A 68,177-nucleotide genomic window follows, 5' to 3' on the forward strand; every position below is an offset into this window, starting at 1 on the left:
GGTCCGCTTTAGTTGACCCAAACCTTAACCCACTGTACCCGGTTAACTAGTACTCCCTCCATTTCAAATTATAAGTCATTCTAACAATTTTGGAGAGTTAAAATTTTTCAAGTTTGACCAAATTTATATGACAAGATAATAACATTTATGATATTAATTAAGTATCATTAGATTCTTTATTACCTATATTTTCATAGTAGACCTATTTGATGTCATAAATCTTTATATTTTTCTCTATAATTTTGATCAAATTTTAAAATGGTTTGACTCTCTAAAATTCTTAGAATGTCTTATAATTTGGAACGGAGGGAGTACTGGGTTTCGGGTCAACCCAATCATACACAACTTTGGGTTTCAGTGTTTTGGGTTGACCCAAGAAAAATTAAACACACAACAGAGCTATGAACCTGGCGCTTCGTTACCATTCTGTCCTTTTGTAACACCTCAAGTGTTAATTATCTGTCATTAAAGCTAATTACGGTCATTAGCGCCACGAACCACTGGATGGAAACTTTTTAACAAATTCTGCCCAGTTCAGCCCGGACCGGTCTAGGCTACCAGTCTGACCGGTCGAGCTCGAGTTGGTGGTTTTGGGTCCCACAACATTTAAATCTCTCACTCACTCTCACAACAGCACACTCTCTCCCAAACCCTCCCTCTCAAATCCCTCGCCCCAAATCAAATCCAAGGCGTGGGAAGTTTCAAATAGGAGTCAAGGACCGTCCCTGGCATGAACTCCTTCCCGGTGTGAGGTGGAATCCAAGTTCTTCGTGGGGGAGGAGCCCTTTCAAGGTAAACAAGTTAGAGTTGAGTTGATCTCCTTTTCTATGTGGTTATGAGTGAATCCCTTTGGTCAAATACCTCTAGTTAGATCTATGAACTAAAGCCTAGAAGGGAATGAGAGTTTGAAGGCTAGTGTACTCTTATAAGGTATGTCACCTAGGGTTGGGTAAATCCATCTTTTAGAGGTTTTCGTCGATTTCCTTTGGTCAAGATCATCTTTATGCATCCCTGAACCTAGGTCTGGAAAGTATTTGGAATTTGGTGGACTAGTTTAACCGCGACATGGACTCCAGCTTGTGATCTGGGTAGGACCGGTCTGACCGGTCGAAGTGACCGGTCTGACCGGTCGAAGTGACCGGTCTGACCGGTGGCGTGGCTGAGTATCAAGAACCGGTCTGGGGCACCGGTCTGACCGGTGTGGCAGTGACAGAAAGGGTTCAGTCTGGGGTAGTTAATGTAATCAGTCAGAAATTGTTTTGGGTATTGGGTTAATTATAATTTTTGCAAATCATGCATACATTCTCTCATATCATATGTATATGCACACGTGTAGCGGGCGCGCCGGATGAGGTCGTGTACGAGGTGGTTGCGGAGCCACAGGGTCCACAGGGGCAAGCCCCGCAAAAGGAGGACCGTGGGGAGTCGGCCCAAGGCCCATCTCACCCTAGTACTGAGCAGCAGACGCAAGACAAACCCCAGTGCATGTCCTATTATTTTAAATTATGATTCACTATGTATATATTTTATCTATTACTTGTGCATTACGTATTAGGAATTGATTGCAACCCTAGCTGTATGATCCCTTGGTTTCCTTGAGTTTTTACTAGTATGTCTAGGTCGATAGCGGTGCCAGGCTAAATAAGTCCGGTAGAAGTCGGGTGACTTCGTGTCACTCGTGAGACACAGGAAACTTTAGAAGCTGAGTAATTGCCGGTTACTCGCGAGATACATTATTATCTTTATACTTCAGTATTTGAGAAATGGATTGAAATGGATATGGAGCTGTGAGACCGGGCGGGGATGATGGTATTAGGTTTGGCAGCAGGACAGGGTTCTTGGGTGTCTTAGCCCCGTCCGTGTCGATTAAGGACCGGTCGTTGTGGCAGTGCTGATCGGGGATTGAATTATACTAACCGCATGCCGGGAGTAGGAGATAGTCGAAACCGGTAAGTCTAGTACTGCTTTGCTTCGAAAGTACAGGACTTCAACTCACCTCCTGGGGTAGTTGAGTAGTCGCGGAGAAATAGGGATGCATGTTTACTTTTGGTGGTCTCACGTTGAGCCCGGCTGACCATATGATGGTGGGGCGGTCCTGTAGTTCGAGGTGGGGAGGGAAATGGTTGGTGCTTGTGGTCCGACGGAGCCTATATGTGCCGTGTTGGTTAGGTCCACCTTGCAATGTTAAATCGGATCGATTCGCCGTGTCTCGCGGATATGAGGGCCTTGATCTCTTTGTCACCTCGTAGCAAATGAGTTAGGATATTAGAGATATAAAAATGAATACTATTCTGAATCTCAATTGGATGCTCCAACATGCGTGTGTAGATAGGTAAACATTAGTGAGAGTCTATCTATATAAAATATGCGGCTAAAACATTGAAAGTAAGGATACACCTCTAATTGCTATTTCTGCAAAACAAACCACCAGCCAAATGTCGTGCATGTCTAGGTATGTGGCTAAGTTATACCCATTGGTCGGGTAAGCCTGGCTGAGTATTAGTATACTCAGGGTTTGTTGCAACAATTATTATTTCAGGGCACCCGGACATCGACTTCTGCCTCTGCTGTGTCAAGTTCATCCGCCGGGATGCAGAGGGGTGGGAGGTGGTGGAGCGAGACCCTTAGGTTAGGGGATTGTTGGGTTCTACACTTGAGGGCAGAGTGTTCAGCCTCTCTGTTTTGCGCAGACCGGTCTGACCGGCCCGTGGGACCGGTCTGACTGGTGGAGGCGGCAGAATGGTGCCGACTGGTCCGACCGGTTGGGTGAACCGGTCCGACCGGTCGAGAAGGATCAGAACTGGTGATAGTTAGAATAGATGTAGTACCTTTTGATTTCGAACTTCAGACCATCTATTGTAAAGTTTTTGTAAATTAATTGCATATATTTGAACTCGGTTTGTAAAATTTATTGTTTCGTTTTCATTGAGTTTATATTTTCAAGTAATACGCCGTGCTTGTACCATCTGCGCCCACCTTCGCGTGGAACTACCGGTGATGTTTCGATCGGACCGTGGGTTGAGAAAGGATCACCAAATTAAGCCGTTAAGCTAATGCGCCCGATATGTTCAAATGACGACCATTAGATTTAATTAGAGATTTAATTTGGCGGTTCAGTCACACCTTACGATCCCGAGCACTTGCACCTGCACATCGAACTTTGCATTGTTTCTCCGAGATGCTAGGAACCTGCCGCATTCGCCTCTCTCCTTCATATTTCAGCACCATCCGCCTACACAAGCTCAGCCGCCGCTGCGGCCACCGTCGCCGCCGCCGCCCTCTACGCACCTACTCTAGCTAGGACTGTAAAATAGGTCCCTGCTGCGGCCTGCAGACCCTGAGCATTCCAGTTGACCTGCGCTGTGCTCGCTCCTCGCCGTCGCCGGCGATCAAGCTGAGGCCGCCATGGACGGGTTGATCCTTCGCTTCGTGCGGCTGACCAGCGGGCCCCACGATTGGATTGGCTTGACTGGGATATCTCGATCGAGTGTTCACAGACGCAGGGATACTAATTGGGCTACCCATCGCTGAAACCCAAAAAGACCCCAAAAAAAAAATACTGGGTCGGCTCTATAGGCTAGATACACTATTTTTCGTTTTTTAGGTTTTGGATAGTTAGGTCAACCCAACAAATTCTGCATCCTGACCTGCATCCAAACAAAGTTAGCCAGCGTTCCACGAGTCTGGGGCTATAGTCAATCCTACCCATCTTGCCTAATCTAAGGTCTCATTTGTTTTTTTCTCAGTTTAAGTCATGAGTTCCGTTAAATCGCAAGTTTACACACCAATTAGGAGTACAAAATATAGACTTATTATAAAACTAATTTCATAAGTCGTGACTTAATCACGAGACGAATCTATTAAATCTAATTAGTTCATAATTTGATTAGTAATTGTTACAGTAACTACATACTAATTGTATATTAATTATACTTAATCTATTAAATCTAATTAGTTCATAATTTGATCAGTAATAGTTACGGTAACTATATACTAATTGTATATTAATTATACTTACTAAATTTATATAGAGCCCTAATTACAACATATTTAATTAATTTTATATTAAGTTGACATCTCACCTTCGAATTGATATCCGAATATGTGATGTGACGTCACCTGCTCATCTCCGATTCTCCATCACGACTGGAACCGGGCTGCAGCCCAGAAAACTGTAAACGGCCCACGCCCCGCGCGCAGCCGCGCTTCTTCCATAGTTCCAACTCCAGCCCACTTCCGCCTCCGCCGCTTCCCTCCTCTTCCTCCTCCGCGCCGGCGCTACACCTTCCCCCACTCTCTCTGTCTCGCCCGCGCCTCCGCGGCCGCCGCGATGGCCTCGTCGTCGGCGACGAGGGAGGTGCTCATGCTGGAGGCCCCGCCACCGTCGGACCCCGCGCTGGCGCCGTGGCGCTCGCCGCCGGACGCGGAGGCCGTCGACGCGCTGCCCTACATCGACGGCGACTACGGCGACCCGGCGGTGAAGCGGGAGGTCGACCGCCTCGTCGAGGAGGAGATGCGGCGCGGGCAGCGCAAGCCCGCCGACTTCCTCCGGGACCTGCCCCCAGTCCCCACCGTCGGATTTGAGGTACAGATTTCTAAGCTCCTTCAATTTTTGTTGGATGTCTCAAGCAGCCAAGTAGCTCGATTCCATACCTTTGTTTTGCGACGCGACGGGCAGTGATTTTACGTTAGGGACTTAGCATCGGCTTGAAGTTTTTTGGGCTGCTGGCAGGTGCGATCTGCGTTTAGGGTTCTATGGAGGAAACGAGCGGGAGCTAGGGTTTGTAGTTGTAGAGGTCAAAAAAGTTAGCTAACTTTGCTGGATAAATGTATCTTTGCATTGTAGAAATGTTAGAACGGTTCTATACGAAATAGAAGTTTTAGTTGATAACTCCTTTACGTTTTATAACTTTTAAACTATTTAAATTGTGTATGTAATGTGTATAACACATAACACAGTTGTTGTGGTTCATTTCTGTAATATTGCATTTTAAGCTGGGGTATCATGTTTGGGTAGTCTGCCATTAATTACTAAAGGTGGAAATCTTGTACAGATCAAGGTTTTCTTGTTGGATGTCTACTTGTGGCCCAGAAAAGGAGCCACATTTTATTATTCAAATTAAAGAACATGACCTGGAAATTTTCCTAGTTCGATCTTTAAGTTTCTAACAAAAAATATTTTATGCTGTTTAATGAGCACTGCTATTAAAATTTGACCTTGTGAAGCTACTATCTATTGTTTTTCATTTATTCTACTTCCTTAGATATCTGTACTGTACTTAAATTTAATTATTATTATGCCATATCAAACGGTGATGTGTACTAAGATATTTGCAAGTTTTGGATATTTAAAATTCCATGAATGATGCTGTTAGCATAAAGTATGCTGTCACTTCTGTTTCAGAATCATCCTATGCTTGCTAAAGAGTATGAACGAGTTAGGGCTGGCAAACCTCCTTTCATGTTAGATATGTCTCGCTATGGTTTGGAGCCGCCTCCAATGAACAAGAGGAATGATGTTGCTGCCTGGAGGCAGGCTCTACGGAATGCACAGAGCCAGTTGCAGCATCAAATTACAAGGTAAGGCTGATTATTACTTTTGGGGCATCATTCATATTCTATAGTAGATTCCCATTTACAGCCATATGTGCCTCTCAGGAACTAAGGAAAGCTTTTCTGTAACATTTCAAGCTATGAATATGACTGTTGTATTGAGTATTGTGTAGTGTTATGTGAGAGGTTCTTCTGAACTCTAAAGCACATACTGATAAGCTGCCATAATCACACTTGAGTCTTGGTTTGCTGTAGTCAGAATATTACCGTTGTTTTTTTTTCCACAAAAAATGCATAAACACAGGTGCTAACAGGTAACCACAGCATACTGAACTAATGAACTTTATCCCTAGCTTGGTATTTAGTATTCTCTTTGATGGTTCCTATAACTCACATTTTGACTTGGTAGGATCTCTAGAATTGAATTTTAACCATTCACTTCTTTAAATACATGGTCAATAAGTGATAGCTAAAAAACAATAACCATATGGTTATAAACCTAAGTATCTACTATTTGTACCTTGTTTGGGTCATTAAACCTATATACTGTTAGTTTTACTAAAAGTATTCTAAGCAGTAAGCTCAAATCCCTAAACCTTCATGTCTTATAAACGTGGACAGAGGGAATAATGATTACTTTATTGCCAAACAAACTTTTATCTGTTTTGAAACAGAGCTAGTATTGCAGGATAGAGAATCTTGAGCTTATGCTGAAATATGGTGTTGAGGTTTGGAAGCTGCAGAACCGACAAATGGAATCAGTTCTGTCTAGGTAAGCTATCGTATTTCCACGAGTTCTTTGAAAGTGTTGTGCCTTTATTTTCTTTGTATTTCATATAAAACTTTGTTTGGTTTATGGCTTGTACTATCAGTATTGGAGGCGGGAAAAAAATCTGTGTTTGTATCACTTGTGTGCTATGTCATCGGTAGTGCCAGCTTAGAAATCCAGTGAAGCAGTCCATATTTTAGGTTGCAAACATTGCCAGTCACTATGACTGTAAATAGGTGGAATATAGTGTACAGGGTTTTGATACATTGATGTACTGTCTTATATGCAGGATGCAAAAGACGGCTGTAGAATACAATGAAAAGATAGAGACTGTCAATCGTGAGAGGAAGTTCCACCAGGTAATAATCAATTGCTCTCCTTATTTGGGACTTGAATCATGATCAGACTTCACATTCAGCTCATAATCTATTTTTTTTATCAGCAACACACTGGAGGCCAGCTTCATGCCCTGACAATGGAATGGCAGGAGCTGTGTCAAAAAAACATAGCTATTCAGGCTGCTTGTGTTGACCTGCAGAACCAGATTGATCAGCTTAAACTTGAAGCAAAAGAATTGTAAGTGCACTCCATCCCTCCCTCAGTCCCTCCCTCCAGATGAGTAGTGACAAAATACTTCTTAACAGGGGAATGCCCATGGAAGACAACACTGGAATCAATTCACAACCATCATGAGCTCATGATTTGAGGTGATGTTATTTACTTGCCATCCAGACGCCATGACACAGCTATTGCCTTTATTATGTTTAAAAGTGATGCTGTCTACAGATACATATGTGGCAAGGAAGAAGCTATGGCACTTCAATGAGATTAGCCATTGTGCTTACGTGACTTACAGTTATCGATTCCACCAGGCTGTTTGACGTTGAAAACATGTTTGTGGACAGTGCCTAGCGATTCATCACTTGAAGGGGATCTGACGATCTGTGCTGCTGAAAATTCCTCGGAGGAAGAGTCTAATTTTTTGTATCTGTTGTCCAGTGGAGTGCCCTAACCTGTGGTCTGAGTAACACAGTGTCTATTTCGATTGCAAAAGTTTGTCGACTTTTTGTGGCTTAAACTTGTAGTTCGGGTTTTGTTTTACCTGAAGTCTTCTGCCTAAGTTTTGCTTGTTTCTAAAACATATCTAATGCGAGATTGTTGGAGGTCTTCTCAGGGGAGTGATCGTTCATTTCTGCTATCCCTGCTATGAAATCTGCGTGAACGGTGACGCATAACAGATGGGCTTGGATGATGCTTATGCTTCCTATGCATGTTTTTTTATTACGTATGCATGGTTACTTGCAGTAGCAATGGAACTTAGATTTTGTTCAGATCGGCTAGCATCTTAACGATCAGCCAACAAAGCGGCACAAGGGACTGTGAAGACTTACCGTGCTTTTGCATCCTATAAGATGTATCAACTTCCGATTTGTAAAGTGTTAATTGCATCTCGCTAGAAATGGGTTGATTGTTTGACTCTTCGAGCTCCTGACATCGTGGTTTATAGTCAATTTGCTCTAGTCCTATGAGCTGCAATTCAATCTCAAACTGCTACTACTATTTCGTTTCCTTTCAAATGCATGTAGGAATCCTAATTATTTATATAAGTGTGCTATTTTGGACCTCCTAGTTATTTAAATACTCTGTTCTGCTGGCTGCGGCTGGTGGCTAATGCTGGTTTGTTGTGAGGGAAAATTATTGCTAGCTGGCTGGTGGAGTAGCCACCAGAACACAGTGAAAATTTATATACCAACTTGCACAGGTACGCCAAAGTTAACAGGCCGAATCCTTCGGGAGGCAGCCAATTCGCGAGCGCTCGCCAGGACCGGTGATAGCGAGCGATTTTCTGACAGCCTTTTCTTTCAATTTCTAGTAATCAAGGCGTACTCCCATCAATAACTTTATTCTACCGCGCGCCGCGCGCGCCTGGTAATTTGGACAGCCGCACTCCGCGGGCGTGGACGGAAACTAGCTTGATTGCCCGTGCACGTACAGACAGACCATTGTTGTTTTCTTTCGGTGCCGTGCCGGAGAAGTGCACCTGCGCCATCGTGGTTTCAAGCTTGTCAACTTGACCGCTGCTAATTGTTGCAGATCTTTTGTTAACCACTCCGGCTTGGCTCTGCTAATCGGTGCGCGCCCGCCAGGAGTGTTACGAGCGCTCGATTACAGACATGTATGTGCAGATGATAATTTCTCAGCACACCTTCTCTAATATGCATAACTTTTACTCATAATTTTTCCAATCAAATTTTTATAGAATAATTTTTTGACATAACTTTCACGACACCTACAACTTTTACTTATAACTCTTTCAGCCAACTTTTACTCATAACATTTACCCATAACTTTTACTCAAATTTGAACATAACTTCTATGTAAATGTTATCAGAAAATTTCTCACACAACTTTGATGCATAAGTTCGCCGTGCGTGTGTAAAAAATACAACTTTTCGATATAACTTTTTATCATAATTTGTATGAAATATTTGTCATAAGAACATCTTCGAAACACAAGGTAAAAGAAGGTAAACAAAAAAGGACAAAAAACAAAGAAAGAGAAAGAGAATACTAGGTGTCGTACAATGTAAAGGAAAAAATTAGAAAGAAAGAGAAAAAAAAGAAAGTAATTGATACTAGGCACATCACGTATGCAACTGGTATGAGCATATGGGTTCCAACTAGATGATAAAAGCATACCTACGCACACAGTTTGCGTCTTATAAAAACCTATCACCACCCGACTGTAATTGGATTTGAGGGAAAAGATGTGCTTCGTGCGGAAAAAGAAAAACGGAAGGAAAAAGCAGTTGTAGGGCCACGCGGTCGGATCGATCGCCGCGAAGCTCGCTAAGAGCAACTCATCTTCCCCTTTTCTTTTTTTATTTTTTCTCAATATAAAAAATTGATGTTGAAAAAATTCACTCTAGCAGATTGATTTTCTATCTTTTTTTCTCCTTTATTTTTTCTCAATCCCCAATAATTTCTCTTCAATCCCCAATAAAAAGAGAAGATATCGCATCTCTCTTTCTATATAGAAAGAGGGAAAATCAATCTGCTGGAACACTTCTTTTATATATGTTGAAATTGAGAAAATAAATTTCTTTATATGGTAAAAAAAGAGAAAAAAAGATCAATACGTTGGAGTTAGCTCTAACGGACGCTCGCGGGATTGGATTTGCGAATCCTTCGCACCTGGCCACGGCCAGCTCGTCCCCTGTCCCGACAGTGTCACTGGAGCGCCCCGCCACTCCACTCCAATTCCAAGCTGAAGCTCTAAACTAGTGCTCCACTCGAAGTGAAGGAAGGAAATCTCTACCCGATTCGCCCAAACCACCGTAACCATGGCCGCCGCCAGCTGCCACTCCCCAGCGCGCTTCGCCATCTCCTGCTCCGCCTCCTCCTCGTCCGCGCCGGGACGCCCGCTCCGCGTGGCCGTGGTGGGTGGCGGTCCCGCGGGCGCCTCGGCGGCGGAGGCGCTGGCCTCGTCGGGCGCCCGGACGTTCCTCCTCGAGCGCAGCCCCGCGGGCGCCAAGCCCTGCGGCGGCGCCATCCCGCTGTGCATGCTGGACGAGTTCGCCATCCCGCGGGACCTCGTGGACCGCCGCGTGACCCGGATGCGCGTGGTCTCCCCGTCCAACCTCGCCGCCGACTTCTCCCGCGCGCTGGCCCCCGGGGCGCACATCCCCATGCTCCGCCGCGAGGTGCTCGACTCCTTCCTCCGCCGCCGCGCGGTCGGCGCCGGGGCGGAGCTCGTCCCGGGCCTCGTCACCTCGCTGTCGCTCCCCGCGGGGCCCGCCGACCCCTACCGCGTCCACTACATCTCCTCCGCGGAGGCGGAGGGGCAGGGGCAGGGCCGGGGCGTGCTGGAGGTGGACGCCGTCGTGGGCGCTGACGGCGCCAACAGCCGCGTGGCGCGCGAGGTGGGCGCCGGGGGCTACTCGACGGCCATCGCGTTCCAGGAGCGCATCCGGCTCCCCGACGCCGCCATGGCGTACTACGACGACCTCGCCGAGATGTACGTGGGCGGGGACGTGTCCCCGGACTTCTACGGCTGGGTGTTCCCCAAGTGCGACCACGTCGCCGTCGGGACCGGCACTGTCGCCGCCAAGCCGGAGATCAAGCGCCTCCAGTCGGGCATCCGCGCGCGCGCCGGGCCCAAGATTGCCGGCGGCCGCGTGGTCAAGGTGGAGGCGCACCCGATCCCGGAGCACCCGCGCCCGCGCCGCGTGGTGGGGCGCGTGGCCCTGGTCGGCGACGCGGCGGGGTACGTCACGCGTTGCTCCGGCGAGGGCATCTACTTCGCCGCCAAGTCGGGTCGGCTGTGCGGGCAGGCCATGGCGGAGGAGTGGGCGCGCACGGGCGCCGTGACGGAGGCCGGGCTGAGGCGCGGGTACCTCCGGCGGTGGGACGACGAGTTCCTGCTCATGTTCCGGTTCCTGGACCTGCTGCAGCGCGTGTTCTACGGCGGGAACGCCGGGCGCGAGGCGCTGGTGGAGATGTGCGCCGACGAGTACGTGCAGCGGCGCACGTTCGAGAGCTACCTGTACAAGCGGATGGTGCCCGGCGAGCCGTGGGGCGACCTCCGGCTGCTGTGGCGGACGGTGGGCAGCATGGTGCGATGCGGCGTCATCGGCAGGGAGGTGGAGCGCCTGCGGCGGCTCGAGGGCCAAGCCTAGAGCGAGGATCTCTAGAGCGAGCTGAGCGTCCCTAGTCCCTACACTGTGTGTGCTGAATAATGTGGCTGTATCCAATTGGCGCTACAATGGATTTCTGAATACATTTATAATTGGAAAAAGTCCAGATTTCTCCTTTTTCCAAGCATAACATGAATCTTTTGCTAACTTGCTGTAGTACTCACGGATTCAGAACACATGAATTTCACCGGAATCAATTCAGTTTCTTCGTAAATTATGTGACGATAGCTATTTTGGTCAAGAATCTGAAGCGAATGAGTGACTCAAATCCCTCCACTCTAGTTTAATTGGAATGTAAGAGCAACTCCAACAAATTGATCTTTTCCTTTCTCATTTCCACTTTTTCTCAATATAGAGGATTGATGTTGAAAAAACATACTTTAGCAGATTGATTTTTCATCTCCCTTTCTCTTTTATTTTTTCTCAATCCCCAATAATTTCTCTCCAATCCCCAATAAAAAGGTAGAAAGGGGAAAAAATCAATCTGCTGGAGCACTTCTTTCATATATATTGAAATTAAGAAAGGGAATTTTCCTATATAGTGAGAAAAGGGAAAGAGGAAGATCAATCTATTGGAGTTACTCAAAGCACCAACGGACCAGTGTGGGACGTGATACGCTTGTAGGCAAATACAACGTACAGGTACGTCAATACTGCACAATAACAAATACATTGAAATAAACTGCATTACTCAGTATACGATCTAGTGCCAATGGCCAATTACAGTGTCTTGATATCCGAACAGGATTTTAGAGAGTATAATCACACAATGTAACAGAAAACCAGCTCTGAAAAGCCTAGCAAAGAAATACAATACTTGACAAACATTCTAACGAAATAATAATGAAGTCTGAAGTCTCAAGGTCAAAATGACCCATGGGTCTGTTTCTGCGGAAGATGCAATCGACATGTAATCCATGAAACCGCAGAATTGTACAATCAGGCCTGCATTCATCAGGAATAAATAAGGATATCAGTATACCATGCCGCTTCACAAAAATGGTCTGATCTTTTTCATGATCGTGAGTGCAGATTAAACTACAATGCTTTCACAAAGAAGTGTGGTAATGCCACAAGGAAAAGAAATAGGTACCTTGTTTGCAATGTTGTTGGAGAGCCAGTCCAGACCCTCGTACAAACCTTCTCCTGTGGTAGCACAGGTGCTCTGGATATACCTACAGGTGACAATGAAGTTCAGCAGGTTAGGCAAAGCCACAGATCAAATTAGTGTAGAGAGGACCCATCACCAAAAATATCACTACTTATCTATTAAACAATATCTTACCAGTGGCGTTGGCGCAGGGAATGGAGACCAAGCTTATCTGTTATCTCAGCAGCATTCATTGCATTTGGCAGATCTTGCTTGTTAGCAAAAACGAGTAAGACAGCATCCCTCAACTCATCCTGCAAATGCCATGTGGATGAACACTCAAAGCTTATCCCAACAAAATAATAACTCTTTTTCTTACAGTAATTATTCAAATAGATTGTTGATGCATGCAGCATAGTCCAAGTGTAATTGCAAAATACAAGAACCTAGAAGGATAATTAAGCCATGGAATGAGTACTCTTAAATGAGCATACCGACAAACTCATAAGCCATATAAGAATAACTATTTTTCCCTACTAGTCGCCTAGGAAATACTTTATTCTAAAGAACAAATCACAGCTTTGCATTTGTTTCTTTCAAAATTACTTCCCATACACACAAGTATGTCAGATTGAAGATATCAAAACAATTTCATTGTTAGGTCCTAAGCTTCTAACACCTAATATGACAATCCAAATATCTGCAGATGTTAGATATATGGAGTTCAATATGTACACTAGCCCTTAAATCAGTTAGGTGTCGCAAACTTCGGTGTTAGCAAATGATTATGAAACTATAGGTAATATCTCCAGTAGAACAAAATGTTTAGTGTTTCCCACCATTCAGATCGAGTAATTTAAATTCTTTGTTGTGGTACTCCGTACTACGTAATTGTTTACCATCTTGATTCTAGAGAGGATGCCCGTACTGCACGCAACTCAAATCCATTATGTAACTTTTGCGTGTAGAAGTCAGTGATCATGCATATTGCTACTCTAGAATTAATTATACTTAATAGACTAAGGTGGCATTTTGAACATAGCTTGAGGAGAACACTCCAACAAAATTTTACTGCCATTGTCCAAGAAAATTTGAGATGTCTGCACATGATCGACCATGCAACTGATAACAAAAAACATGAATGCAACTATTTATATATAACTTACCTCATTCAGCATCCTGTGGAGCTCATCCCTTGCCTCAACAACACGATCTCTGTCATTGCTATCAACGACAAAGATAAGACCTTGTGTGTTCTGGAAGTAGTGCCTCCACAGTGGTCTGATCTGTAGTTTGGACAATTAAACGTTACGATTTAATGGTGTCTCAAACGCTGAGCATACTTGGATGTATTCCCAGATGAATTTGACAATCTTAATGGCATGTCACTGCAATAACAACTAGTGCAGATAGGTCACTTTATTCAAGGGAGAGAGGCATTGTCCAGTAAATCATGTACCTTGTCCTGACCCCCGACATCCCAGACAGTAAAGCTAATGTTCTTGTATTCGACAGTCTCCACATTGAACCCTTCACATCAAAGAAAAAAAACAGAGATATAATGTTCATTACTCTTGCTCGTGTTAAGTATTACTGAAAATACACGGAAATCTGATCTTCACGGTGCTGACAGGTCAAACCAAAGAAATTAGGAAGATGGATACAAGAATAAGGTGTCTTAATCCGTTCTTTTCCAAATTTAGTAGGTTGCATCATCTAACTAGACTATGATACAAACAACCATCTACTACATTTGTAAGCCAATGCAAGAAGTAAGAGCACTCAACAATAAAACAAGTGGGACAAAGCTTAACACCATTGGCATGAACATATGGACAAATGAGTTGTAAATAGTGTTCAGCTTATGATAGCTACTTTGAAAACAACAAGCATGTGGCAAGCAATAAGTATAAAAAATGATGTTTAGTTCTGTGATCCACGGTCTGTCCCTTGTCATTACCCCCTGACTAACAAATATAAGATTCCAGCTCTAGTTTACATTATTATTTTAAGTCAGAGAGGCCTTCACAGACCACTATATATCCATTTCCCATGTCCCTTCGATTTTAAAAAAAAATGGAGCTCCCCGTAACCACTACATACTTCATAAATGATCCACCTAGGCCACCCCCAAAAAGAGTAAAGGATAGGTTCTCACCGATTGTGGGAATGGTGGTGACGATCTCCCCGAGCTTCAGCTTGTAGAGGATGGTGGTCTTACCAGCTGCATCGAGACCGACCATGAGGATCCTCATCTCCTTCTTGGAGAAGAGGCGGCTGAAGAGCTTCGTGAAGGTGAGCCCCATGTTGCCACAACTGTGGAAGTCATCAATCAACAATGATCAGCATGACGCAGGAGGCAAATGTGCTGGGCATCAACCCTAAGGAAAAAAAAAATCAACCGATGGAAAACTAAGCACGGATAGGCGCCAGATCAAAGCTTGTGCTCTCGAACAAATGTGTTCGGCATAACAATTGGGCCAATAGCAATTCACTCAAACGAATTGAGATCTTATGCAAATAGTAAAGGATGAATGCCAACAAGTTACCAACAGATCACGAGCAATGTGATCGCCTCAGCCCACACCAGGAACAGATCACCGAAAAAAAGGATCACACACGAGGCACGACCCCAGAACGCGCCAAGCATGCAACATGCACAAACCTATACCATGCTGATAGATCTACACGACAGATCAGAATGCAACACCATTTCCCCTCCGGGAGCACAGTGGATCAAACCGAACGATGCAGCTCGAAACAACAGAGCACACGGAACCGCTACCCCGAGATCCGAGGGCCAATGGCGTCAACAGCGGCAAGGACCAACGCGACAGCACCAAGAGCAGAATTCAACGCGCTCGCAACAGGCCAGAAACACAGATCTGCGCCCCAATTCTACGACAGATCTGAAACCAGCGGAAGACCGGCGGCGAGATCCCTCCCTCCTCCGCATTGCCCCTAGGAACCAAAATCGCAACGAGATCTGGGGGATGCAAGAGAGAAGGGGATTTCGGCAGGCGCACCAACCTTCCGGGAGATCTCGGGCGCGCGCGATCCCGCTGCTCCCCTACCCTCTCCTCCTCGGCTTCGGGCGTGGCGAAGAAAATGAAACGAGTGGCCCGATGCGGGGGGCGCCTCCGGGCTTCAAGAGGTGGGCGAGGGCAGGGTTGGCGGGGCGGGGCCTGGACCCGGTCTACGAGGGGCTGCAGGGGTGTTGGCGCGCTGGTAGTCCCCGGTGCACGTGCGACGGGTCCAGGAGAGGGTGGGCGTGCGCTCCTCGTTTGAAGCTCCAACGTGCAACCGACGCTTCGCGAGCTCTTTTCCTGGAAAGAAAGTCGTATAATATGAATGTTTACACGTGTAAGCACCCGCATAGAGACTGACAGACAAAAAGGTGAAGTTTGGCAAAATTTGGTGAGTTCTGCGAAAGTTCGGAATGAAATAATATTTAGGCCGGTGTCCGTCTTATGTTTTATGAGCGCCAGATTAACTTTATGATGATGAAATTCTTCTCATATCCCATAAAACTATATCATTCTCTTTTCTGACAGCAAAATTAATGATATGTAATATTATAAAATCCTTCATAAAACTCTCTTTAAGACTGACCTAAGTTTGAATGTTTACAAAAACTGTAGTCATGTATCCATTTGTTAATGTCGTATACCATCTACTTTTTTAACCTACGTTGGCTTGGCATTAGGCGGAACATGCTATGCTCGTTTAACCGGATTATTCAGCTAATAAATGATGTAGCAAGTGATGTGTCTGTCAGTGGGGTAGCTGGCTTAGATTTTTAGGTGAGGTAGATTTTCACCACAAATAACAATAGTAATCAAAACGCCTTCTCATTCGTCTAGTAGCACAAGCGAAATTAACAAGCAAAAGAGTTAGTAGTAAGAACTACTAACAAGAACGAACAACAAGCACGGATGCGTTTCTACCTGGTTGGGTGCTCGCAGCGACAGCGTCGATAGTTTTTCTTTTTTCTTTTTAGAAAAAGGTTGGACTTTATTGATATAGTACTTTTACATCCAAACCCTGACCGGGTACTCCTTGAAGAAAGAAAAAATACACATAAGTCCACAGGAGAAGTAGCCGGTGCTCTTCGCCGTCTCCGACCATCGCTGCTGCATCCTGGTTCTCCTCCATCTCCCTCCAGGAAGGAGATCTAGAAAGACGCTTCCAGCCGACTTCCGATTCGACAAAAAGACTTCAAATTTCAAGCCCATCAATAGCACAATGCGCAGTTGGATCGTTGAACGCCACGAGCAATCCCCATCAATACCGAAAACAGACGCCAGACACATTTCCAACAGTCTCCGATCACTATACAACAATCCCACAAAAGAGAACCAAGAACACCGACCCCCAACCAAGAGCAGGTGGACTACTAACCTCACAAAGAAGCTAATGGTGCAACCACCATATCCGCCTTGGAGGGACAAAAGCTTTGGTGAATTCATCACCAGTATTCCAACCAAGCTTAACATCAGCAGATTTGTCGTGGGCTTCGAGATTGGCATCACCGTTGGCAGCATGAGCATATTCAACAACACAATGAAAAGCACAGAAGGTTCGAACATCTATGCAGAAGAACTCCAAGAAAAAATATCACCGGTGACGAACCTCCCGCAGAAGATGTTGTAATCATACACCACGCGGCCATCGATTACCTCCAAATCCCATCCACCCTCAACATCCACCACGCCAGATAAACTTGGGATATCTAACCCTAATCTACACAAAACTAAGCTAAGAGCATCTCCAGCCCAGGCTCTCATTTGGGCTCCTACTCTAAAATTTGAGAGTTTATGGAGAAAATAAACTCCAGCAAGGCTCTAAATGGGCTCTCAAATTAGCACCCCAAATCCCTAGGAATAGGAGGGTCCAATCCAGCCTCCCGTCCCTCCCATCCCTTCTTCTTCCCCGACACCCCCGCGCCACCAGGACCACCATGGATGCCGACAGCCCCGCACCGCCCTTCAAGACCAGCAGCAGCTCTCTGTCCCCGGACACCAACGCCAACCATAACGCGCCCTCGCCCACCAGCGTCATCGCACAGGCCATCCTCGAGACCGCCGTCGGCGAGCTCCGCGCCACCTTGTCCTGCCTCTGCACGTCCGAGGAGCTGGCCAAGTCCGAGAAGTCGGTGCTCAAGATCGAGCGCCTCTGGCGGGAGGCCGGCGTCAAGCAGGCCGTCCTCGCCGCGCTCGCCAGGCCCGCCGTCATCAACGGCTTCGTCTCGATCCTCTTCAACTCAGTCAGCACCCAAGTGCTGCAGGTCGTCGTCTTCCTCCTCGCCGAGCTCGCCTCCCGGGACGCCGCCGTCGTGCAGACGCTCACCAGAGTCGACTCCAACGTCGACTGCCTGGTGGCCCTCGTCAAGGACCTGGTGGAGGCCATGGTGCTCATCTGCCTCCTCACGCCCACGCCGGAGCAGCTCGTCGAGATTAACATGGCGAAGGCGCTCGTGTCCACCATCCGCCGCGGCGACGAGGACCCGCTCAGGATGGGCATCAACCCCAAGGCCGCGTCGGTGATCCTCCTCAGCCAGGTCCTCGCCGAGGAGGGTGGCGGCGGCACGGACAGGGACAGGGACAGCTCCATGGCGCCGGTGCCGAGGTCCGCGCTCCTGTCGGAGAGGTTCATCCGGAGCGTGGCCGCGAGCCTGGGAGTTGAGCAGGTGCTGAACGAGAGGCTGGCCGCCATGCGCATCCTGCTCCGGTGCATCTGGGAGGACGGCCACTGTCGGAGGAGCATCGTCGAGAGGAATATGGCCTTATTTGCAGGCCCGGCTGGAGTTGAGGCTCATTTTGAGCCCTCATTTCTTGCAGGCCGGCTTCTAAAATCGAATATAGGGGTTTTATTTTCCAAACCCGGCTGGAGATACTATAGGAAAGGGTATATACAACGTCCATCGATCCCGCGTCTCCCGTCCACCTCCGGCGCCGAAACGGCCACTAGAGGCAAGCAGGTGGCAACGGAATCGACGCCGGATTCTCAATCGCCCTCCTGACGCCCTTTTTACTATGGAAGGGAGGAAAGGTCGAGAAGGGGAAAGAAGCTCACAGACCTGCGTCGATAGTTAAGGGGTCGATCGTTGGAAAGAGCACGAACAGACCGAGCGTCACTTCAGGTGCTAGCATGCTGCAACGGGCCAAAAGCAAATTGGGTCGTCAACATGGTTCTAGCCCCCGGTCCAAAACGACATTCGTCTTTCTTCTTCAGCCGTCGAACGCTAGGACGATTTTCCGACTTCCAGTTCAAGCTCTGACCACCTAGAACACAAGTGGGAGAGGGGGATTCTACTCCATTGTCAGCGTGATGGGGAGCTATGCCTCTGGTGTGTGTTAATGGCAAGACACCAATTGTTATAATTTTGCCAATTTTAAGATCCACAGTTCAATATCTCGAATGTGCTCATAGGGTCTTAAGATCCACTGTTCAATATATCGAATGTGCTCATAGGGGTCCGAGTTACCTGCAGTTAGGGCTGGAATCGAGCCGAGCCTCGACTTTTTTCGAGCTTTATTCGAAATCAATATATTCGTATTTATTATAGTCTTCTGTGTTGTTTGATATTCAACTTCAAATCGAGCATAACGAGCCGAGCCGAGCCGAGCCTGCCAAAATTGACTTTTGTTTCAAATCAACTCATCTTTATTTTAAAAAAAACGAACGTAATCGGAGCAATTTTGAAACGAGCCACCGAGCCAGCTTAACGGGCTTTTTTTTTCCAGCCCTACCTGCAGTAATTGTGTCATCTTAAAATCTCCTGGCCCAGAATTAGGATAGGAGTAAGTGCGTATGCAGTGAACGTCTGTTTCGTAAAAAAACATGAGCTATCAATGATATAATATCCGAATAAGATTACTAGAATAGAACTGTTGAAAGTTGCAGTGAGGCTCGTATGTTTGGATTTGAGTCTCCCATATAGGATTGTTGTTCATATTTATACCCCAATCTCTTCTAAGAGCATCTGTAAGAGTTTGCCAAATTTTACTTGGCAAATCTTATGATTTACCAACTCCTAAAACTATATACCAAGCAAAAAAATAACCCTTCTTCAATAATTTGCTATTTTGGATTTGGTAAAAAAAATCCACAAGGTATAATCTAGTACTAGTACCAGCAGGACTGGCATCCGGGCAGCCGTGGATGAGAGCGGAGACGCCGGCGTCGGTGATGCCACGCACTGGGTGCCTCACGCCGGCGAGGAGAGGAGGCACGGGAAACAATCGCTGAGCCACGCGAGAAGGAGCCCGACGGCTTCGCACGAGCGCCGAGAGTGGCGGCGCCGCCAGAGATCGCGATGCCAAGTTGTTTCCGCGCGTGCATGTATGCACGTCGAAAGGATAGAATTTGTCAACTTCTCAAAAATGCCAAGTTGGTTGCCAAATTGTTGGAGACTGTTTTTCCTTCATTTACAAAAAAAGAAGTATGACAAACTGAGATGCCAAATTCTTAGAGATGCTCTATGCTTCACAGAGGTAGGCCATGTGTGTTTGAAAAAAATGGTTCCCGTTTTTAAAGTAATAGAATCTAATGGCAATAAAATTTAATTTTTTAGAGAAAAAGATCCCCCACTTTATTTCGGAGAAACAAAGCACAAAGTTCACAGATTCAAGCTTCGAGTTTAAAGCGTACTCTAAACGCGGCGCGCTAAACAAACTCAGAAACAGGCAAAGCATCTAAAGGTGCTGACTCAAGTTCCTCTCCCACCATCAGAAGTGCGGCTAGAGACTGTAATGGATATTCCTAACTCTGATGACCGCGGAACCAATATTGACTGTGTAGAAGTCCCCCTCTCTGGAGAGATTGCGGCCAGCTGTAGAGGTTGTTGGCTTTTGGTCTTCAATGATCTGATCACCCAGTTCAGTTTCTCCACACTTTCCTCCTTGCACAACGGTAGCCAAGACTCCAACGTCCGCGCCAACTTGTTCAGTAGTACCTTCTCGTCTCTCCAACTCTTCCTCTGAAAACACATATCGTTTCTTAGTTTCCAAATGCACCATAGTAATGCAAGCACCACACATGTTAAGTACACTGTTTTTCTTATTACTTATCCACCAACGAGCAATAGATTAAAAATTTACACCAATCTGAATATTAAAGATGTCATATAGGTTGTCGTGGGATTTCTAGGGTACCCACAGCCGGGTGGCGGAGCGCACCCGCCTATTCCCAGAGAGGGAGTACTCGGGGAGGTACTAGGCGATTGGGCTGATCTAGTTCTGAGGCGTGCACACAAGAACACACGATCTAAAGTGGTTCGGGCCGCCGGAGCGTAATACCCTACGTCCACTGGGAGAAGTTTTGATCTCTGTTGTGTATGAATCTATCCTCTGCCGGGCCTTAGCTCTCACCCAGCTTCAGTCTTCCTTCTAGCGGGCGCCCCCTTTTATAGACCAAGGGGGCGGATACATAGAACGTTGGGGCCCCGACAGGTGGGCCCAACGCGACTGCGCAGCATACTACGCAGAGTATTCAGATGGGTACAGTGGTTACGGATCTTTCCTCCGATACGCTCTGCTAGCGCTACAGTGGTCTTCTCTTGTCCCGTCACCAAGGTGTCCGTTGGGGGAGCGTAGCTTGCGGCGTAGCCTGTGGAGGCTATTATGTAGGCGTCATAATGGGTGAAGCCGAGCCGTCGTATCCATCTGTTATGGCAGACTTGGCAGGCGCGGCGTGGGCGGCGCCTGCGGCTCCACTATCTTGGTAACACACGATCAATAGTGCCTCCTGGTCAAAGAATCGCCTTGGCTTCCACCGCATCAATGCGGGTGTCCACCTACCACAATAAATGCAGTGGTGGGTGAGGCTTAGTATGGAGACCAAGCGGCCTTGAAAAGTCGTGCTTGTAGACACGTGTCGCTCCGGACCACCCCGAGGCAGGACGTCGACTTCTTCCCTTAGCGAGTGGTCCGGTTACCATACAAGGGGTCCGGGACCCTATGAGAGGTCCGGGACTTCCGCGGGCGTCCGAACCCCTCGAGAGGTCCGGAGCCCCGGCTGTTTGGGCTGCCCGCCTCTTCCGGGACACGCGTCGTTCCCGGACCTTTCCCAGCCGTGAGGCAGGTCCGGAACCGTCGCCGAGAGATCAGGACTCCGGACCACAGGGGTCCGGCTGTTTGGACGTAGTCAAGGATAACTACAAGGCTCTTGCCTAGATACAGCAAGAAGGGGTACCCCAGTCCTAGGGTACCGACAGTGGCCCCCGGGCCCACCTCGGGAGAGGTACGAACCCGCGGGTGGGGCCACTTTCGTGATGTGTTTCTACGTAACCTGATTACGCTGGTGTGCTCATACAAAGAGCGGGTGCTCCGGACCCCTGAGGCCGGTACACCGGTTGCCAGGTTCAGGCTCTAGAGTGCTCTCCGCAGGGCGATGAAGGTGTAGGCTTAGGGTACGGAACCAAGCTAAGCGGCTACACAGACCTCGGACCGCTCAGGGAGCAACACCACCTCCTGGACCTGGCTCTTGGCGACCGTGGCGAGCGGTCTCCGCCGGAGCGGGCCACCGGAGTGGACTTGAGGCGACCGTGGCGAGCGGTCTCCGCCGGAGCGGGCCACCGGAGTGGACTTGAGGCGACCGTGGCGAGCGGTCTCCGCCGGAGCGGGCCACCGGAGTGGACTTGATGCGACCGTGGCGAGCGGTCTCCGCCGGAGCGGGCCACCGGAGTGGACTTGATGAGTCGACCGTGGCGAGCGGTCTCCGCCGGAGCGGGCCACCGGAGTGGACTTGAGGCGACCGTGGCGAGCGGTCTCCGCCGGAGCGGGCCACCGGAGTGGACTTGAGGCGACCGTGGCGAGCGGTCTCCGCCGGAGCGGGCCACCGGAGTGGACTTGAGGCGACCGTGGCGAGCGGTCTCCGCCGAAGCGGGCCACCGGAGTGGACTTGATGAGTCGACCGTGGCGAGCGGTCTCTGCCGGAGCGGGCCACCGGAGTGGACTTGGATCATTGCTGACGAACCAAAGGAAAATGTCACCGGACCTCACAGTAAGGTGCAAGAAACCAAGCCTTATACTAGAAGGGAGCCCGGGACCTCTAAAGACAGCAGTCTTGGATACTAGAGTACTTGTAATAAGGTAGTGAAGTACGTAAGCTTAGGGTACATTACCAGGCTAAGCTACGCGGAGCTCCTCTACCCCAGGATACGAGTACCACTTCTCCAGAGCAGGTCCTTAGGGGTCCGGACTGCCTTCCAGCTAGAAGGGGCGTCCTCACCTGACTTCAAGCCGGCAACTTAACTTGGATCGCCAACAAAAGAAAAGACTCTGTTTGGGGGGAAGAGACGGTTAACCAAGAAATAGCCAATCAGAACGAATGAATGTAATTAGAGTGGTGGCGAGACAAGACTAAGAAAATAACTCTCCTTTATTAGTGTGGTTATCACGGTATACATCAGAGGTCGGGATTACGAGGTCGGACCTCCACCGCTCCGGACCCTTTTTGCCTGTTTGTGTGATAGGGCCAGAGGACGGGTTTACAAGGTCAGACCTTGACCGCTCTGGACACACACATAGGCGCCACGTTATTACAAAGGAGGACTCTCTTAATCTTTTCTTAGAAGTAACCTACGGCTGCATGCTATACAGCGTGTTCTTCTTCGGTTGGAAGTGGTACGGCCACTCCTAAATTCTTCATAGTCGTCAGAGGCGACGGCGCCCTAGATGTGCCTGAATTGCATCATCCAGTATCACCTCGGGAGCTCGGGGGGCCACTCCTTGCCTAAGAGCTGTCATATGCTTAGGTAGCATGAGACAAATTCTTTGGCTTTGAGTGGGAGAGGCCCTCCTACCGCCGTCGTCGTCTGCCGATGGAAACCAGACGCCCTTGCGCAGCAGATGGACCGGACGTGGAGCGCGGAGAGGTGCGGTCGTTCACCGGCTTGTCCTTGGTGCTAGCGCCAGGGGTCCCCGCGCCTGGTGACGGGGCCTTGTCTGCAGCAGCACTGAGCTACGCTGAGGCGGATCTCCGGTGCTGGCGACGGTAGGACGACACGGCCAACTTCCTCCGAGATAGCCGTCGGCTCCGGGCTCCATGTTGAGAGGAAGCCTTGAGCCGACGTCATGCCGCCGGAGGGGAAGGATGGCCGTTGCTTGAGAGAAAACCTTGAGCCGACACCGGGATGGCGCGGGGCGGCACGCGACAGGCGTCGCCCCCGCGCACCACCGTGCTGGCTCTGAGGCGTCACAGTGGCGACGCACAGCAGGCGCAGCTGCCGTGCACCGTCGCACCGAGGGCGCTAGCGCCCCAGTGCCACAGCATGCGGCATGGGTGACGCCCTGCCTTCCTTCATCTTCTTGTTCGTCGTTGCAGAGGATGAACACGGCCCCAGAAGCCTGAAGATCCAGCCAGCGCCTGTTCCTCCCCACGGACGGCGCCAAATGTCGTGGGATTTCTAGGGTACCCACAGCCGGGTGGCGGAGCGCACCCGCCTATTCCCAGAGAGGGAGTACTCGGGGAGGTACTAGGCGATTGGGCTGATCTAGTTCTGAGGCGTGCACACAAGAACACACGATCTAAAGTGGTTCGGGCCGCCGGAGCGTAATACCCTACGTCCACTGGGAGAAGTTTTGATCTCTGTTGTGTATGAATCTATCCTCTGCCGGGCCTTAGCTCTCACCCAGCTTCAGTCTTCCTTCTAGCGGGCGCCCCCTTTTATAGACCAAGGGGGCGGATACATAGGACGTTGGGGCCCCGACAGGTGGGCCCAACGCGACTGCGCAGCATACTACGCAGAATATTCAGATGGGTACAGTGGTTACGGATCTTTCCTCCGATACGCTCTGCTAGCGCTACAGTGGTCTTCTCTTGTCCCGTCACTAAGGTGTCCGTTGGGGGAGCGTAGCTTGCGGCGTAGCCTGTGGAGGCTATTATGTAGGCGTCATAATGGGTGAAGCCGAGCCGTCGTATCCATCTGTTATGGCAGACTTGGCAGGCGCGGCGTGGGCGGCGCCTGCGGCTCCACTATCTTGGTAACACGCGATCAATAGTGCCTCCTGGTCAAAGAATCGCCTTGGCTTCCACCGCATCAATGCGGGTGTCTACCTACCACAATAAATGCAGTGGTGGGTGAGGCTTAGTATGGAGACCAAGCGGCCTTGAAAAGTTGTGCTTGTAGACACGTGTTGCTCCGGACCACCCCGAGGCAGGACGTCGACTTCTTCCCTTAGCGAGTGGTCCGGTTACCATACAAGGGGTCCGGGACCCTATGAGGGGTCCGGGACTTCCGCGGGGGTCCGAACCCCTCGGGAGGTCCGGAGCCCCGGCTGTTTGGGCTGCCCGCCTCTTCCGGGACACGCGTCGTTCCCGGACCTTTCCCAGCCGTGAGGCAGGTCCGGAACTGTCGCCGAGAGATCAGGACTCCGGACCACAGGGGTCCGGCTGTTTGGACGTAGTCAAGGATAACTACAAGGCTCTTGCCTAGATACAGCAAGAAGGGGTACCCCAGTCCTGGGGTACCGACATAGGTGCTTCCACATTAAGGTAGCCACACAGCAACCAAAGAACAAGTGGTGAACTGATTCATCTTCAGCACAGAATAAACAAGAAATGTCCTCCAAGATTTTTCTTTTAGCCAAGTTAGTTCTCGTGAGAGTTTTGTTATTACTCAGGAGCCAAAAAAAGATGTGAATCCTAGGTGGAATCCGTAAGTTCCAAACCACAGGAGTGTAAACAGGCTAAATGCCTCTAAAGCTGACAGTTTTATATACATGCCTTGCACAGTAAACTTACTGCTAGAATCAAAGGCCCAAATAATGGCGTCACAATCCTCAGTATAGGAAATAGATTCTGCTATATCAACTAAATTCAGCCACTCTTGCATTTGATTTTCATTGACACCTCTCCTAAAGGACAGCTTTAGGTCAGAGCTATCCCATACATCAGCCACATCGACATTTTGTTGGTCAGCAATGATGTAGAGATCCCAAAACTGTGTGGCTAGACCGCAGTTGCCAAACCACCAATCTTCCCAAAATCTCAAAGACTTGTCATTACCTATTTTCCACCTAATCCTCACCTATGATGCTTTATAAGCCCAAAGGATGCCTTTCCAAAAAGGAGAAGATGAAATTTCTAGGTTACGAAACACATTAGGATTTCTATTATATTTGTAGTCAATGATTTTTTTCCCAAATCACCTCATCACTAAGGTGGTGCCTGTTGATCCAGGAAGCTAGCAGACATAGGTTCATATTGCCAATGCCAGGAATCCCCCAACCCAATGTTCTTTAATTGTGCAAAACTATGCCAATTTGATAAGTAGTATTTATGTTTACCATCAACATCATGCCAAAGGAAATTAACCATCTGAGAGTTAAGGTTCTCAATGGCCCACCTAGGGAACTTAATAACAGAAAGGAGGTAGGTAGGAATACTAGCTAGGCAAGATTTTAGTAAGGTAAGCTTGCCAGCACTTGAGAGCAGTTTACCTTTCCACCCTACAATCCTCTTAACAAGTTTATCGACCACAGGTTGGATGTCCTCTCTCCTCAGCCTAGTAAAGTGGAGAGGGACCCCTAAGTATTTTACAGGAAAGGAACCAATGGCGCAGCAAAACAACCTTGAAAAGTTGTTGCTTTCCTCTTATGTCATGCCTAAGGTCAGGAGATCACATTTATCATAGTTAATAACTAAGCCAGACAGTTGTTCAAAACAAGAGCAGGTATTTAAAATGCCTGGCTTGATTATTAGTGTCATTTTTGAGGGAGAGGAGTGTGTCGTCAGCATATTGCAGACTAACAATTCCTCCCTCTTGCACCTCTGGGAGGAGCCCTTGGATGATGCCATGCCCAGCAGCTTTAATAAGCATTTTGGTGAAAACATCAGCCACTAAATTAAAAAGGAGAGGAGATAGAGGATCACCCTGTCTGAGGCCTTTACCAGCGGCAAAGTAATTACTATTCTGGTCATTAATTCTCACACATATTGAGCCCCCTCTGGTAACTCTCCTTATCCATCTAACAGAAAAACCTCTAGTAGATAAAGTTTCTTCAAGGAAACTCCAATCTATTTTGTCATAGGCTTTTTCATAATCTAGCTTCAAGACAATACCTGAAGTACCTCTTTTAGCAATCTCATGAATAATCTCATGAGCTGCTACAACACTTTCTAGAATATATCTGCCTTTTATAAAGACAGTTTGGTTAGGAGCTATTAATCTATTATAGATTTTGATTAATCTGTTATTAATGTTGAGCTTCGAGTCATTAAATTTTATTGCCAAAATAATAATGATATTATTGCCGAAATATTATTATTATTTCGACAATAAAATCTAATGACTCCTTTCGCCTAGGTTTGATCTTGGACTCAAGACATGTGCTTGTAGCCTTTTCCTTTTGCTTGCCTTATAACAGATGTTGAAAATTTATGTTTAATAGCTTCGCTCATTTCTCTATTTTTTTAAAAGACAGTCTAGAAACATACACTTACATACACATACGTATAAGAGATTCAAATTCGGGTGGTCAGATTTTTGTTTATAAGCGATCTTACCGGCTGAGATATGCTCAATTCGTAATACGCGCTCAATAAGCAAGAGAACTATGCATGAAGAAAAACCAACAACATAGATGTAACTTTGTATGATAGATAGATGCAATACATATTTTAGGAAAGAACTCAAGCAACACATATTCCAAAGAGCTTCAGCTTTAAAGTATCAAACAGAGTTCAGGTGCAGTGGGATACACACAAAGAGTTGAATAGTTCAGCAGGAAGCATGAGCAATTGAGCATTGATAAAAAAAAAACAACAGCAATGCGCTATGGGTCAGATAGGCCTCCCGCATCTGTCAATGGCAGGCAACAACTCTGCGCATTAGCTGCAGCTTCCTGCAATCCTTTTTGGAAATTTTGTTGAGCGCTTTTAGGATCCGGGACGGAAGCGCTCGCCTGGACGAAAAAGCTCGCCGCACTCGCGGCATTGTTTGTCATCATCTGCTGACCTTTGCTCGCCATGTCGCCACCACCAGGAAGTTGCAGAAGACAGCGAGCCGCACCGCCGGGAACGGCGGTGGCCAGGCACCATCCGGCGAGGAGCAGAGCCAGGATGCACGTGGCGCTGGCAGTCCGGCTCGATGGCGCCGCCGCAGCCATGGGTTTCTCCTGGCCTGGCTGAATTATCCTTCAGTGGATGGATGCCACGGCTGACAGGATTATTCCAGTGCTATTCCAGAGCAAGCCGGCCTACCGTATATATAGACATGTTAGGAACTCTGATAACAAAAGGTTATAGTTGGGAACTCTGAAGTTTAAAAAATGACCATCGTTTATCAGAACCCAGCTGTGCCAGCATAAAATATGCTGGTAGTCTGCGGTCGAAGAGTTGAATGATATGAATATTTAATTTACACGTGCGCTCCTTGTTTGTTTGAAGTTCCATCCAACGTGCAACCGACGCTTCACGAACTCTTTTTCGGAAAAGGAAGTGGAATGATATGTATATTTAATTTACACATGTTGGCCAGGGGCGAAGCCAGCCACAAATGTCACCGGGTCTTCATGTTTATGCAACGGGGTCTTCTATTAGTATTCGCTATAGAGTTTTATAGAATTCTGAATTTTTATCGGGGTCTTGTGACCCCAATGCTAATGGGTAGTTTCGCCACTGGTGTTGGCACGCGCATAGAAGCGATAAACAGAAAGGTGAAGTTTGGCAAAATTTGGTGAGTTCCGCGGAAGCTCGGAGTGAAGCAATATTTAGTTTGTATGTTTACAATGAACTGTAGCCGTATTATCCATTTGTTATATCGTACACCATCTACGTTTTTTTTCTTTTGAAAAGGTATCTCATCATCGGCGTAAAATTTGCAAAGACAAATCTCCTCCCATCTGAAATATAAATTCAATATTTTGTCCGGTTGAGAATATAAGCCTATCTAGAGTTGTGCTACTTTTACCATAAATATAAAATTTTATATAGATTGATAGCTCAACATTAGCATTATTAGGCAGTGTAATATTGGATGCCCGACCAATGTTATAGTTGACTTCACATTTCTGATAGGAGGAAGTAAAGCGAAACAAACATGAAAAAAAAAGTCTGTAGAATTACCACATATCCTCTTTTAGTCTCTAAGGAACAGTATAGCTCACGTATTTAGATTTCATTATAGTGTAATCTACCGACCCTGCTCGGTTGACAAGGAGAAACTGCTTGCGAGTTACAGAGCCTGTGTGCTGTGTGCACCATGCTATTCTACTGTTCTGCATATGATGTATATTGATAGATGATGAAAATTTATGACAGACGCTATCTTCTATTAACATAAATAAGATCTGTATGGTGCATTCTCCTACTGATGCTAGCTAAAGCTTGTGCCCCACTAAAGATATCAATCCATTGCCTTATTTCCTTCCAATCCCCCTCTATCTCTATGGATATCTATGCTAAGGAAAACACACAAATTGGACCAATGCGACAAAAGAAACAGAAACATGTGCTGCCTAAATCCTAAAGCATGACCCCAGGAAAGGACGAACATAGCGACGGTGTGCCTTCTACTGAAGCCTTAAAGATTCAGCATGGCTCTTTCACTAGCTTGTTTTCTCCTCATTTTCTTGTATTAATTTGTCCAGCTCCTTCTGTCCAGTAGCTAGCAGTGTCTTCACCGTGTCAAATGCAGTCAGTTTAATGCTGCATGGATATGATAAACTTATGAGCAGTGTATTTACATGCATTGCAAGACAAACCACCAGCTATCAGCATTGTCAAAACTAAACCAAATGTTTTTGCCAAACAAGTGAGCAAAAGGGTACCTGCTATTTGGCAGATTTTTTAACGCATTTGGCACAAAACCTCTATAAAGCCCAACTAGACCGTCACGCTCCACAATGCCTGCATTTGGCACCAAAACAGACTTTTCATTTTAGTATTTTAGGCCACAAGGGCATCATTAAGTAGCAAGTGAGCATGCACAAATAGCAAATAACATAGTTCACATCGATCAAGCGAGCGCTATGAATTATCCATTAGCTCATGCGATGCTAGCATATTTACCTGGAATAGCATCAAAAATTGTGTTGTACGGTGTCCCTTTCATCTGCATCTGTCGTCTAACAGTGTCCAGGGGATAACACATCAAAGTTGCAAATGTTGCTGAGAGAAGAGCAGTTGCTAGTGATGTTTCTGGTCTGTTCTTGTACTTTTCTGGTACAGATTTCTTCATTCTTGTACACCAAAAAGAATGCCATATAGAAATGTGAGGAAGACTTCGGGAGGACCTTTCATGTATCATAGTATTTGATATGCAGTAGAGGGAATCTCACAAGTCAAAAACACAGAAGTTGACAGCAATGTAAGGTGCAATTCCTATAAGAGATGGACCCAGGCCACCGTAGAAGGAGGCCAATCCTTCTTCTCTCAGCATGTTCAGAGCAACCTACAAAGTCATCAGGTTACGCCAATTCTCAAGAAACAGAAATTTGCACTTACATGCGTTGTTACCTGAGACATAGTGCTGTGTCCAGATTGAACTGCAAGCCTGAGCCGGAGAACATCCAGTGGGTATGTTACCTATCAGCAAGTACAAGTAGAAAGTTCAGAATGTGCTAACAATGCTCTACCACATAATTTGATGAATTTTGTCTGCCGCAACCAATTAAAGACCAAAGCATAAACCAAGTATATACAAAGTCCCATATCCAACAAAATTAGAAATGCATAGACATCTGGTAGCAAGTAAGCAAATAAATAAATTACAAGTGTAGATGTCATGCCCGCACAAGCACCAGCAGCAAGTCTCCCAAATACAGAAAGCTCTCCATCCTTTCTTCGGAAGATTTTCTGAATGCAAAAACAGTAACATTGTAAGAGAACAAAGATATGGAACCTACAATCACAATAATGTAAACAATTTTGATAGCGAAAAGAACAAGGAATAATTATGACCTTGTAAACTTCATATGAGAAGAGTTGCACCGCACTGTAAGGAATTATGCGAATAACCTGGACCGATTTATGGAGAAGAATAGGGATCAGCACAGGACTACAAGATAAACCATGCATAGTCATATGAAGGAGAGTAACAAACACCTGTGGAAGGTTGCCTTTCCAGTAACCCTTAAGACCCTCCTCCTTTCCAATGTCTGCAATAGCCTACATAATTCCAGATATATCAGATTACTCTTTTATCTAAAGATGCAAGTCCAAGTAGCACCTATCAGAAGAGAGTTATTTCACCCAATGTTATACAGTCGTCTAGTCGAACCTAGTCGCCATGGCACCGATAAGGCGACTAGTCGCGACTAGTCGTCGATCAGGTCGATTAGTCGACCCTAGTCGGTCCTAGTCGTCGCTATAGTCGTCCTATATATCCCACGACATATATGTACATGTATATGTACTTATATACTATATAGCAAGCAGGAACACCACAATGATAGTCAGTTTGGTGACACTTACTTGTGAGATTTGATGTTTGAACTGTCCAGAACTCCATATTCTTGTCCCACACAGTACAGGCTAATGGCTAATGGCTAATGGTGCAAGTTATATAGTTAACCTAACCCTAATGGCTAATGGATAATGGCTAATGGCTAATGGCTAATGGTGCAAGTTATATAGTTAACCTAACCCTAATGGCTAATGGGCCTAATTGAGCCCAGTACAGGCGGCGGGCTGGAGTGCTGGTCTGTTGGACATCTTTTGGTTTTGGCCTGATCGTCCAAGTAGCTAGTCGGACGACTAATCGCGATTAGGCGACGATTAGTCGGACAATCAGACATCTGATCGACAAAAGCTAGTCGTTTCACTTATCGAAGCCAGCGGAGCGATAAGGTCGACTAATCGCGACTAATCGCGATTAATCGGCCGACTGTATAACATGGATTTCACCTCCCATTATGTGCTAACGTAGAATTTCATATTTACCCATCCGAGAAGGGGAGGGAGGGGAGTATGCACACGATTCAAGCCCATACCTAGAACTAGAATTTCTGATTGGCGAAATAGCCAAATACGTTCCTCACCTTTAGTCCAAGGGTCACTTTGGTCCCTAAAGTATCAAATAGTCCATATAAGTCCTTCAACTTTTCACATTGGATCAAAATGGTCCTTGGGTTGATGCAGCATGTCAGTTTTAGTTGTCCTTGGATGGGTCAATATGTTATGATATCTCATTTAACCCTTGTTTCATCCAATTATAAATATTACTTTACGTGCACTTGATAGTATACAAAAAAACTATGTTAATGAGTAACCATAAAATCTTATGTCCAATAATAAATAATACCTAGCACACAACCATTATAATAGGTATGATGAATCAAAGGTGAAAAAACTACTATTTTATCATGCTGACTCATTTAAATGATGCTCTTACTGACATGGCAAGAACACATGGTAAGTCAAGTCAGCTTAAGGACCATTTTGATCCAAAATAGAAATTTGAGGGACTTAATAGGCCTATTTGATAGCTTAGGGACTAAAATGACCCTTAGAGCAAAGTTCGGGGACGCAATTGGCAATTATGCCTTTCTGATTCGAATAGGATAGCTAATACCCATGTTCGCCTTCCACAATAACTACTGATCTCTACTTTCCATGCACATATCATGGTCAGGACTCAGATCAGAAACCATCCAAGGATCCATGCAGTTAAGGTTTTTTTTCTTTTTTCGAAAAGTTGACTGTTATCTCAAAGTTTCTGACAGTGCCTATAACATGATCTCAAGGATTACTTCTAATACAGCAACTTTTGTCACCTAATAACTGTCTCTGTAGCGTTCATGGAAAATGTTCTGAGGGGCCAAGCCATCATGTTCTGTTAAAGATAAGCGGCACAGGACTCCAGTTTATTTCAAAATTTTCCGCAGGGAAGTTTGGAAGGTGCATTTCTGAATACACAGCACGAGGTAAAATTAAATTGATGAAAGGGAAGCGACAGATCGCATTGTCACCTCGAGGAATCCGACCGCCTTCTTGGCGCTCTCTCCCGCCACCCGCACGCTGTGCGTCTGCAGAGGAGAACAGAGCAACGAAAACCCCGTCAAGCCACACGCCCGCACGGCAGCAGTGAGAGGACGAGCGAGGAACCATACCTGCATGAGTATCTTGACGCGGTCGAGCGGCGCGGTGACGGTCTTGGCGGCGGCGCCCGCGGCGGCCCCCGCGGCGAAGAGCGCGGCGCCGCGGGGCACCAGGGCGAGCAGCGCCAGCGGGTGGCGCACGAGCTGCGCCGCGGGGGGCAGCCTCCTCCGCTCCTTCCTCTCCCCCCTGGCCTCCTCGCCCCCCGCGGGCGCCCGCCGCTCCTCCGTCCCCTCGCCGGCCCGCGCGACGACCGCCTCCTCCACCGCCTTGGCGACGGCCGCAGCCTCCCCGCCCTCGCGGACGGAGAGCGAGGCGAAGGCCGGGAGCCGGGGCCCCGCGCGGAGGAGGACGACGGGCGGCTGCGGCCCCGCCCCCGCGTGGCTCCGCGGCGGGCGCCACGAGTCGCAGGCCTCGACCCGCCGCCGGCTGCTCATCGTGCGGAAGGGAGCCGCGCGGCGCGTGGATCCGCGAGCCCGCCCGCGGGAATCGGGAGAGGAGGGGAGGGGAGGGATGAATCGAGGCGGGCGAAGGGGGAAGGGAAGAAGGGTGGGAGCGGAGAGAGGGGATAAGGAGGGCGCGGTTAGTGCGAGCGCTTTATAGCCATGGGCGCGGGCTCCTTTGTTTAGTTGCCATGCTTGGAGCGGCGGGAGTGTGCCGTGCTAGTGAACCGGGCCGGTGTCCAGTGTCGACGGTTTTCCACTAGACCTTGTGCTATCTACTGTACCTCGTTGGCGTTCACGGCTTGGACAGCTTGGTTCTTCTTGGTCTCGGTCGCCTTGCTTAGGGCAACCTTTACCTTGCTCATCGTTGTTGGGTCACTTGGCCTTCTTTTTTTCTCTCTTCTTGCTTGGTTTCCCTATTTATAGTTCCTCTGTGACACGATCCAAGTCCAACTCCATGTCTCCATAACGCTGTATACCACGAGCCATCTCACATGTGCTTTTCTCCGAACACCCACTGAACCCACAATAGATCGTGCTTAGACCGAAACAGTCCTCCAACTTTTACAATCCAGCTTTTAACAATTCACAATCTGTGGGCTATCTTCTACAATGTAGATGGACTTGAATAACACCAGAGAAAACTTTAAGCAAAGAAATCATACTTGTGCAAGACATCCAAATTAGCACTTTCCCCCTTTGATGAGAAAGAATATTTTCACCAAATTCGCAAGTTTGCTAGTAGACAATGGCTACGTTGCCTAGAAGAGTAGACGAGAGTGATCACGCATGAACAAGCACGTAATAAAATGAAATATGTTACGATTAAATGAAGGGAAGGATAGCGGGTAACTAGTGATAGATGACCATGTGCACGTAGTAACAAGATAATCTCAACTTTACAGGGATAATAATAAAAAATGCACTCTAGCAAACTCTGTAGTAGGCATTCTATAGGAAGGCCTCCAAAATCCCTCCATCCTTCATTCATATGGAATCTCTAGGGAGTCCTTGATTATAAGTTGAAATGAAGAGCTTTAGCTAGAGTAGTTGGAGAAAATTTGGAGATCTAAATAAAGACAACCTCCATTTATCATTTGGGGGTCTGATCTAGAAGATACGGCTAAAGTTTCTCTTAATCACTAATACTGATGGGGTGCAAGTCTTCAAGATGCAATTTTGGTACAATATATCTATCTATATATCTATATCTATCATCATCTCATCTATAAAAAGTTGAAACGATTAAAATCCTTTCTCACCAAGATTAGGCCCATCGTACCCTTCATGAAGATCTCACTTGTCAGGCTAAAAGGTTTAACGAAAAAGAGAGGCAGATTGGTTTCGTCAATGTTTTCCACCAAAATTCTAATACTTTTTATACCAGCAATTTTTTACACCCACCTCTTATACCCGGCCGTGTATTACTTTCCTCTAGCACACACTTTACTTTTCTTTAAACATGCATTCACCCATAATTCACATCATTATTTGTTTTGGAAGGACATCATTATTTATGGAAGAAAAAGAAAGAAAGATGTGTATTATTTTTGGAAGAAAAATAAATGACATCATTTTTTGATAAAAGAAAAATGTTTTTTACCAAAAAGTGAAGTTTTTTTTTCACGAGAGACCTACCCACATACAACAAACCCGCATGATAGTTACCATTTTTTTTATTGGACCCGCATAATACTTGCCTTATTCACCGGAGACATACATATTTTATATTTTGCTTGGAAGGAATTTGGACTTTCCTTATCCACCGGAGGCACCTCCACACGTTCTATGTTTTGTTTTTAACAATATATCATTGCCACATGTCAAATACAACCCTTTTACTATAAATATAAAATTCTTATTTTAATTTTTTTAAACATGTGCGTGCAGCACGCACATGGGCCTCTACTGCACAAAATTATTGCCACAATGAATATATTCGTACTACAGTACAACTTTCACGATTTCTACGTATATTGATGGTCGATCCGTAACTGTTTACCATGACTCATATCTGCCAAGGACTTTTCTTGTCCGTCGGTGTACGTTCTGTTGGTCGACGCTTTAAAATAAAATTATATTAGGTGCCCTTGTGTGACCGGACTCGTGAGGAGATTAGTGATTAGAAATTAGTGTGTAACAGAGACAAGTCACCTAACCGTCTAGTAGGCAGGCACCAAATTTTCTTAATTATTGTTGAACGATGGCACTCAGTTCCAATAGTTAAAAAAAAAATCAAAAGAGATCAGAGAAAGGAGCGACCTAGCGAGCCACGCTATGGCCAGAAAATCTAGATTGCCCCTGCTCTTGAGTTCTGCTGATGGTTTGGCTTTTGAAAAAAATCCCAACATATTCGGACCAACTCCTTTCCTATGCATCGCTAAAAAAGATGGCAAGCTGCTGCTCCAGGAAAAAGACAAAAATGCAGCATTGCAACATCACTCGTCAGTTCTTCAAATTCCATTCATTCTAGAAGGAACATGGACATCATAATTCATATATAACTCATGTTAACCTACATATAGATAATTCATTCATATATAATTCCATTGCCAAGCATTCTGAACTGAACAGAGTCCAAAACATTTCACCTGCGACCAGCTTCTGCCTGCAAGTATCCAGTCCTCCGCGCGCAACATCTCTTCCTACTTTATAGACAGCGTAGAAGGGAACGCTTCCTCAACTTCCGTCAACCTGCTCCCAACCGTCTCTGCCTCAAGAGCGTCGATCTCGTAGCGCACCTCCTCCATGTGCTCGTTTATGCTGGTCACTGCCTCCTGCACGCCCTGTATGGCCTCCTTGAGGGCAGCCTCGTATTCCGCATCTGCCTCGGCGTCTTCCGTTCCTGCGGCCTCTGTGATCTCCTTGACGTGGACGCACACGTGCTGGGTCAGGCTACGTGACCTGCAGTCCGCATGGTTCACCAGGCGTTCTGAAGGGCGGCAGGCTTTCTTGAGCACCTGAATCTTCGCTGTCTTCAGAAATCAGGTAACCCAAACAGGAAGACAAGAGACATAAATAATCAACAATTGAAGAAAAGAAAATGCCAATATCAAAGCTATAGAAGAAAACAAAGTTGCATCTGAAACTTTGCAAGCACAATCTAGCTTACATTTAAATTCAGGCCAGTACCATAGCTGAATCAGTTAAAGCCCCCAAATAATTAGACATGGTTAAACAGTTGAGTAGCTAGACTACAACACAATTTCAGGCATCACTAGTAAGGGCCTAAAAGGCCGATGCAGCTTTCAGGTGCAATATATAGATATAGCAAACCTGAAACAGTTATCATGCAAAAACTAAACAATCCCTGCCACTTAATAACAATTTAATGAACAATAACTTACACTGAATACAGGGAATTGCATGAAGGGAGCATTTTGAATTTGACGTGGGCTAATGCATTGTGAAAGGGTAAACGTTAGTTTCCTTTAGCATTTGGTAAAAGAAAATGACTCATATAAAGCATAAGAAAACCTAACTATGATCTATATATGATAATAATTCCTCCCATCATGGTTTTCTTAGGATAAATGAAATGTAGAAACAAAATAATTGCAGTTTTACTATGAAAGAAAATTTCACTCTAGAGCCAATACATGAACTCTAATTATTTTAAGGAAGCGTTATTTCATGGTCCACAGGACAAAACAACGAGTGCCCAAGATCTCTGTTCTTAAAGCGTTAAGGCGAGACACGGCGAGCGACCCCGTCTGCAAGGCGAGGCGACGCCTAGGCGGACGCCTAGGCGAGCAAGGCGACGCCTTACCCATATGCCACAGGGAGGAAATGAAAAGAAATAGGAAATAAAGAGTAAAAAAGACAAAGAAGAGGGCAAAGGCCCAGCCCAACAGTTAGGCCCAGCCCAACAATAACATCTCCACTCTCCCTTCTCAGCTCTCCCTCTGCCCTCTGAGCTCTCCCTCTCCCACTCGATCTCATCCCGCCGCCGCCGCCGGCCCTCTCAGCTCTCCCTCTGCCCTCTCAGCTCTCCCTCTCCCTTCGCGCCGCCGGCCCGCCGTCGCTCCTCCGCCCGACGCCGCCGCCGGTCCGCCCTTGCTGCTCCGCCAGACGCCGCCGCCGGCCCCGCGCGACACCACTACCGGACCTGCGCGCCGTCGCCAGGCCCTCGCGCCGCCGAAGCTCGTCGGCGCTCCCTCTCCCACCTTCCTCACCATGCTCAGGTAGGCCGCCACCCCCTCCCTCTTGTTCCCCTTCCCCCGCAGATCGTCGAAATCCTTCCCCTCCTCTTCCTCTCCCTCCTCCCTCACCCTCCCTCTCAGTTTGCTTCTCTTTTGGCATGGCGTCGGCGGACGCCTTGGATTTTTGAGCGCCTGGACGACTAGGCGTCGCCTAGGCGACGCCTTAAGAACCATGCCCAAGATCCTCCCTCTTGTTCCCCTTCCCCCGCAGATCGTCGAAATCCTTCCCCTCCTCTTCCTCTCCCTCCTCCCTCACCCTCCCTCTCAGTTTGCTTCTCTTTTGGCATGGCGTCGGCGGACGCCTTGGATTTTTGAGCGCCTGGACGACTAGGCGTCGCCTAGGCGACGCCTAGGCGACGCCTTAAGAACCATGCCCAAGATAGCTTACCAAATGCAACTTCTCTTTCTCTTGTGCTTGAACACTCTTCAGTAAATCGGCAAGATCACTACGACAAAATTCTGGCATTGAGAGGACAGAAATCATTTCAAGCACCTGAAGGGGGAAAAAATTATAAGCACAAGAAATTTTTATGGATGAAAACAAGACGAGTCAAACAGAGCTAACTTGTTTTGAACAATCATTGAACTCTGCTGTAATATTGCCACACAGCTGTTGATAGGCCAATTCACCTCCATTAGCCATATATTCAGAAAACCCCCTGACATATTATTATAGTGAATCAATGACAACACAAAATGATAGGCTTAGACAAGATATGCTAATGCAGAACCAGAATTGTGGATGAAGGTACATTTAGGTTGTGTGTCGAAATCAAGTGATAAAAAAACACACAAACTGATTGTTGCATGCACATGCACATACTAAGAAGGGTAAAATGACTTGTTTCTTGGGACAAATTTTGAATTCTAGAATGACTTGTTTTATCGGGATGGAGGGAGTATATAGGGTAAACCCTATTGCTATTATTATTCCAGGAAATGGTTTCTCCTTTTGTGATAATTACATATCAGGGAGCTAATTTCCTAGTGGGTGCAAAGCAAACATATTTTATGGCCAAACCAACAACCACAAGGTCAACATATTGATGTAGCTACTACAGACCACGGGAAATATCTAGTGTGGAATTTATCTGTATAGCACGCTCATATCAATAAAATAGTTTGAACTATTTACTAGAAGGGCACCCAGCCCTTTTTCCAATTACGTGTAATACGTCTGAATGTTATCAAAACTATTCTGTTGGGAAAGTGTATATACATATTGGATTCATAAAAATATTCAGCAGTGGTCCTGATGGAAAGGGCTACCAATTGAAATCACGATGCCGCATTCAGCACGTACTGCTAAATCGCATATGCTTCTTTAATATCACAAAGAGACAATACCTTGTGTACAATCAGCAGTAGATCAAAAAAGTAGAGCCTTATCTAATATCCAATGGCTGAGGAGACTACTGCTGATTAAAGAAAACTGATCCATTCTAATCCATTTATCCCTCCCTTTTCGAATTTCTTACAAGCTCACATGGCATCTGATCATCCTCCATAGACCAAGTTATAAAAGAATTTTAGGCCTACTACTATGGCATCTGCTTTGAATGAAAGCAACAAGCAACAAACCACTATGTGCAATTGACAACCTTTTTTTTTCTTGAACAGATAATTGACAACTTCAGAGGATTCAGTACTAAAACTTCCTAATAAAACAAAAAATAACCTTATTGCAAATGCGACAGCAGACCACTGATAACCATGAATTTACCGTATTAAATTTCTTTGGGATTCTTAATTCATGAGGTCTGTTGTTTATGCTAAGAAACAACATATGAACATCGTGAACTAAACAACTAAAATCAATACATGAGGTGGCAGGCGCGGATGTGCAACATGACTGGGATTGGCTGATCACAAGCCAGAAAAAAGGTGGAGAAATTTCGCCACATGTTGGGACAGAAATTTCTTTTTTTTTAACGCAAACAGAAATTTCCCAGTTCTGGCAGGAATTTAACAGTTTCATATGAAGCTCCTGTACGGTGTTTTGCATCCCATCACGAATCCTGACACTCTCATCAAGTATCCCGTTCTAGTAACTGGATATAACCATGTTTGTTAACGCCTAGCAAACCCTACACAGCTAATCGAGTGAAACAAAATCATAAGAAAGTTCGAGCCCAATCTGGCCTTCAGCACTACACAATCCAAACAGCCTCAGCACATAACCAGAAATTTCTGGTAAGATCATTAGGGTTTGGTTGGGAACCGGGGTCGCCGGACCGCACCGGAGCACAACAGCAGCGGTACCTTCGTAGCGTGGAGTAGGCCTCGGCGCGGCGCTGCTGCACGGCGAGAAACCCGCGGAGGAGGCCCGCCACCGCGGCGGCGCTCCGCCCCTCACCGGCACCGGCCTCCGTGTCCATGGCGGCGTCCTCGGCGCCCGCCGCAGCCTGTTTCGGGCGGTCCTCAGCCATGTGGCCAACGTTGCTCGGCTGCTTCACCGCGGCTTCTCCCTTCACGAGTAGTCCTCATTTCCCCTCACCATAGCATATGTCTCCTGTGCTCCTCACCGCAGCCTCTGGAGTCTGGACTGCGGCAGACGATTTGGATCCGGAGTCGGAGAGAGAGGCTTCGGTGTCAAACGAGAATCAGGGACGCTCTAGGGAGTGTCAACTAGAATAAGATTCGAATCGCCGCCGCCGGCCGAGATCACCGGCGGGAAAGCTCTCCCCCCCCCCCCCCCCCCCCACCTTCTACAGTTCTACTCGTGTTCTCGCTTGTGTTAAGTGGGCAGGGCATATTGTAGAAATCACAAAATTCCACAACAACTAAGCTCTGCAAATCGATAGAGATAATATGAAGAGTGGATCGGTGTTCCGATGATCCCTATGGCTATGGATAGTTGGTAACTTAGCATTTTGCAATCAGCGACATCGCCAAAGCCACATGCCCCATGTAAAAACAGGGATGAAGATCCCAGCATAATAATTCAAGATTCATGTAACGTGAAATTCCCAGATGACAATGCGTGGCTAATGAAATGAATCAGTCTGCAAGTACATGTAATACATTCCCAATAATTCAGCATAAATAATTGAACATACAGCATCTGAATACGAGTCAATTACTCTATAACTGCAACAGCACGCCCAACATTTCCGCCCACCTGCATCTGTTACCATTTGAAGATGAAGCACCATCACCACCGCATCCTTGGTCCTTGCTGGAAACACGCCCCTGGTCTGAGAATGGAACAGCTTACGGAAGAGCACTCTTTCGATATATGATCCACTTGGCATTAAGGATGAGTGCTTCTTGCTTACCCGAGATGCAAAGCACAACACAATGCAGCAACTACAGAAGCATCAAACTTGGGAAATAATCAAGTGATATTGGACGATACACCGCATACTACTACTCAGCCACTTCAACAGCATGGATTCTACCAATAAGAGCATCAAAGCTACTTACGAAATAATCAAGTGATATTGGATGATCCATGGCATACTCAGCCTACTTCAACAGCATCGATCAATCAGCATATACTGCCATAAAATAAGGATAAATGGTGCTAACAATGCGATGAAAAGCACCAATGTGAAATAAATCATTCCAAAAATACAGATAGTACATTACGGAAAGTAATATACGGACAAGAACTCAAGCAATAAATGACAGCTTGACAATACCAAAATCTATACCGAAGCTATGCTTGCAGATTCCCAATCAAAGCAATAAGAACCAATAGTTTTGGTGGTTAAAGGAAAATAGGAAAAGAAAAGAGAGCTTTAGAAACATTCGTAGGAGTTCTCAGGTAACACAACAGAGACTTCTCTCAGTAATTCTAATCAAGTAATAGGCTGCCTTTTTGTGATAGTTCCAAACTGGCATTCTCATGTGGTCATGCAAAGGAGTATGGCAATAGCCCTTGCATTCTAAAAGCAATTGAGATGATTAACAAAACTGATGTTTCCTTTGTTGACAATGAACCAATTGGTCCCTACAAAGTCAGATTGTATGAACTTATGTGCATTTGCCCATAATCAGTTTTCTGGTCACATATGGAAGACAATCTATCAAGCAGAGTGATTGTTTAACCACCATACAGAAAGCAAACTAGTAAACGACCATACAGAAAGCGAAAGCAAACTAGTAAACGACTACCCTTAGAGATTCTTAGTCTCTACATGATAGCCATTAGACAAAAGAAATGCTAACAAGACAAAGCGGCTGCTAATGAAACTGAGAATGCAGTGTCATACAAGCATACAAGCAAAACAACAAATGAATTTTCATCAGACATCATTCCCCAAAGGGACACCAATACATCTGAATGAAGTGTATGCATTTACATGAATTCTGAGGAAGTGTACAAGTTGTAGGGGCAATATGAGGGAGATGCTGCTGCAAAATGATAACAGATATAAATAAAAAAGGCTCTTCCAAAACCATAGATATGTTCAATAATTATTTCCAAGATTTAACTGACTACAGGTAATATTTCACAGGATTGCACATTGGCATCGCAATCACGACACTGCTATTTATGCAGGATCATCAGACATCAGTACAGAAATGCCTAGCAACAAAAATAGATAAAGCAAGAACCTGATTGGCATGTTGTAGCCCTTCTTTAAAAAAAATCATACTCCCTTCATTCCAAATTATAGATCGATTTGACTTTTCTAAGTATATCGATTTTGGTATGCACCTAGATGTAGACTGTCTAGATACATAAATTTTAAAAACATCTTAAACCCAGAAATTGAAATGAAGGGAGTAAATCACTTGAACCCGGAAATACTCTATAACCAACTTTATCAGTTTATCCACAATAAAGCACATTACTTACAAACTAGGAAGTATTACTTCATAAAAAAAGGAGTATACCCACCTTTTGTTTAGAAACAGATCTGCATTACCTCAAAATTAGGATGGTAACAAAATGGCACTTACAAATGCAGAGTACATATTCTGTTTAAAACCATGACGACAACAGGTTCATCATACATTAAAAAAATGAAAAATAGTTAAATCGACATTGAAATCTTTTACAAGTCTCGCAAGCCAAAATATGGCCTTTTAAAAACCGTACATAAAAAGAACATGAAAACATTATTATCGTTAAATACCACAGTGCTTTAAATCAGCATTACGTCTTTTACAATAGTCTCGCAAGCCACAAGATGGCCTTTTGGAAAAGTAGACAGAAAACAAGAAAAAGTTAAATATCGCAGTGCTTTAAATCCACATGAATTAAGTCTTTTACAACTGTCTTGCTAGCCACAAGATGGCCTTTTGAAAATCTAAATAGTTGTACGAAATACTGTTTCATTTCGAAACGGCAGGGGAGGAAATCGAAGTCCTTATGAAAACTTTGACCACAGCATAATTGAGTAGCCAGAAACAGCTTAAAAGAGCAAGTTTATAAGTGCCAATCAGGAACATGTAGAATCATCTGGCCACAGTAAAATAGTTACAACCATCCTGTCAAATAGCAACATGAATAAAAATAAGTGAAACAGTTCTCAATACTAAGATTTGTGCAACAAAGATAACCTTTCCGATAAAACATAATTTTGGTTTGCAGTCTCAACTGTCAGTTAAAAAAAAGCAACACAAAATAGGTTAAAGGATCAATGCAAACATACTCATATGCGTGTTAAACAATACTAAGCGGAAACTGAATCACATGCAAACATAGGACTTGTGACTTGTCACAAACCTCAATTTAAAAAAAAAACTCGACCAGCGGGGGAAAACCCCCATGGTATTACAACTGAGAAGAAACCTCAACCAAACTGGCTGAGAAAACCCCCGAACACCGGCTTCACCCTATAGGGCCGCACCATTACCTAGGCCGACCACAACCCACTTGGTTGGCGACCACTGCAACTATCCCTGATAGGAGGGCCCAAACCAACCACAGGTGCCACAGCTAGGGCCCTGCCACTATTTTTTCGGTGGCCAGTGAGGGAATTTTTTTTATGCCACCAGGATTTGAACCCTGGTTGGTGTCTCCATCAACTGGGGAGCTTACCATTACAAGAGTGTTGGCGTGAACCTCAAATTTATGCTTGATGAGTACAAATAAAAATTGTCTACCAAGCATACTGTATGCCAATAACTGAATTAATGTATTACAATGCAGGTTACATGCTGAATGCAGGGAAGCAAAGCTGAGTCGCATGAAAATGGTAGGACTCGCAACAAACCTCAAATATATGCTTGCAAATGATAATGAACTACGGAAAACACTGTAGATAGGTGATTAAATACCTCAACCTCAAGCTAATAGCAGCAAAGCTAGCCCATATGCAGCAAATGGGAAGACAACTGAAAGTTGTTGATAGACTTCGTCGAAGCCTCGAAGGCACTAAAAGTTTTTCTAACTCATGATGCAAATTTGAGATACTCTGATCACTGACTTAGTTGCAGGCCTACAGTGTGCAGTTGTAAAAACTAAACATGGACATATAACTAAATGTCTACCAAAGTTCAATGGTATAAAAATTTTATCACAAATATTTTGTTAACCAGGAAAACATAATATATAGCTTTGAAATCAATGCAAATGAATGATTATTGTTAAATAGCAATGAACAGAAAGGGTAGTGCTGAGGTTAATACCTACTTAAATGCAAAACGGTTTCTGTTCTAAAACAAGCAAAAATGCCAAAAAAGAAGAAGTATTTGTAGCTCCCTGCAGTTAAGGTACATCCACCTGCCAAATCTTACCTAGTGACCCATGTAATTTCTTCCAGGGCCTCCTGACGGTGCACCCCCGTACCCACCAGAACTACCATAGCCTCCCATATAACCACCTTGCATCCCCGGCAAACTGCTACCACTCAGGGCACCAGATGCCCCCTGAGGAGGCACCCCTGAGCCATTACCACCAACTCCCAGGATGCTGTTCAAATTCAGTCCAGCACCCTGGGTGGCAAGCAAAGCTGTCAAGGCCTGTCCCAGAGCAGGATCCACCCCTGGGGCTGCAGCAATACCTCCAGGCAGTGAAGCCAAGCTGGGAGCCAATGGTGACATTGGCTGGCCAATACCAACACTTCCGGGTAGAGTATGACCAGTAGCTCCATAACCAGGAACCCCCTTGCTGCCACTTGAAGCCCCAGCACCGTAGAAGCCTCCAGGTCCTGCCAATTTGTTGGGCTTTGGTCCATCAATCGCCTTCTGGCAGTGCAGCACAACTCCTTCAAAATGCTTATGTGGCTCCTCAAGAGCCTTCTTGGCACTCTCAATAGTCTTGTAGACAAAGAGAGCAAATCCCTTGGGTTTCCCAGTGACCTTGTCAAGTCCAAGCGGACCCTCCTCAATCTCACCATACCTTGCAAAGAACTGAAACAGTTTCTGGGGATCGATATCTGCACCAACATTGCTGACAAATATCTTGCGCTGCGTGTACTCTGATACCGGTGGCAGCTGCAACTGCGCCGGGGCAGGCACAGAGTTGCTGGCCGCACCACCAGCAGGGACAGGGCCGACAGAGGCGAGCTGGCAGGCAGTGTTGCGATTCCCAATCTTCTTCTGGGGCTCGCGGAGAGCGGCGCGGGCGCCCGAGCGGTGGCGGAAGAGGATGAAGCCGTACCCCTTGCACTTGCCGGTGTTGCGGTCGCTGACGACCCTGAGGTCCTCAATCTCGCCGTAGGGGCCGAACGCCTCGGTGAGGGTGTCGGCGGTGGCGTCCCAGCCGAGCCCGTGGACGAATATCTTCCGCTGAGCCGGGTCGGCGTCGGCCACGCGCCGGACGGCGCTTAGCACGTCGCTGTGCGCGACGACCGCGTCGCGGAGCAGCTCGACGAGCTGGTCCTTGGGGAAGGAATCCAGCAGCGCCTGAATCGAGGCCGGGTCGCTCTCGCCCTCCTCCACCTCGTCCTCCTCCTCCTCCTCCACCTCCACTTCCTCCTCGACCTCCACCTCCTCCTCGACCTCCTCCTCCTTGACGCCTGCCTCCTGGGGAAGCTTCTCCTCCTTCCGCGCCATGGCGGGGGCGATGACCTCAGATAGGCCGGCGGCCCTAGCAGTGGCGGACTTGGCTGCAGCGGCCGGGGTAGACTTAGCGGCTGCCGCGGATTTGCTCTCCAGCTTCCGCTTCTTGCCCATGGCGCCGGGGAGGCGGCGAGAGCGAGACTTTTGCCGGGATTGCGGGCTAGGGTTTCGACGGGCTGGGGAGGGAGGATGTGGGGGGAGACGGACGGGTTGGGTTGGGTGACGAACGAGGACGACCTCGCCGCCTCGTGGACGCGACTAGTTGAAGTTAACGGCGGCGTCAGACGGCTGTCAGCCTGAGGCCTGAGCCTGTCACTTGCCCGTTCGCACATGTCACGTCCGCGTCGTGGTCGGTCCTGGACTGCCCTTGTTTTTTCAGGGGACTGGGCAGAGAAGTACTACTACTAGAGAGTTGTTGACAGAAGAAAACTTATTATTATTATACTGTTTGCAATATCTAGTTTAGAAACATAAGGGCCAGTTTAGTTTTTAAATTTCAATCATAAGTCTCATCGTATCACATGTTTAAACACCAATTAAAAGGACTAAATATAAATTTATTATAAATCCGATTTCATAAGTCGTGATTTAATCACGAAACAAATCTATTAAGCCTAATTAGTTCATAATTTGACCAGTAATTGCTACAGTAATCATCGACTAATTATGTATTAACTATACTTAATAGATAATAGATTCGTCTAGAGCCATAATTGCAACTTATGCAATTATTTTTATATTAACTTGACATCCAAACATTCAAATTAACATCCAAACATCCTATGTGACAGCTACTTAAAAAACCAAACAAACCAAACGAGATCTAAAAATCGTGTGTACAAATGTGTTTTGAAAGACATTTTTTATGATCTCACAAAAATTGTTGGATCTGACAGAGAAAATAGGGATCAAATACACACGTTGGTGACCATGACATAGTACTGCTCAGTACTTTGACCGGAGTAGCAGCCTCATGTTGGCGGAGGCCAACAAGGCTGTGTTAACAGCCAATTTAAATACGAAAGGCAGTCTTTTCGACATGATTCTCATGATTACCGGATAGAGCCAAGATTTACAGACTCTGGGATGTGCAACATAAACCTGGAATAAAATCAAACATTAAAAAGGATGGAACCTAAAACTAGCCTTGACATAACTATTCTCTTCGGAAGTTGCTCATTTAACACTCAGTTAGGCACTCCTGCTTCAAAGCCTTCATTGGTCAAAGTCTGAGGCACCAAAAAAGGAGTAATCTGGATCTGCAGATGATCCAAGTAGAGGAATGTATTCTGAACCTCTCACATGAACACTGAAGCAGGCTGAAACACAAGCATACACAAAGTTAGACATTTCCAAGCATTTAAATGATTATCTTCTATGAAAAAAGTATGCCAGCAAGATACTACATGAGTCTGAAAAACAAAAGGTAATACAATAATAGCGACCTTCAACCACATGCCTAGGAAGATGGTGATATCGCAATTCGCTCATATGATAATCCTTTTCAAAAAGATAGTGCAAAGGATCATCTTTTCAAATGTGCATCTTCATCTTACTGCAACTAATGTCAGTTCAAATATTTCTTTTTCTTTTATTTTCTTTTTGAGATGGAAATAAACTTCCATTGAGCGCCGGTTAAAACATTTATCAAGCAGGTTATTTGTACTAAGTTTGATTGTTTTTGTAAAAAAAAAGATGTACTAAATAAAAAGGCAGTGTCTAGGATAACACTAGCCAACAAAGATATTTGTTCATAAATATAAACATGAGGGGTCATTAAAATAAGGGCAATTGAAGAGTTAAAAGCAGAGACAGAAAGATGGGCACAATAAGAATTCAGTAGCGAAACAAATAAGTACAAGTAAATGATGATGCAGACATGCAGGCAATAATTCCCTACCCCTTAGCTAAACTGCTATGTTTATATAAGAATAAAATTCCACTGTTCATTGGACGCTATGGGTGATTGCGAACCCGCATATGAAGTCAATCATGTAGAAAGAAACAACTTTAGTAGGCATTTCATGTTGTGTTATTTCTTAATGCATGTGTAAAAGTACAAAACATCAAATAAGAAAGAAAGGAGGCAGCGCTGTATGGCTGTAGGCTGTATATCACATCTCCAGCAGGACTAAGCTTCCAAAGTGGCCTATTTCAGCAAATTTTCACACAATCCTCTTTTTCCATAGTTTCTTTTATTACTTAGTCAGCACTCAGCATTAGCACTCAAGACAGGTCGAGGAGATACAGACTAGTGCATAATGAAGGGATCATTATGCTGTATAAGCTATATAGTATATGCAGCTTAACTAAAGGCAACGACAATTTTTAGTATCATCTTCCAATTTGAGGTGTGCCTCATGTTTTCTCAACAAGGTTAAAGTCTTATAGACAACAAATCACAATATTGATATGTTGGGCATAAAGGAAACAATACCATTCTCAATTTTCACAACACTCTGCAGCATAACCTCCATTTTCTTCTTCATCTCGCTATTGTCATCCATTAGAGGCACCACAAGGGTCAGCTCCCTGTAAATGTCACGCACAAATGCACAGATCTTTTTTGCATATTCAACTTCCCCATCAGATATTCGTCCTATCGCAAGCCTCATTAGCTCTCCTGACAAATCAGCAACCTAACACATGGTAAATGCATAAAACAGTTAGTAGGCTTCAAATGGGAAAGGGGCGGGGGATTTAGCAGAGTTGGATTACACATGTATAAGTGTATTTACCCCTAAAAGATAGTCAAGTACATTTATCTGTAAGGGCTCAACAGATTTATCACTTAGTGCTAGTAAAGAATCATTGATTTCAGCAAGACTTAATAGTGTGCCAGTCTTGCAAAATCTACATAGCGTTGCAGCTTCAACATATTCTTGTACCTACAAAAGTCACAATAAACATATCAGATCTATTTAAGCTTATAAACAAATTAGAAAGTAAGATTGATACTGACACCAAAGGTGTAGGCTCTTCTGAGCTTCCAGAAGTCTGTTCCTTGTAATTCTTTTACTAACTTTCCAATGTATTGGTTAACCACTGCAGCAAGATCATTTTCTGCCTTGGACAGAACCTCTTCCTTTTTAACTTTACTGATTCTGAAACAAATCAACAGTTTATGAATGCTCACGAATTGTGTATGATGAAACCTTGCTCAAAGAGCTTCTGCATATGTATTATTCTTCAATGCTATAACTATCAGCAATCAGCAACATGGGAGAAAATCTCAACAATTAAGGATCATTAAGGATGATACAAAATGACATGTTCAACGAAGGCCTCCTGAGGCGCCAGTGCATAATGGGGTTCTTGAGCAGGTCGATAATGTAAAGAGGGGTAGAGGTAGACCTAAACTGACGTGGGATGAGTCGATTAAGAGAGACCTTAAAGATTGGAATATCTCTAAAGAGATAGCTTTGGATAGGAGCGCTTGGAGACTAGCTATCAATGTGCCTGAACCTTGAACTTATTTCTTTCGGGTTTCATCTCTAGCCTACCCCAACTTGTTTGGGAAAAAAGGCTATGTTGTTGTTGTTGTTGTTGTAAGGATGATACAAAATAACAACTCGCTGTTTAACAGCCGATCATTTGAAATGTGAATTCAATCAATTCCTGGGGCATATATAAAATTTACCAAAACATACTGTGCAGCGAAAATTAACTTTCAACTAAAATCCTGATTCAATAATCTTCATTAGAGGAAAACTAATGCTCCGAACTGCTTAAGCTTATCTGTGTGGACTTCTTGATTGAATGTACAGTGAAAATTAGCAGCTCAGGGTAGTTGTAAAACCAGAGCATGATTTTACAGTAGGAAAACAAAATCCAATTGGTACATAGACATACTATATTACTAAAGATTTCATATACTTCTATATTATGGATCAAGGTTCATACTTCATAGTGATCTAAGTGACTACAAATCAAAATATCCACCAAGAAAATGTACGTGCATTTCTTTTTTGGACAAAATACGGCATAGAACGCAGCATCACACTACAATAGTCTAATGCCTCAAATTGAATAATTGATATATCTTAATGATTCTCCCTTACTGTACTTCCTCAATAAAAATGATTCTGGGAATCACAATTTTCTGCCAAGAAAACATACATGCTCTATGTCTTCCCCTTTTTCTCAGAAATAATGCAATATAGCAGCCACGGTTGCACTGCTAACCTGTGGACCTGAAAGATGACCTTTTTGCTATTCATTGTAATATCCCGACTTGCTTTCACAAGCCTTTCTCTCTTATCATTCTGCAAAGAACGGAGAGGAAATATCAAAAGCCCATAAATTAAGTGGATGAGTAAGGATCTCCAAACCTACTATGCAATAATGATTGTTATCTGTTAGAGGAAGAAAAGTGTTGACATGAAACTTGTGATGATGCCAACTGCTTGATACACTTGACTTAGGACTGAAATCAATTTTCAAGCAAAGTTAACCGAACTTGTAGCATATATTTCAAGTGGCCTCAAGAAGCATGACCATACAGTTACCAAATTTCAGAATCAATGGGTGAATGGGGTCAAGGAACAGGACAGGGAACATGGTATGTTACTCAGGAAAGGTTTTTAAGAGGCAGGAAACAGATGTTCCCACATTCCTAGAACAAGGATGACATTCCTTGGACGAGGAACACGGCATGATTCCACCTTCCCAGTACTACATGACCTTTTACAGTTAAGCCAATCTTGTATATGCAAATGCAGCTAACTCAGTCAAGAAAAGGGCCATATGATAGAGTTGCAATTTTGCCATAAATTTTGCAGAGATATGCATGCACAGGTATGACCATGAAGCTCCTACACAAGTATGGCTCATTTGCATATGAAAACAACATGCTAAACCAAAGTCTGACACCAACCAGGGGAGAAGACATCAGGTTAGTCCAACACAAATGAATCGATGCCCTCCTCGATTGAAAATATTGTCATTCAACACCATGCAACTAACCTCGGCTTGGATGTGAATCTATCACTATCAGTGAAATAACCCACATAATCCGAAAATGCCACAAACGTGGCGTTGGGTTCGTCGACATTTCTCCAAACACCTAGCACGCATAAGATCCTGCGCCGAAATTACAAGCACTAACCAAGAGAACGCTACTCTAGCATCTGATCTCCGAGCGTATCCTGCGGGACAAAAACTCTAGCAAAGAAGGCACTCCAAATACTTGAATCAATGCGGCGCATCCAACTACAAGTCCATCGAGGAGGCAAACTAAAGATACGAAACGAGGCACGGTACCAGGGCATTGAGGTACTCGGCGTGCTTAGCGAACTCGGCCTTCATCGCCGGGCATCCCTTGGAGGCCGGAGGACCAGCCGCCGCTCCGTCCGTGGCCATCGTCCTGGACCTCTTGGGCGCCGAGCCGGTGGGGGGAGCTGGAGAGAAAGTAGAAAGAAGTGAGAGCGCGAGCGGAGGAGCGGAAGCGAAGGAGTGCGGGGGTGAGACACAAAGGGAATGGGGGGGTGAGAATTGGAGGGAGACAGGGAGGGGAACCGTACGCGAGGGGTTGGGGCGGAGGAGAGTTTTGCCGGGTTGCTGGGGCGCCGCCATGGAGAGGAAGGAGAAGAGGCGCAGGTGGGCGAAGCGGTGGCAGCTGCGCAATGGCACCATCTGGCGTTTTCCCGTTTTGGGGGATCGCTTCGGGAGGGTTTCGGAGGGGTTTGGGGATTTTGGGGTTCAGCCGTTCATGAAAGCGTATTTTGGTGCGGCTGATTGCAGCGTGTACCATTCTAAAAAAATCCTAAAAATATATTTTCTCCATCTTTTGAAAAGTGCCCTAGCATTTGAAAAATCCTAAAAAAATATAATCCTAAAAGTTAGATCTCAACTATCTGTCTAATTAAATAGTTAGATTTAATTTCCATGACAAAACTAATTATTTTTATTAACAAATGAAGGTATCAGGATCTTCATGCCACCACTAATTTGTCCGAGAAAACTAAAATTACATTCTTTATGGGACGGAGGGAATATCATACAGTTAGCAATAAACTATACCTACTCAATGCTAACTTCTCTCATCTATGTTTACAGCCTATATGGTTCGATCTTAGATCTAGACTACACAAGTGGTCAATATAAATAAATTTACTGTGCATGGAATCATTTTAACAAATACATGGTGAGCAAATTAGAATAAAACGGTATTGAACATTTGCTATGATGTTAGCACCATCCACGGCTTGTGCTTACTTCTTATTATTTTCCATCACAACGGGCTAACCAACCGCAATGCCAATAGTGGCCATACATCAACTGCAGAGTCGGTGGATTATTCCAACATAGACCCAGTGTATTGGACGAGCTTAATGTTGGGGGTGGTGAAGGCAAAGTTTTACAAACCCTTGTCATTCTCAAAGACGTGCTGCATGTGTGAAGGAGCATGGAGGAGATTAATATAGCTCACTACCCGTGGACGATGATCTAATTAGAGGCCAGTGATAATGCAGCTTGCCGATATATTGGTGGTGGGATGGATGGGACGTTTCAATCAGAGGTTGGCGGAGCATAACGCAACGGTTTGTGTGGAGGGTGCGAGATGAGGATTGAGGAGAGCTTGTGTAGGGATGAAAATGATCAAGAAAATTCCATAACCACTGTAGCAACTATATTTTTTTATTGAGAACGGAGCCTGGAACAGAAAAGCCGAACCGGGAAAAACGAAAATGACATTTGTCGGTACCCCAGGACTGGGGTACCCCTTCTTGCTGTATCTAGGCAAGAGCCTTGTAGTTATCCTTGACTACGTCCAAACAGCCGGACCCCTGTGGTCCAGAGACCTGATCTCTCGGCGACGGTTCCGGACCTGCCTCACGACTGGGAAAGGTCCAGGAACGATGCGTGTCCCGGAAGAGGCGGGCAGCCCGAACAGCCGGGGCTCCGGACCTCCCGAGGGGTCCGGACCCCCGCGGAAGCCCCGGACCCCTCATAGGGTCCCGGACCCCTTGTATGGTAACCGGACCACTCGCTAAGGGAAGAAGTCGACGCCCTGCCTCGGGGTGGTCCGGAGCGACACGTGTCTACAAGCACGACGTTTCAAGGCCGCTTAGTCTCCATACTAAGCCTCACCCACCACTGCATTTATTGTGGTAGGTGGACACCCGCATTGATGCGGTGGAAGCCAAGGCGATTCTTTGACCAGGAGGCACTATTGATCGCGTGTTACCAAGATAGTGGAGCCGCAGGCGCCGCCCACGCCGCGCCTGCCAAGTCTGCCATAACAGATGGATACGACGGCTCGGCTTCACCCATTATGACGCCTACATAATAGCCTCCACAGGCTACGCCGCAAGCTACGCTCCCCCAACGGACACCTTGGTGACGGGACAAGAGAAGACCACTGTAGCGCTAGCAGAGCGAATCGGAGGAAAGATCCGTAACCACTGTACCCATCTGAATACTCTGCGTAGTATGCTGCGCAGTCACGTTGGGCCCACCTGTCGGGGCCCCAACGTCCTATGTATCCGCCCCCTTAGTCTATAAAAGGGGGCGCCCGCTAGAAGGAAGACTCAGGCTGGGGAGAACCAAGGCCCGGCAGAGGATAGACTCAAACTCAACAGAGATCAAAACTTCTCCCAGTGGACGTAGGGTATTACGCTCCGGCGGCCCGAACCACTCTAGATCGTGTGTTCTTGTGTGCCTATCTCAGAGCAAGATCAGCCCAATCGCCTAGTACCTCCCCGAGCAGTCCCTCTCTGGGAATAGGCGGGTGCGCTCCGCCACCCGGCTGTGGGTACCCTAGAAATCCCACGACATTTGGCTGTGTGCACCCGGCTGAGGGTCGTGCATGGCACTCAGCCCCCCAAAGCGGAGACGCCAAGGCTGGCGGCTCCAGTGCTACCGCTCAGGACGGTGGCAAGAAGAAGAAGAACAAGAACCGGAATTGCGGGGAACTGCAATCTGGTGGACCAGTCGTTGCAGCGGCGGTGCCAGCGGCGACGCCGGCTGCGGCAGCAGCGGCTGGGGGCCAGAATGCACACGGCAAACGCCCTCGCCCGCAAGGTGGAAGCGGAGGTTCATGCCCAGTGCATCCCACCGCTCGCCACAGCGCCGCTGACTGCCGTGAGATCCAGAAGCTCGCGAAGCGGGTCAGTGGGCGGCGTGAGCGGTCCTCCAAGGACGGTTCATCCCCTCCTCGCCAGCGGGCCGGCAAGGAGAAGGCCTCCGACAGCGGGGCCGCCGCCGGGGAGAAGGAGCTGGGGTACCAATCCCCCGCTCGAGAGCTGAAGGGCGTCTACCACGACGACGACTCCGATTCCGACAACGGCGACCGCCGCAAGAAGCTGTATGTAATGTACGGCGGAAGCTGGGAGCTTGTCTCCCGACGGGATGTGAAGACCCTTCGCCGGGAGGTCCTCTCGGTGAAGCCGGGGGTCCCGAAGGCGGCGCCGCACCAGAGGTGGATGAACACCACCATCTCTTTTGGGCCATCTGATTGCCCGGAAAATATGGCCGGAGCTGGTGTACTACCTCTAGTCACCGCTCCTGTCATATCCAACGTGAGGCTCTATCACGTGCTGATTGACGGTGGGGCAGGCCTCAATGTCATCAGCTATGCGGCGTTCAAACAGCTGCGATCCCGGAGTCCAAGCTGACTCCCTCTCGCCCATTCTCTGGAGTGGGCCCACACCCGGTGTTCCCTCTGGGGAGCATCACACTGCCGGTCACGTTCGGGACCGAGGAGAACTTCCGCACAGAGAGTGTTCTGTTCGATGTTGCGGAAGTAAACCTCCCGTTCAACGCCATCATTGGCCGGCCGGCGCTCTACCGCTTCATGGCCATTGCTCATTATGGGTATTTGGTCTTGAAGATGCCTTCCCCTGCCGGAGTCCTCACCGTGCAGGGCGACCGCACCGCTGCCGTCGCTGCAGTTGAGAGGCTGCATGCTCTGGCGGCAGAGGCTGCGCGTTCCGAGGAGGATTCGTCCACCTCGCTGCCCAAGACGCCTGCAAAGGCTCCCAAGGTCCAACCGTCCGATCCGGACCATGTTCCCGTGAAGACGGTGCAGATTGGAGCGGACTCCACCAGGACCACCCGTATCGCGGGGAACCTAGAGGAGAAATAGGAAGACGCGCTCATCACTTTCCTCCGGGCAAATGTCGACGTGTTCGCCTGGGAACCGTCACAGATGCCCGGGATCCCCAGGGAAGTGATCGAGCACAATCTGAGGATCTACCCCGACGCCACGCCGGTGCGCCAGAAGCCTCGGAAGCAGTCCGTGGAGCGACAAAACTTCATCCGCGAAGAAGTCCACAAGCTCCTACACGCCGGCTTCATCGAGGAGGTCCACCACCCCGTGTGGTTGGTCAATCCTGTCGTCGTCCCAAAGGCCAACGGGAAGCTTCGGATGTGCATCGACTACACCAGCCTCAACAAGGCATGTCCTAGAGACCCCTATCCTCTACCACGTATCGATCAGATCGTGGACTCCACCTCCGGGTGTGACCTTTTGTCTTTCCTAGATGCGTACTCTGGTTTCCACCAGATTCAGATGTCTATAGAGGATAGGAAGCATACTGCCTTTGTAACAGTAGATGAGCTTTATTGCTACATTGTCATGCCGTATGGTCTAAGGAATGCCTTACCCACGTTTGTACGAGCTATGAACAAAACCTTCTGTAATCTGATTAGAGATGTTGTTGAGGTTTATGTCGATGACATTGTGGTCAAGACTAAGGTAGGGTCAACACTAGTGGAGGACCTGTCCCTCGTCTTCGACCGGCTCCGCGCCACACGCACGAAGCTGAATCCCGAGAAGTGCATCTTCGGCGTCTCAGCAGGGAAGCTGCTGGGTTTCCTAGTCTCACATCGAGGCATCGAGGCAAACCCAGCCAAGATCAAGGCGATCGAAGCAATGAAGCCTCCTGGCCGTATCAAGGATGTCCAGAAGCTCACTGGATCTCTCGCTGCTCTTAGCCGCTTCATATCGAGGCTAGCTGAGAGGGCCCTCCCCTTCTTCAAATTATTGAGGAGGTCCGGTCCATTTACTTGGACCGAAGAGGCTGAACAGGCCTTCCAGGAGCTGAAGCAACACCTCACCTCGCTGCCAGTATTGGTGGCTCCAGAGCCCGGTGAGCCGTTGTTTCTGTATCTTGCTGCATCTGTGGAGGCAGTCAGCATGGTGCTGGTCGCCGAGAGGGCGGAGCAAGCTCGCCAGGGGGACACCAGGGTCTCCCCGGCCAAAGATGGTGAGCCGGACCCCGGACACGGGGGCCCGTCCGCCTCACCTCTGCCTGAAGCCCCGGGCCCCGCACAAGGGGGTCCGGACGAGCCTTGTGCCAGTGGGAGCCCGGAGCCGCTGGGGGCCCAAGGACCTGATGTGGTGGATAAGGGCGTGCCGGACCCGGTAATCGGGATCCGGACTGTCCAAAAGCCGGTTTACTACGTCAGTGAAGTCCTCCACGAGGCGAAGGCCAGGTATCTTGAGACGCATAAGCTTATCTATGCGATACTAATTGCGTCCAGGAAACTGCGCCACTACTTTCAGGCACATCGAGTTGTCGTAGTGACCTCTTACCCGTTAAGAGCGATCCTGCACAACTCCAACGCCATAGGCAATATCGCCAAGTGGGCGGCAGAGCTGGCAGAGTTCCAACTGGACTTCCAGCCATGCCATGCAATCAAGAGCCAGATCCTGGCCGATTTCACAGCGGAGTGGACTCCCTCCCCAAGCAATCCTGGGGGTCCGGTCGTCAACGCTGGACCCCCGGAGCCGGAAGTCAGGGCACCAGTCTTCACCGAACCCCACTGGACACTCTTCTTCGACGGGTCCGCCCGCGAAAAGTGGGCCGGAGCTGGTGTGGTCCTCATCGACCCAAATGGAGATCAGCTGAAGTACATGGTGCACCTTGAGTTCAAGGCCACCAACAACATGGCGGAATACGAGACGCTGATCTTTGGCCTGACGCAAGCCCTCTCATTGGGGGTCCGGCAGCTCCTGGTGAAGGGGGACTCCCAGCTAATCATCAAGCAGGTCTGAGGGGATTGCAACTGCAACAATCCCCAGCTCGCGGCATATCTCATACACGTGAGGAAGCTCGAGAAGGACTTCGACGCCTTGGAACTACAACACGTTCCCCGCGAGCACAACTCAGCAGCAGATGATCTCTCTGCGAGAGCATCTACCTGGGCACCCGTGCCTGAAGGTGTCTTCGAAAGACGGCTGCAGAGACCTACCGCCCAGCCTGTCGAGCTGGGTGAAGGGGATCAAGCTAGCACCTCAAAGCCAGCGGTCCCGGCAGCACTCCACCTGTGGTGCCCAACCTGGGCCGTGTGCCCTGTAGAGGATCCTGGTGACCTCTCAGAGCCACACCCACCTTCTCAGGGAGCTCCCGATGCATGGATCTCCGAGATCCGGGACTACCTGAAAGATAACATCCTCCCTGATGACGATGTGTCCGCTGAGCGCATAGTCCGGTTGGCTAAATGCTACGCGGTGGTAGAAGGGGATCTTTACCGCCGTGGCGCCAACGGTGTCCTCATGCGGTGCATTTCCCAGGGAGAGGGCCGCGAGTTGCTCGCGGAGATCCATGGAGGCGAGTGCGGAAGTCATTCCTCCTCTCGCACGCTTGTTGGCAAGGCCTTTCGGCATGGCTTCTACTGGCCAACAGCACTCCAGGATGCGGCTGAGCTGGTAAGGTCCTGCAAAGCATGTCAATTCCATGCAAAGCAAATACACACCCCGGCTCAAGCTCTGCAGATGATTCTGCCCTCATCGCCATTCGCTGTGTGGGGTGTGGATATCCTGGGGCCATTCCCCCGGGCTGTCGGCGGGTACCGGTTCCTCTATGTCGCCATCGACAAGTTCACCAAGTGGCCGGAAGTTACCTCTGTGGTGAATATCACTAAGAAATCGGCAGTCGCCTTCCTCAGGTCCATTGTGTGCAGATTTGGCGTCCCAAGCCGCATCATTGCGGATAACGGGACCCAATTCAAAAGCAGACTCTTCCAAGAGTACTGTGAGGACATCGGCATCCAGCTATGCTTTGCGTCCGTAGCACACCCCCGCAGCAATGGACAGGTTGAGAGAGCGAATGCAGAGATCCTCAGGGGACTCAAGACCCGCACCTACAACTGCTTGAAGAAGCACGGTGCCAAATGGGTTGACGAGCTTCTATGCGTACTATGGGGCAACCGGACCACACCCAGCCGAGCCACCGGAGAGACTCCGTTCTTCCTGGTCTACGGGGCTGAAGCATGCCTTCCCCCAGAAATTCACCTGGGCTCACCACGGGTCCAGGCCTTTGACGAATCCATGCAGGAACAGCTGCGGCGCGACGACGTGGACTTCGTTGATGAGCGAAGGTGGCGAGCAGCAATCCGAAATGCATGCTACAACCAGGCGCTCCGGCGCTATCATCAACGATTCGTGCACAGCAGGGAGCTCCGGGCTGGCGACCTCGTCCTCAGACGAATCCTGAGCCGAGCAGGGCTTCACAAACTCTCCCCCAGCTGGGAGGGGCCCTTCTGGGTTACAGAGGTGTGCCGGCCCGGATGCGTTCGCCTCGCCACAGAAGATGGAGTGCCGCTGCCCAACCCATGGAACATAGAGCATCTGCGTAAGTTCTACACCTAGGCAGAGCCGGAAATAATCCTTTCCTTTGTAATAAGATAGAGTTACCGTGCGGCCTAGAGCGGTTGGGGGCCACCCTCGTAAACCCGACATCTGGCATCCATCGCACCGTCGGCTAACGCGCGGCCCAGAACGGTAGAGGTCCGACCTCGTAAACCCAGTCTCTGGCATCCATCGCGCAAGCCATGTACAACAAGATTGCAAAGGAAATAATTTCTCTCAGTTCTGTCTTTGTGTCAAAATTTAAATTCGCATGTCGATTCTCAAAGTTTTTACCTCTCTAACCCCCCGCGGGGACCTCTGTCCTTGTTGCTACAACTAAGATCTGAGCTGAGTTGCTGGACTACCGTACAGATCCGGACCCTCTTGCTGCTGGAGAAGAGTCCAGACCCTTAGGGACCTACTCGGGAGAGCGGGTGCTTGTTTCCTGGGGTGGTCTGGAGTCCTGTGTAGCCGCTTAGCTGGTTCCGTACCCAAAAGCCTACACACTCCACCACCCTGTAACAAGTACTCTAGTACCTAGAGTCAGGTAATTAAGGGCCCGGACCCCGTTCCAGCTCAAGAGTTGGTTTCCTAAATCCAACACGGCATGCCCAGTACTATATCTCAAAAGATTGAGTACAACAAAGTGATCTTGCCACTGCTGCAAGAGGCCTGGGATGATGAAGCCAGGTCCGGGAAGATCGTGCTGTTTCCTGGAATGGTCCGGAGCCTTATGTAGCGCCTTAGCCTGGTCCCGTACCCTAAGCCTACACACTCCACCACTCTGTAACAAGCGCTGATCAACCTGGACCTGCGCATCTAGAGCCCCGGACCTTGTACCAGCCTGGCACTGGTCACGGACGAGTCCCGCGGGCCTGTTACTAAGCTGTAAATTTGAAGTGGTACACAGGTTAAGCCCTGATTGGTGGTAGCCAGCCTCAAACCATTGAGCCTACCTACCAGGGGGTCCTAGCATCTGCTTCAAAGCCTTCATGCAGATCAAGATCCAGTCTCAATGGTAGACAGACTCAAAACAACTGAGTCTATCTTCCAGGGGGCCCGGAGCATCCGCTTTGTTCCACACATCACGAACGGATTCTGCATGCGTCAAGCAGCTAAGTTGCGATACCATTGCTACTGCATACTACACAGGGAACAAGGCGCTTGCTCGTCTTACAGACTATGCAACCCAATGCCAAGGAGGTCTAGAGCATCTCCTACGGCTCACGTGGCAGACAGGTCCAATCAATTGAACCTATCCGCCAGGGGGCCAGGGCGCCGGGGCGCTGCATACCGCAAGTCAACAGACAAACAGCTAAGTTGAAGTTTCTTCTACTTCAAAAATTTCAGCTAATACAATGTTTGTTGCATAATGCAAAAGGAAAAAGGTACATGGCCCCGCTCAAGGGTCCGCAGGTTCCCGCTTGAAGTAGGCGGCAACGAAGTCAACGACCTCTCGCATGCTGTCCCGAGCGGCGGCCTCCGTCTCCGCTACAGGGCCATTGACCACGGGCGCCAGTGACATGGCCAGGTCATGGCTCCGGAGGCAGGTCAGGATGTGCTCCGCCACCATCCGGATCAGCTCGCGACCCTCGGCTTCAAGCTGACCAGCAAGGGCTGGCTCCAGACGATGGAGCCTATCCGAAGCAGAGCTCAGCACTGGGAGAGCGTCAGCTATCGAAGCTGGCGGCTCCGCCACCTGGATCGGGCTCATCCCCAATGGCACCAGTGCGAGGCTCGCTTCGGCCGCCCAGTCAGCGATCCGCTGGGCTCCCGCGCGCTGGTCCTCCTGGTGCTTCCGGACCGCCTCCTGGACCGCCTCTTGCACCCGGGTGTCCCGGGCCGCCTTGGCCACCTCCACCTCGCGGGACCTTTCCTCGAGCCCGCGGGACCTTTCCTCGAGCTCGGCCTCCCTCTCCTCTGCCCGGTCCCTCAACTTCTTGAGCGACTCACGCTGGCGCCCAAGTTCTTTCTCTATGCCGGTGGCGTGAGCCTCCCGCTTGGCGAGGGACTTCCGGCCCTCCTCCAAATCCGCCTCGTCGGCAGTTAGCTGGCGGGCTCTCTCCTGTAGTTGTTCATGCCATCCCTGCAGAGTCGCAGAGAAGACGTCGAGCTCCTGCCTCCGGACCTCGAGGTCCCCGCTGCGAGCCTCCAGCTCGGACTGTTGAGCTGCGAGGTGAGCCTCGAGGTCGGACCGCTGAGCAGCGAAGCCAACAACCTCCAGGGTGAAGTCCTGCTCCCGCTGCGCCAAGGATTTCTCTCGGTTTGACACTGCGAACTCTCGGTCAAACACCTTCTTAAGGTTGGCTCGGTAGGCCTCTTGGTCCGCCTTGAGTTTTGACCTAGTTTCCGCAGCGAGGGCGGCTTCAGCCTTCGTGCGCGCTTCCAGGCGGGTGTGCTAGTCGGAGAGGCGCTGGCGCTCGCTCTCCAGGGCAGACCACTCCCGCCGGAAGGCCACCTCGGCGGAAGAGGTTGCCTCCTCGATCGACCGCCGAACCTGCAACAGCACCTGGGGAAGGGGAGTCGCATCCTCCTCCGGGAGTTGGAGCTGCAGGAGCCGCCGGCCAAAGACCACCTCCAACTCCTCCTCTGCAACCGGACCGGAGCTGGAAGTGGGGGCTTCCGCTGCGGCACTTGTCTCCGGCGCCCCCGCTACCGTCGTGTCGGGCGCGGCTGTGCCCAGCTCCGGCGCCCCCGCTGCCGCCGTGTCGGGCGCAGCCGAGCTCAGCTCCGGCGCCCCCGCTGCCGCCGTGTCGGGCGCGGCCGAGCTCAACTCCGGTACCTCCGCCGCCGCCGTGTCGGGCGCGGCCGAGCTCAGCTCCGGCGCCCCCGCCGCCGCCGTGTCGGGCGCGGCCGAGCTCACCTCCGGTGCCTCCACCGCCGCCGCGTCGGGTGCGGCCGCGCCCAGCTCCGGTGCCTCCGCCGCCGCCGCGGGTGCGGCCGCGCCCAGCTCCGGTGCCTCCGCCGCCGCCGCGTCGGGTGCGGCTGCGCCCAGCTCCGGTGCCTCCGCCGCCGCCGCGTCGGGTGCGGCTGCGCCCAGCTCCGGTGCCTCCGCCGCCGCCGCGTCGGGTGCGGCTGCGCCCAGCACCGGCATCTCCACCACCGCGTCGGGTGCGGCTGCGCCCAGCACTGGCGCCTCCGCCGCCGCAGCGCCGGGGGCCGTGGCGCCCAGAGCCGGCATTTCAGCCGCCGCGGCATCGGGTGCGGCAGCACCCGGCACCGGCGTCTCCACCGTCGCCGTGTCGGGCGCGGCTGCACCCAGCACCGGCGCCCCCGTCGCCGCCGCCGCATTGTGCGCTGCGGAGTCTAAAATGACACGCCAGTCAGCATCACGTCATACGCCACGAAGCTAGCAGCAGGTCGCCGTACCTGTGGGTGCCGCATTTGCTGTCGCCGTCGCTGTCGACGCCGAGGCCGCCGACGCCTGGGCACCTGCCGATGTGCCGGCGAGGGTAGAAGAACCGCTGGGGCGAGGAGCCCTGGTAACAAAGCAGAAAAGCCTTCCAAAAACAAAACAGAGCACCGGCGCAAGGGAAGAGAGCAGGATGACACTAACCCAGAAGTACCGGGTACCCAGCGTCCCCGGAGCCCGGGCCTCTTCTCTTGCGGCTGCTGCTGCTGCTGTTGCTGCTGCTGCCCTTGCAGCTGCGATGCAGGCGCAACCCGGGCTTGCTCCCGCTGCTGCTGTCCCTGTGGCTGCGGCATGGGCGCAACCCGGGGTCGCACCTGGTTCTGCTGTTGCCGCCCGCGTGCCTGCCGCCGCTGCTCTTGCGGCGGCTGCTGCTGCTACTGCTCTTGCTGCCGGCGGGAGGAATTCCTCGGCGGCGATGGTGGTGGTCCAGTCGCCCCAGAGGGCCCGTGGGGGCCGGCAGCCCGGGAGCTACCCTGGCCTGCGCCCTCAGAAGACCTCTGGCGCTTCGCGGCGGGCTCCGAGACCAGGGTCCCGTCGCCCCGGAGTAGCCTGCGCCGGCCTGCGTCGCCCGATGATGCACCGGAGCTGCCCTGTGCCCGGCTGGAGCCGGCTGCGGCCGCGCTGCTAGCCGCGGCCTGCTTCCCCTTCGTGGTGGCGCCGGGTCCCGCAGCGCTCAGCGTAGCCTGATCCCCGGATGCACCAGGGATCCGGAGCCCGCGGTTCGCATCGCCTCCGGTCTGGCGTGGGGCCAGTCCCCCGTCGTCCAGAGTCGGCAGGGTTGCCAGCACCGCCACCCTCGCGGAGTCCTCGCAGAGGGGGACTATGCTCTGCGGGAGGATCAGGTTCTCCGGGATGAAGGTGTCCCCAGTCATGTTCCGCACCAGAACCTCCAAGGCCTCCTGAGTCAGGTCGCTCCCCTCACCGCGTTGGGTCCTGCTGCAGTCGTTGAGGCCGGTGAAGTTCCACGCAGGACGCGGCCGCTGCTTCAGGGGAGCGATCCGGCGCTTCACGAAGTCTCCGAGCACGTGCCACGAGGTGAGGCCGCTCTCCGCCAGTGACCTAATCTTGTCCAGCACAGAGTCGAACTCCGGCTGCAGCGACAGCTTGGCCCTCCAGGATGCCTTGTCGGAGGCGGGCCCCTCGGTCGGCAGGGCGAGGTGCTCGTTGGCTTCAGTGGTGGCGATCACCCAGTCCCTGCGCCACTCCTCCCACTTTCCGCCAGCAAGGCCGGGAATGTAAGGAGTCGCCAGGTCACTCCTGACCTGGAAGTAGTACCCCCCCACCTCGTCCTTGCTCCTTCCGGACCTCACCAGAATGAAGAAATAGCGGAAGAGGATGACGCAGGGCCGAACTCCCACGAACATCTCGCATAAATGCACGAAGATGGACATCAGGAGGAGGGAGTGCGGCGTCAGATGCTGAAGTTGGAGGCCGAAGTCTTCCAGCAGCAGCAGCAGGAACGAAGAAATCGGCAGTCCCACGCCGGTGGAGATGTGCGAGATAAATAGCACAAACTCCCCGGCGCAGAGGTTGCCAAGGGGAACCGAGCCTGCTCGCACCCCCCAGCCGGTCTCCTGAGCACTCCATCCCAGCAGACGGCGCACTGTGTTCAACTCTCCCTCGGTCTGGTAGCGGCGGGGGTGAACAAGGGACGCCATCTCTCGGTGGAGTAAGAAGCGACCTGTGTGGGGGAGAAAGGGGCGAGGAAAGCTCGAAGGCAAAGGGGCGCAAAGGTTGGAAGGAAGAAGGCGAATGCGGGAAAGTAACCGCGGAATGCGGATTCATCCCATTATAAGCCCGATTCAACCGGCGCACTCCGGAACCGTCGCCAGAACCCAAGCGACGCCCGCGCCTGGAGTTAACCGCCCAGTCCATGACATGGGGGCCCAGGCCCACCTGGCGGGGTGAGCGGGTAACGAACAAGGGTGCGAAAAGACAGGATCTGAACCGTTGCCCACGCGCGCGCGGAGCGAGGCGGAAGCCGAGCTGACGTGCGCGCATTAAGCGCTGGCGTGGCCGAGCTTTTCGGGAACTGTGCCGGTGGTAAATGATCCGTTTACTCTGGCCGCAAGAATGCTGAGCGTCGCGCGCATGACTAGGTGTACCACTGTGCGTGGGGGCCACGAGTCAATAAGCTGTTGCGATGTGATGAGGCAGCGAACAATCCGATGGATGGTCAAGGACGGTCAAGACCTCTGCAGCAAGAAACTTCAAGCTATGCAGAGCCAAATCGCAGTAGTGGCCCCACCTGCGGGTTCGTACCTCCCCCAAGGTGGGCCCGGGGGCCACTGTCGGTACCCTGTAGCAGGGGTACCCACTCTTACCGCAGCAAGACAGGACCCTCGTAGTTATCCGTAACTACGCGTAAGGACGGAGTAGCCAGGCTCCACCGGACAGGCTCTTCCCTCACCAGGCCAACGGCCCCGGACCCGTTCCCCGCCTGGGGATGGGTCCGGAGACGCCACGTGTCTCTAAGGGATGGAAGCTCCGAGCTGACAACCAGACCGCGGACCCCCCATAGGGGTCCGGGGCCTCCTGCGCCGTCCGGACCCCCCTTACCGTGCGGGGGTCCGGAGACGCCACGTGTCCCGGGGGCACGGGCGCGGGCTCATGCGCGAGTCCTCCGCAAGGGGGACTCGCCCACCCACCACATTTAATGCGTATGGTTGACGCATGCTCTGCCGCCGCAGCACGCGGGACAACTTTTGTCAGGCCCCGCTGTGCACCGCGTATTACCAAGGTGCACAGTGCAGCCGTCTGTGCCGCCGTGCCCCGCCCGCGCAGAGCCCCTACCTGGCGCGCCAAATGTCGTGGAGCTGCAACCACGGCCGGGTGGCGGAAGGCACCCGCCCTAGCCCAGAGGGTGTGTACTCGGGGGTTAGCTAGTCCCAGAACGATCTCCCTCCAGAACACGATGAACACAGCAAGATTTAGAGTGGTTCGGGCCGCCGGAGCGTAATACCCTACGTCCACTGGGTGTTGTATTGCCTCCCCACGAGAGTGTGAGAGCTTGTGTTTTCTCGAGCTTGTCCTGTACACAGCGAGTGCCTCCCTTTTATATCTCAAGGGAGGTGCGTACATGGCTGCCGGGACCCCGACAAGTGGGCCCAGCGATGCGGTATAAAATATAGTACTGTTCATCATTATGGCGCTGCAGGCAAAGGAGATCTTTCTCTGGATATCTTTGCCTGCTCTTGGAGTCTCCCGTTCGGCGTGTCTAGGCGCTGTCTTGTCGGAACGGCGCCCGTCGTAGCCAGTGGCGTCGCCTGCCACGTAGCTGAACGGCTGTGTAGGGAGCGGCGTAGGCGGTATGATGGAAAAGTGCCGTGCCGTCGTATCCATTTAATGCGGCTGACGGGCTCTGCGCGGGCGCGGCACGGCGGCACAGGCGGCTGCACTGTGCACCTTGGTAATACGCGGTGCACAGCGGGGCCTGACAAAAGCTGTCCCGCGTGCTGCGGCGGCAGAGCATGCGTCAACCATCCGCATTAAATGCGGTGGGTGGGCGAGTCCCCCTTGCGGAGGACTCGCGCATGAGCCCGCGCCCGTGCCCCCGGGACACGTGGCGTCTCCGGACCCCCGCACGGTAAGGGGGTCCGGACGGCGCAGGAGGCCCCGGACCCCTATGGGGGGTCCGCGGCCTGGCTGTCAGCTCGGAGCTTCCATCCCTTAGAGACACGTGGCGTCTCCGGACCCATCCCCAGGCGGGGAACGGGTCCGGGGCCGTTGGCCTGGTGAGGGAAGAGCCTGTCCGGTGGAGCCTGGCTACTCCGTCCTTACGCATAGTTACGGATAACTACGAGGGTCCTGTCTTGCTGCGGTAAGAGTGGGTACCCCTGCTACAGGGTACCGATAACATTACAGGATATCGGAAATGAAATATTTCGATCTGAAACATGTCGATTACAATATGGAATTAGGAACTCAAAATGGGGACACTGTTGCATGTTACCAATTCAAACATTTAGTTAACAACAACATATCACAATCAGAAACTCAACAATTCACAACAGATCACCTCAACTTAGCAAAGAAGCACCAGAACCTGCACCAGCTGCATCACTAACACCCCACTTGATTCGGATAATAATATTCATTGATTCAGTACAGAACTACGAACTACAATCTAGAAATCCTAATAACAACATCAAATTAACATACCAGGACACCACTACAGCAGGATCAACTATGGCATCTCTCGAGGCAGTGACAGGACTGGAGACGGGCAGCTGGCGGCCGGCAACGACAGGCTTGGGGGACGGGCCGGTGCCGGCGGCAGGCTTGGCGCTTAGGGACGGGCCGATGACGATGGTAGGCTTGGGGATGGGTGGGTGTCGGCGGCAGGCTGGGCTTTGGGGTCGGCCGTCGGTGGACGGCGCCAACAGGGTCTAGGTGGGCCGTCGATGGGCGGCGCCAACAGGGTCTGAGTGAGTGAGTGAGAGAGAGAGGGAGAGGACGCAGGGGATTTAATGTGGAGGGGGTGGCCTAGGGTTCGGTGGTTTGCCGATTTGGAGGAAGAGGACGCAGGGGCAGTGTCACAGAACAATCCAAATAATACCGATCAAGTGCACTAATTAACCATTTAACTTAATCCTCCGATACTGCATTTCACCAGTACACCCAGACTGCCTGCTATAACCAGGATCGATTACACGGGAACTCTCGTCAAAAGACGAGCACAGGTGATTACAAGCAACAAAAGTTTTCAAACTTAACTTACAACCAGAGTTAAACAAAAGTCTCCAAATTAATTTACAATAAAGTTTTACAAGCCAGGGTTACATTTCGTATACAGAGTTCAACGTAACTGAAAAATACGATCAGTTTGAAACAAGCTTCAAAATACAGTACAGTAGATAACGTCGATGACAAAAGAAGAGCTTCACATCTTGCCCACTGATGTGAGGCTCACCTGCCTGCACTTCACGGAGAAGACGGGACCCACTCGACCGTCCAACCTGGAGGAAGATGCTGACCAATCCAGGACGCACCGATTTCCTCGAAGTCTTCCGGCATACAGCCTGCTCAGAAAGGTTACAACCAAACCATGAGTACTCTAATACTCAGCAAGGCTTACCCGACTATTGGTATATGTTTAGCTGATTCCTAAATATGCAAGGCTTTTGGCTCTGGAGTTCTTTTGCTGAAAAGCTACTAATACTGGATCCTTACTTTCAATATTTTAGCTCAAATTGTATTGATAGCTAGAAACTAGGTTTGCCTAGTTCTCTAGAGCATACATGGTTAATCATATTTTCTTTTCAAGAACATCAACATAAATCCATCTTTTTTCTTTCTGTCCTTTCAATCCTTACTACGATGCGACGCATTAACCAAGGCTCTCATATCCGCGAGTCACGGCGAATCGATCCGATTTAACCTTGCAATGTGGACCTAACTCACACGACACGTGAAAACCCCGTCGGGCCACACACGTTAATTATTCCCATAATTACCCCGAAGTCTGAATCAAGCCCGCAAACACCCGGATGATGAGCCCCGCACGTGCGAACACCCGATGAACCCGTGGGCCACTTCACCGTCCATCAACCCTACCCAGCACCGCTGGTCGAGACTCAGATTCCGACGCAATTTAGGTAATTAGCTTACCGGTTTCGACTACCTCCTACTTCCGGCATGTGGTTAGTACTGTTCAATCCTCAGTCAAAAGGGCCAACAACGGAACGGTCCTCAATCGACACAGGCGGAGACTCAACTTTCTTTACTCACAATCATGTCCAACTTTCCCTCCGACTGGTCTCCAATTCCCTTCTCATTGCATTATTTCTCATAACACTGCCTGAAGTAACAACCCTATATCTCGCGGGTGATAGAAAATCACCCGTCTTCTACCGAGTTTACTTAAGCATAGCGGTGCTAGCGATAACTGCACTAGTAAAGACACTGGGTATTCTAGATTATGCATCTATGGTTCCAATCAATTCCTTGAACGTAAATGCACAATACTTTAAATATAACATGGAGTAATTAAAATAAGGGATATGCTCCGGGGCTTGTCTTGTAGGTCAGCTGGGTTAGTGGCTTCTTCGGGAGCTTGATCAACGACTTCTCCTGGTTGCGGTTCTTCTGCGGAAGGCTCCTGGACCGGCTCGGCAATCAGCTCGTAGGCGACTTCGGTTTCCGCGTCTATACGATTAAAATATGCCATGCATGAGACTCATGAAATGATGCAAGGCAATGCAGTAAACTTACAAAAATGCATGGATAAAACAATGTTTACCGCGCGAACTCGATTAATACTAACGATGAGCTTAAGCCCATAATTAGCGGGTTAAGCACATGATTAGCATCGCGATTAACACTGGGGTGTTACAGGCAGAACCACGGCAGGCCACACGTTGCGGTTGCGAGCTGAATGGAGATTGTGCTGAATTGAAGATTGGGGAGTCCCTAAAAACGGAAATTCCCACGAGAATTTTTCTGGTTTTATACGAGATCGGCCAATATGAACGGGAAAACACCCCTCCTAAATTCGTTTCCATTCTAGCCGGATTTTCTCAGATTTTTTTCTTGTTTCCTGTTTTTCCCTGCAAAAGCGATATACACTTAGTTTATACGGTGCACATTGACCGTAAGTATTAGATTTTTCTCGTTCCCGCATTCATCCCAAAGCTTCTAATGGACTTGGAGAGCAGAGGGGTTGGAGGCTTGGAGCCTCCCCCACCAATCCACCCCTAAGTGCATGACCTCTTTCTTTGACAACTTAATGGTTGTGTTTAATTTGGGCATCTAATTTAGGATCTGCAGATGGCAAAGTGCAAATGCAAGATATATTGGTGAATTATCTAGGGATTATGTTATACAGGAGATGTTTTGAATGAACCATCTTGGGCAGGACCTCTCTAATGCCGTAAGTAGGTTTCTTTTTATGTGCTGATTTGTGACTGCATACACGAAAATTGTATAAAGCAACCTAGGTTAGTTTTGTTCTTCCGAAGATCTATTTGGAGTGTAATTTGAATGTGGTTTATTAAAAAGGTTTGCTCCAATCCTTAAAATATGTTCTAATATGAACACGTTTTCTTAGTCTTGATGCTTCTTTAACCTTTTTGGGTATCACTTGCTTCCTCCACTTACCAAACAAAAACTAGATTTGTGTACAGATTTCGATACAATGATGCTATAGACTATTACCCAACAAAAACTAGATTTATCGAATACGGAGTAATAACATTACATTTTTCTCGTATGATCGGATTCCACATCTCGTTTAGGGATAGAATCTTACTATTAACACACCTATATTTTAAAATATAATTCTTTTTACACCATATTAAATTTGTGAGATTTCAAAGTTGTAGTATATTTGTTTGCCTAATCGGATTTGATGTGCTCCAGGGATTTAAGTCTATTTGCATTAAAAAAAAGTGCATTAATAGGGAAGCTATCAACTCGGCGGCCAGGCCAGCCG

General features: G+C 48.7%; 8 protein-coding genes across 10 annotated transcripts; 3 read left to right on the forward strand and 5 right to left on the reverse strand.

Moving 5' to 3' along the window:
- Positions 1–4,185: 4,185 nt before the first annotated feature.
- On the forward strand, positions 4,186–7,520 carry LOC120706445 (pre-mRNA-splicing factor SPF27 homolog). Of its 2 annotated transcripts, none has more exons than XM_039991102.1 (7): positions 4,186–4,585; positions 5,405–5,580; positions 6,242–6,325; positions 6,612–6,681; positions 6,765–6,898; positions 6,967–7,029; positions 7,109–7,520. In XM_039991102.1, the coding sequence occupies exons 1-6, from the start codon at positions 4,331–4,333 to the stop codon at positions 7,013–7,015; spliced, it is 768 nt and encodes a 255-aa protein (XP_039847036.1). In that variant the 5' UTR covers positions 4,186–4,330; the 3' UTR covers positions 7,016–7,029; positions 7,109–7,520. The 2 variants fall into 2 exon arrangements, with proteins under 2 accessions (XP_039847036.1, XP_039847037.1); XM_039991103.1 differs by having other exon boundaries at positions 4,244–4,585; positions 7,228–7,520.
- A 2,022-nt stretch (positions 7,521–9,542) lies between these two features.
- LOC120706447 (geranylgeranyl diphosphate reductase, chloroplastic-like) lies at positions 9,543–11,166 on the forward strand. Its single transcript, XM_039991104.1, has one exon. The coding sequence runs from the start codon at positions 9,667–9,669 to the stop codon at positions 10,999–11,001; it is 1,335 nt and encodes a 444-aa protein (XP_039847038.1). The 5' UTR covers positions 9,543–9,666; the 3' UTR covers positions 11,002–11,166.
- A 504-nt stretch (positions 11,167–11,670) lies between these two features.
- LOC120706448 (ADP-ribosylation factor 2-like) lies at positions 11,671–15,299 on the reverse strand. Its single transcript, XM_039991105.1, has 7 exons — positions 15,140–15,299; positions 14,268–14,425; positions 13,569–13,639; positions 13,276–13,395; positions 12,305–12,423; positions 12,113–12,194; positions 11,671–11,964 (listed from the first exon to the last, which is right to left on the reverse strand). The coding sequence occupies exons 2-7, from the start codon at positions 14,413–14,415 to the stop codon at positions 11,959–11,961; spliced, it is 546 nt and encodes a 181-aa protein (XP_039847039.1). The 5' UTR covers positions 14,416–14,425; positions 15,140–15,299; the 3' UTR covers positions 11,671–11,958.
- A 2,247-nt stretch (positions 15,300–17,546) lies between these two features.
- On the forward strand, positions 17,547–18,582 carry LOC120706449. The gene is made up of 2 exons (XM_039991106.1): positions 17,547–18,195; positions 18,388–18,582. The coding sequence occupies exon 1, from the start codon at positions 17,571–17,573 to the stop codon at positions 18,129–18,131; it is 561 nt and encodes a 186-aa protein (XP_039847040.1). The 5' UTR covers positions 17,547–17,570; the 3' UTR covers positions 18,132–18,195; positions 18,388–18,582.
- Positions 18,583–28,322: 9,740 nt separating this feature from the next.
- Positions 28,323–32,731, reverse strand: LOC120706450 (probable envelope ADP,ATP carrier protein, chloroplastic). The gene is made up of 10 exons (XM_039991109.1): positions 32,167–32,731; positions 32,026–32,082; positions 30,161–30,223; positions 30,017–30,073; positions 29,828–29,911; positions 29,573–29,641; positions 29,395–29,507; positions 29,126–29,295; positions 28,885–28,963; positions 28,323–28,762 (listed from the first exon to the last, which is right to left on the reverse strand). Exons 1-10 carry the CDS (start codon positions 32,587–32,589, stop codon positions 28,663–28,665), a joined length of 1,215 nt encoding a protein of 404 aa, XP_039847043.1. The 5' UTR covers positions 32,590–32,731; the 3' UTR covers positions 28,323–28,662.
- A 2,309-nt stretch (positions 32,732–35,040) lies between these two features.
- Positions 35,041–39,481, reverse strand: LOC120706451. The gene is made up of 4 exons (XM_039991110.1): positions 39,060–39,481; positions 37,363–37,456; positions 37,186–37,290; positions 35,041–35,570 (listed from the first exon to the last, which is right to left on the reverse strand). Exons 1-4 carry the CDS (start codon positions 39,224–39,226, stop codon positions 35,241–35,243), a joined length of 696 nt encoding a protein of 231 aa, XP_039847044.1. The 5' UTR covers positions 39,227–39,481; the 3' UTR covers positions 35,041–35,240.
- A 318-nt stretch (positions 39,482–39,799) lies between these two features.
- On the reverse strand, positions 39,800–44,999 carry LOC120706452 (RNA-binding protein P-like). The gene is made up of 2 exons (XM_039991111.1): positions 43,491–44,999; positions 39,800–42,239 (listed from the first exon to the last, which is right to left on the reverse strand). Exon 1 carries the CDS (start codon positions 44,868–44,870, stop codon positions 43,491–43,493), a length of 1,380 nt encoding a protein of 459 aa, XP_039847045.1. The 5' UTR covers positions 44,871–44,999; the 3' UTR covers positions 39,800–42,239.
- Positions 45,000–45,627: 628 nt separating this feature from the next.
- Positions 45,628–50,433, reverse strand: LOC120706453 (translin-associated protein X-like). Of its 2 annotated transcripts, XM_039991112.1 has the most exons (7): positions 50,279–50,433; positions 50,019–50,155; positions 48,942–49,021; positions 47,719–47,860; positions 47,495–47,644; positions 47,194–47,395; positions 45,628–46,075 (listed from the first exon to the last, which is right to left on the reverse strand). In XM_039991112.1, the coding sequence occupies exons 1-7, from the start codon at positions 50,388–50,390 to the stop codon at positions 45,972–45,974; spliced, it is 927 nt and encodes a 308-aa protein (XP_039847046.1). In that variant the 5' UTR covers positions 50,391–50,433; the 3' UTR covers positions 45,628–45,971. The 2 variants fall into 2 exon arrangements, with proteins under 2 accessions (XP_039847046.1, XP_039847047.1); XM_039991113.1 differs by lacking the exons at positions 50,019–50,155; positions 50,279–50,433 and adding an exon at positions 49,722–49,977 and having other exon boundaries at positions 45,667–46,075.
- Between the last annotated feature and the right edge of the window lie 17,744 nt (positions 50,434–68,177).

Source organism: Panicum virgatum, chromosome 5K (genome assembly GCF_016808335.1).
Source record: "Panicum virgatum strain AP13 chromosome 5K, P.virgatum_v5, whole genome shotgun sequence".
In the NCBI taxonomy this organism is placed as follows: domain Eukaryota; kingdom Viridiplantae; phylum Streptophyta; class Magnoliopsida; order Poales; family Poaceae; genus Panicum; species Panicum virgatum.

Excerpts from the sequence above, each read along its gene's own strand:
- LOC120706445 (XM_039991102.1), top strand. The coding sequence starts at position 4,331 with ATGGCCTCGTCGTCGGCGACGAGGGAGGTGCTCATGCTGGAGGCCCCG. Across the intron at positions 5,581-6,241 it reads TTGCAGCATCAAATTACAAG|GATAGAGAATCTTGAGCTTA; the intron begins GTAAGGCTGATT and ends CTAGTATTGCAG. Across the intron at positions 6,326-6,611 it reads ATGGAATCAGTTCTGTCTAG|GATGCAAAAGACGGCTGTAG; the intron begins GTAAGCTATCGT and ends TCTTATATGCAG.
- LOC120706447 (XM_039991104.1), top strand. The coding sequence starts at position 9,667 with ATGGCCGCCGCCAGCTGCCACTCCCCAGCGCGCTTCGCCATCTCCTGC.
- LOC120706448 (XM_039991105.1), bottom strand. The coding sequence starts at position 14,415 with ATGGGGCTCACCTTCACGAAGCTCTTCAGCCGCCTCTTCTCCAAGAAG. Across the intron at positions 13,640-14,267 it reads CACCACCATTCCCACAATCG|GGTTCAATGTGGAGACTGTC; the intron begins GTGAGAACCTAT and ends TTTGATGTGAAG. Across the intron at positions 13,396-13,568 it reads ATGTCGGGGGTCAGGACAAG|ATCAGACCACTGTGGAGGCA; the intron begins GTACATGATTTA and ends TCCAAACTACAG.
- LOC120706449 (XM_039991106.1), top strand. The coding sequence starts at position 17,571 with ATGGCGAAGGCGCTCGTGTCCACCATCCGCCGCGGCGACGAGGACCCG.
- LOC120706450 (XM_039991109.1), bottom strand. The coding sequence starts at position 32,589 with ATGAGCAGCCGGCGGCGGGTCGAGGCCTGCGACTCGTGGCGCCCGCCG. Across the intron at positions 30,074-30,160 it reads GGAAAGGCAACCTTCCACAG|GTTATTCGCATAATTCCTTA; the intron begins GTGTTTGTTACT and ends AAATCGGTCCAG. Across the intron at positions 29,642-29,827 it reads CGGGCATGACATCTACACTT|GTAACATACCCACTGGATGT; the intron begins GTAATTTATTTA and ends ACTTGCTGATAG.
- LOC120706451 (XM_039991110.1), bottom strand. The coding sequence starts at position 39,226 with ATGGCTGAGGACCGCCCGAAACAGGCTGCGGCGGGCGCCGAGGACGCC. Across the intron at positions 37,457-39,059 it reads GCCTACTCCACGCTACGAAG|GGGGTTTTCTGAATATATGG; the intron begins GTACCGCTGCTG and ends ATAATATGTCAG. Across the intron at positions 35,571-37,185 it reads AGAAAGAGAAGTTGCATTTG|ACAGCGAAGATTCAGGTGCT; the intron begins GTAAGCTATCTT and ends TGATTTCTGAAG.
- LOC120706452 (XM_039991111.1), bottom strand. The coding sequence starts at position 44,870 with ATGGGCAAGAAGCGGAAGCTGGAGAGCAAATCCGCGGCAGCCGCTAAG.
- LOC120706453 (XM_039991112.1), bottom strand. The coding sequence starts at position 50,390 with ATGGTGCCATTGCGCAGCTGCCACCGCTTCGCCCACCTGCGCCTCTTC. Across the intron at positions 49,022-50,018 it reads CCGAGTACCTCAATGCCCTG|AATGATAAGAGAGAAAGGCT; the intron begins GTACCGTGCCTC and ends CGTTCTTTGCAG. Across the intron at positions 47,861-48,941 it reads GTCATCTTTCAGGTCCACAG|AATCAGTAAAGTTAAAAAGG; the intron begins GTTAGCAGTGCA and ends GATTTGTTTCAG.